Genomic DNA, 72,089 nt, shown 5'->3' on the forward strand with positions numbered 1-72,089 from the left:
TGATAACCAGAACTTGGAAAAAAATTGCTTTTTTGCCCTAGAATTCCCAGAAACCTTGGTCGGCCATTGCGTCACAAAAGTAACTCTTCTAAGTTCTGATGATGATTAAAGATAGCCCAAACTGAAAACGGCCATCAAGCTTTGGGAAATTCTGTACAATGCAGGGATTCTGCTCTACTAGTTTATGCTTGGAAAAATAAGCCTTCCGGTAACAATTAACAACCAGCATGTTATTGAGAACATGAAAGACTGTGCTCCTTCTGGTGGTTTTATCATCCCTGCAGCTTTTTAGAAGGAGTGTTTTGATCAAGAGAAGTGCTCGGTGCAATTGTCACCTGAGTGTGAGGTTCAGCCCTTCTAGCTGCTTCCTGTCCCACCTTCATAGCTCACTGGTTATCTCATCTAATAATCAGATCTTTCATTTCACTTACATTTATGCCCAGGATGGCTGTGCTTTACTGCTCCCCATCACTTAGCTTATCCTATAGTGCTCATCTGTTTACTTCCTGTGCTTGTCAGTTAAAGCCTTCAACCTGTTCATTATTATTCTTTGCTTTAGTTAACCATAGTTCGGGTCAGAGTCTTAACTCTTTATGAGCATTAATTGCTTTGCTTTGGACAATTGGCAGCAAGGTGAAAAAGATCACATTGGAAAGATTACAAACAGGAATAAAGCAGGTTCTTGCAAGATATATAATAGGTATAAGAAGGAAGTTAATAGCTGGTCTTTTGGGGAAAGTACAGTGAATTGAATTCAGTGAATTTCATTGTTGTTGCCATTTTCATTGTTTGTTTGTTTGTTTGTTTGTTTGTTTATATCCTACCTTTCTCCTCTGGAGGACTCAAAGTGGGTCACAATATTAAAACAAACAGTATTAAGAGCTAAAAAATAAATACATTAATGATATAATATAAAATATTTGTATTAAAACAGCTACAATATTAAAACTACCGTAGTATTTATAATTATTATTACTAAAGTTGTTATTATTAATATTATTATTATTTTAAGTTTAATTGTGGAAAGTGAGGGCCATTCACATGACCCTTTTGCTTGGTAATTGTGAATCAGTCTATTTCAGTGTCCAGGTGTGATATGTATACAGGTTCTGCATTACAATATTAGCCACCAGTGACACAAGAGGAAATGGCTAGAAGCCAACACAGGTTGTGTCAAAACACCCAGTCGCCATGTGAAAATTGAGTGTGATGAGGCTTTCAGATACAGCCACCCAGAGTAAGTCAGTTGACTAGATGCGCGGGGTATAAATGCAATCAATCAATCAATCAATCAATATCAATCAATCAATCAATATCAATCAATATCAATCAATCAATCAATCAATCAATCAGTGGAGGTTCTTTTCACTGTAAGATTCAGCAGGAAGTTGCCCAAGTGCCCTCCGTGTTTACACACACTAATCACTGCCAATGTTATTTGAAATGACTGACCTGGCAACCCATATCAACCTTTTATGACTTTCTGGTGACTTCCCCATAAGATTTGAGAAACAGTGGTGGAATAAACACATATGCATGCCATAGGCATATCTAAATACAAGAGCTTGGACAAATTGCATTTTTGAGGGGAGGGATTGAAATTTTACCCTGGCCACCCTGGCTGAGGATTCTGGGAGCGTTAGTCTAAAAATCAAACAGTTTCCTAACTGTTTCCAAATGTATGTCTCCACGTTCTCCCCATACTGAATCTGTTGCTATGGATGGGCTTTCCCTATGGGTCTAAACGGCCTCATGTCTCGTTGGAACTACTTCATCTTTGATAGCACAAGATTAGCTGATACAAGAGACTCAGCACTATTTAATAATAAATTACCTATCATCATCATCATCATCATCCTCTTCCTCCTCCTTTCATATACTGCCCTCTCTTAATGCTGTCCAGGCAACATCTAGTGATTTTAAAACAGAAGCCTCAAAGAATGTGAGTAAAGAATGAAGCTATTCATCTGGATGTGTTGCTAAATAGTCCTTCGGCTGAACAGCTCTTCACCAATATACAGAGATGGGAAGGGACTAATACTGTTGGTTTCTTCACTCTTTCTCTTGCGGACTGTAATTTAGTGTTCGGTTTAGTCTTTTATACATATCAGAAGGAAAAAAGGAAGTAAGTGCTGGACTCTTCCTTAAGGTCTGCTTTTTCAGGTTAGGCAGCAGATCCTGGCAGCAGATCCTAGAAAATGACAACAAGGTTACTTAAAAATATGACTATGTGCCATGCAAGCTTCTCTGTGCTAATGCTAACCTGCTTCCTTCAAGCGCAGTAGAGGGGATTATCTCACCAACAGGTTTGGGGGAAATTCAACTGTTAGACTAGTTGGTTTGTATACCGTGCATAGAACAGCGAGATATCTTGACCCAGCCCTTTTAAGTGAAACCTGCACCACTTAAGCAAATAAAATAGGGAAACCAAATCAGATTTGAAAGCATCTGCATTACATATATATTTGGGATATGAATCTGAAAACCTCTATGCAGGGCATTATACAAATTGGATTACTAGTAGTACCACTAGTGCATGAGTTAAAGATATTTATAGAAGTAAGTTTCACTCCTTTCAGTGGGGATAACTGAAAAATAAGTGCGCATAGATTTGTGATCTATACACACTTTACTATATGGTACCAGATATGGTGTTATATAGTACTATATAGTTCAGTATAGATAGTGGAGATCTCTGTTGCAGAACACACAAAACTTCTGATGATTTTTTCCTAAAGGATGGGGTCTGCAGCTTGGGGATCCATCTGGACCCGGTGCTCACTATGGAATCCCAGGTGGCGTCCCTTGCTGGGTACCTTTAAGAAGCAATTAAAAACTTGGATGTTTCAGCAGGCCTTCCCATCACATAACTCATGACCTCTTTCTTTCCCCCTTACTGTTCTATGTTTTGTGTTTGTGCATCGTAATTCAGTGTTGTTATGATTTAGAACTGTTTATTTACATTTTTACTGTATTATTTTAAGATTGTTGGCCGCCTAGAGTGGTCCTCGCTTGACCAGATATTTATTTATTTATTTATTTATTTATTGGACTTATATACCGCCCCATAGCGCTACAAGCACTCTCCGGGCGGTTTACAATTTTAATTATACAGGCTACACATTCCCCCCCCCCCCCGCAAGCTGGGTACTCATTTTACCGACCTCGGAAGGATGGAAGGCTGAGTCAACCTTGAGCCACTACCTGGGATTTGAACCCCAGGTCATGAGCACAGTTTTAGCTGCAGTACAGCGTTTTAACCACTGCGCCACGAGGCGGGATATAAATAAAATAAATAAATAAATAAAATAAAGGTGCCCCTAGAAACTTCTATGGATCCTAGCATTGCAGAGTGTATCCGAAAGAGGAAGATAGACTGGCTCATTTGTTTGAGGTCCTGGGAAATCAACTCCAGTTGGGTCTGTCACCTGTTGAAGAGTTGATCAGTGGGGTAGTGGTGCAAAGGATAAGTTTTATTTTGCACGGATGGTGTTCTTGCATTCCTCCTTTTTTCCCCATGGGAAGCTTTTTCATTTTGTTTTGTTTTTTTCCAATTGACCTCTATCAATACCGCATCTGGTATAATATAGTAATATATCTGGTACTATATCCCAAGGGTTTCCTTTTCTAACTAGTGCCTTTTAACGATCACTCGTTGTTGCTGCTAATATTAACATTTATATCCCATCTTTCCTCCAATGAGATTAGGGTGAGAGAGCTTTGTTCCTCCACACTTTATAGCCACTATAACTCTGTCAGGCCCAACGTCACTCAATAAGTTTCGTGGCCTGGTGGGGAATCTTGGATCTGATCCACCCAGCTGGCCTGGGGTCCCGAACCAGTCAATCAGTCCAACATTGTAATGACTGCACCACCCTGACTCCAAGATGGCATGTGTGTGGTTTTCATCCATTGTTGCTCTTAGGCTCTAGTTCTCTAGCCTCTGAGACAGTTTTCTAGACCAAAAATTCTCTTTTGAATTTAGAGACAGAAATTCAGTCTTGGAGAAGAAAATCCGATTTCTGATCCAGCCTAGTGACCCTTTACATCACCACTGTTAGGCAGGGGGATAGTCAGCAGATTAGGGGCATGGCATGGAAAGAATTGAAAGGCTCTGGATCCCAAGCTCTCCTAGCTGTTTGCCATGTTTCTCCCAGTGTAGAGAAATTGTTAGACCGGCCCCTTTACCTGCAACCACCACCACCACCACAATACTCAAAAGGACAACAGAAACTGCCTGCTCACCCTTACTTCTGCGCTGCCCTCAGGAATCAGGTGCAGTTCAGTGTAGGAAATACCAAGATGCTCTGACCGCAGAGCATTCCAAGCTAGTGTTAGGATTGCCCTGTGTCTGTTCACAACAGCGTTGAAAAGTAAAGCCATGCCTTCCTAGCAAATCATTTTACTGTATATCTAAAATCCCATTGTTGTGTTGCCATAGGCATTTAATGCAAAGGTGCCTTGCAACAGAGCAAATAAATACATTGGTATGAATTAGGCTGCAGTCATACTTACCCTGTTATTTGTAATTAACTCTAAGTGGACTCAGGACTTACTTCTGAGTATATATGTGTAGGAGTGCACTGTTACAGCCTGCTCTTAAATTCTTTGTGTTCGCAAGACAAATTTGCATTACCTTTGTGGTTGGAAATGGTGTTCAATTGACTTCTTAAAATCATACACTGCCTAAATTTATCCTGATCTTCATTTACTTTCCAGGCTGGCTTTTTATTGCAAAAAATATGACAGAAGAGCATTGATTGTCTGTCCTAGGTGCTTAATCAAACTCTATTATACTGCTAACCATAAACTACCTAAATGAACGTTATTACTATGAAGTGCTAGTAACTATGGATCAGGAAGGATAGAATAAAAGAATGAGTTATTTAAGCAGTTTTTTGTTGTTGTTGCTGAGCAGAAGTTTCTACAGTCTAGAATAAAAATGTTTTCATGGTTTGCTATTAACTTTCATATTGGCTTTGTCTAATGCTATGTAAGGTATACTGATTTATTAGAAAGCTCACTCCACAGTAAACTGATAATTGGATGCTGTTGAAAGAATGAGTTTCATTGATCTAGCCAATGACCACAGATGTAACTGAAGTAAATGCTTTTAACAGCGCTGGGGCGTATTTTGGTCATGATCAATGTTTGTGACTTTCTCCTTTTAGGGGTTTTGTTTCATTTTATTTAGCAGCATCTGCATTGATCGAATCTGAGGCATGTTAAGTGTGTGAAATTTATCTCAACAGAAAGTTTCATTACATCTTTGGAAACTTTCTCTCTCTCCCTCTCTCTCTCTCTTCCTCTTTCTCCTTTATTTGTTAAACATAATGTTTTTAAACTGATATATGCTGAATACATTACCTACTTAGACTTAGAGGGCGAAAAAGAAGGAAGGAAATTTTTTGATTATATGTCATTCCAATAGAATGTCATTTGGCATCTAAGCATTATACAAAGTTCATTGCAAGAACTGACAGAAATGAATGACTGTTGGCCCAGTTAACTGGAAGTGGGAAAAGAACTGCATCAGAATTTCTGTGCATACACACATACACAGATTTGCAGCTATAGAAATCTCTGCACAGATATATATGGATTGGCACTATTCACTCCTGGGAAGAAGGCTAGATTGTGCAACTGCAATGGGCAGAGTTGACACTCAAGCCCATCCTAAATTGGCTCTGGAACCCTTTCTGCCTTCCAAGTTTCTGTTGGAAGATGGACAGTAGTAATAAAACCACAATGCCATGGAGAGGGGGGATTTGCTGCTTGGGTAACAGCCTATCCTCCATATTATTTTACTCAGGCTTCATCTTCTAGAGAGGATACTCTCCAAGTCCTCCATACAGAGTACGTTACCATAGTCTCTCTAGATTGTAGGATGGCATTCCAAGCATGTACAGAACATCTTATCCTCACCTCTCAGAAACTTGACTTTAAAAGTCAAGTTTTCAAGAGGAAAGGTATACCACCCAACCTTCCAAGCAGTCATTTATCAAGTTGTTTTGTTTTGTTTTCAAACCTCTTGGTTCTCTGAAGCTTTCATGCTCTCTTTCTACAGCAGGCTTTCCAGATATGCTCTACCTTGTTGGTGGTTTTTAACACTGTAACCCTTTGATTGATTGATTGATTGATTGATTGATTGATTGATTGATTTTATATCCCACCTATCTGGTCAGTCATGACCACTCTAGGCGGCTTACAACATGAATAAAATACACATAAAATACACAGATAAATATAAAATTATTACATAGTGAACAATAAACAAAATCCAACAAAACGGAAAACAAACAGTAGAAAAGGAGAGGGAAGGAAAACTTCAGGAATTAACTGGAGGGAAGGCCTGCCGAAACATCCATGTTTTTAGTTGATTTTTGAAAATACCCAGCGAGGCAGCCGCATGAATCTCCGGAGGTAGGTTGTTCCAGAGGTGAGGAGCCACCACCGACAAGGCCCAGTTTCTTGTTTTTTCCTTCCGGGCCTCCCTCGGCGTCAGGCTCCTCAGCCTCACCTCCTGACTCGTGCGGGTGATCCAGGTAGACCTTGGTGGAAGTAGGCGTTCTGCCAAGTATTGAGGCCATAAACCGCTTAGGGCTTTGTACGTAAGCATCAACACTTTGAAGTCGATGCGGAACCGAATGGGCAGCCAATGCAATGTGGCCAGAGTGGGTGAGATGTGTGGGAATTTTTGCACTCCACTAAGGAGTCTGGCCACTTCATTCTGCACCACCTGGAGTTTCCGCAACAGCCTCAAAGGCAGCCCCACGTAGAGCGCATTACAGTACAGTGGGGTCTCGACTTACAAACAGTTTGTAAGTCGAAAAGTTTGTAGGTCGAATCTGCATTTCCCATTGGAATGCATTGAAAACCATTTAATCCGTATCTGCTCTTTTCTGTCCATAGAAACTAATGGGAAGCTGCTATTCCACCTTCTGCCACTAGAGGGGAATATATTTTTTTTCTTAGCTCAAGAAAAGTTCAGGAAAGGAGTGGGGAGGCAGGGAACAGCTTTAAAAGCACTTTTGAAATCTTTTTTTTCAACGAAGCCAATTTTAAAGCATGTTGTGCTGATTGACCCAGGCTTTGCAAGCCAGAATGGCTCTCCCGCTTTTTCCCCCCCTTTTCGGTTCATCCATGTTTTCAGTTGGTTTTTTAAGATACCCAACGAAGGGGCCGCATGAATCATCGGAGGGAGATTGTTCCAGAGGCGAGGAGCCACTGCCAAGAAGGCCCAGTTTCTAGTTTTTTTCCTTCTGGGCCTCCCTCGGCATCAGGCTGCTCAGCTTCACCTCCTGACTCGCGCGGGTGATCCAGGTAGACCTTGGTGGGAGTAGGCGTTCTGCCAAGTATTGAGGCCCTAAACCGCTTAGGGCTTTGTACGTAAGCATCAACACTTTGAAGTCGATGCGGAACCGAATGGGCAGCCAATGCAATGTGGCCAGAGTGGGTGAGATGTGTTGGAATTTTTGCACTCCACTAAGGAGTCTGGCCACTGCATTCTGCACCACCTGGAGTTTCCGCAACAGCCTCAAAGGCAGCCCCACGTAGAGCGCATTACAGTACAGTGGGATCTCGACTTACAAACTTAATCCGTATTGGAAGGCAGTTTGTAAGTCGAAAAGTTTGTAGGTCGAATCTGCATTTCCCATTGGAATGCATTGAAAACCATTTAATCCGTATCTGCTCTTTTCTGTCCATAGAAACTAATGGGAAGCTGCTATTCCACCTTCTGCCACTAGAGGGGAATATTTTTTTCTTTTTTTCTTAGCTCAAGAAAAGTTCAGGAAAGGAGTGGGGAGGCAGGGAACAGCTTTAAAAGCACTTTTGAAATCTTTTTTTTCAACGAAGCCAATTTTAAAGCATGTTTTAAAGCATGTTGTGCTGATTGACCCAGGCTTTGCAAGCCAGAATGGCTCTCCCGCTTTTTCCCCCCCTTTTCGGTTCATCCATGTTTTCAGTTGGTTTTTTAAGATACCCAACGAAGGGGCCGCATGAATCATCGGAGGGAGATTGTTCCAGAGACGAGGAGCCACTGCCGAGAAGGCCCGGTTTCTAGTTCTTTCCTTCCGGGCCTCTCTCGGTGTCAGGTTCCTCAGCCTCACCTTCTGATTCACGCAGGTGATACGGGTAGACCTTGGTTAACTGAAAGTTCAAATTTAACGCTTTCCCTACCTCCCGCATGGTTTTTTCGGTTCGTAACTCGAATCTAAGTTTGCAAGTCGAGTCAATATTTTTCTATCAGAGCGGTTTGTAAGTCGAAATGTTTGTAAATAGAGCCGTTTGTAAGTCGAGGGTTGACTGTAGTCTAATCTTGAAATTACGAGCGCAAGCACCAAGGTAGTGAGCGCCCCAACACTGAGATAGGACCGCAGATGGGCTATCCGCCGAAGGTGAAAGAAGGCAGTACAGACCACTGATGCCACCTGAGATTCCATAGTGAGTGCCGAGTCCAGATGGATCACCAAGCTGCGGACCCCATCCTTGGTGGCAAGAGTCACCCCCCAAAAGAGAGGGAGTTTCCCAGGCCCCCAACTGTGGGGACACCCACCCTCAGTACCTCCGTCTTGTCCGGGTTCAGCCTCAGCCCTTTTTCCTGCATTCATTGCAGTACAGTTCTGAGGCAGCGCTGAAGGGACAGAACGGCATCTCCTGCGGTTGGTGAAAAGGAGTTGTAGACTTGAGTGTCATCAGCGTACTGATGGCACAATGCTCCATACCCCCTGATGACCCCACCCAGTGGCCTCATATAGATGTTAAACAGCATTGGGGAGATAATCGACCCCTGTGGAGCCCCACAATTGAGACTCCACGGGGCCGAAATACAAGCTGTACTCTCTGGGGGCGGTCCCCCAAGAAGGAATGGAGCCAGGCCACCAATTCCCAGCTCAGAGAGCCTCCCCAGGAGGATAAAGTGGTCAATGGTATCAAAGGCCGCTGAGATGTCGAGGAGGACCAGCAGACACTTTGCCCCTGTCAGCCTCCCAGGTCATTACACAGGGCGACCAATGCCATTTCTGTACCATGGCACGGCCTGAAGCCCGACTGAAGTGGATCCAAGGCATCTGTTTCATCCAAGTGTGCCTGGAGCTGGTCAGCCACCCCCCTCTCGACCACTTTGCTTAAGAAAGAAACATTGGCGACGAGCCTATAGTTGCCAATTTTGTCCGCCGCCAAACTGGGTTTCTTCCTAATGGGCCTAATGAGTGTCTCCTTGAGGGCAGATGGAAACCTGCCCTTAAGGAAAGACCCATTGATTATTACAGTGGCCCATTCCATTGTAGTAGGCCTGGCTGCTTTGATTAGCCAGGCCAGGCAAGGGTCAAGGGAGGAGGTGGTGGCTCGACAGCGATCAAGCGCCTTGGCCACAGAATCAGGCGTAACAGGCTGAAAGGAGTCAAGGGTTACCGGGCAAGACGGACCGTTGGACATCTCTGCTCGACTCACTATGTTCAAAAAAGGAGAGAGGTCCCGGCGGATGGCCTCCACTTTAGATTTTAAAAATGCTGCAAATTGGTCTGGTGAAAAACTAGGGGGAGGCCCATCACTCAGACCAATTCCGGATAGGTCGCGCACTATACGGAATAGTTCTGCCTGCTGTTTGGACGCTTCGCTTATCCGGTTAGCGAAGTACGCTCGACTGGCAGCCTTTACCTTAGCCAGGTAAAGGTTAGTGGCGACCTTAACAGCTATCCAATTATAATCTGTCCGGTCCTTTCTCCACTTGCACTCTAGCCATCTCCTAAACCACTTCAACACCCGGAGATCCTGGTTAAACCAGGGCGCTGGGTGGACTCTGCATTGGAGAGGGCATTTAGGAGCGATCATGTCTACAGCCCTAGCCGTGGCGGCAAACCAGCCGTCAACCAGATTCTCGACAGGAGCGCCAGCCAGGTCAGCTGTAACACCTCTCATGGCATCCTGGAATCCAGCTGGATCCAGTAGCCTTCGAGGGCGGACCATGACAATAGGTCCTTGCTCCCTGCAAGGGGGGAGAGCCATTTTGAGGGTGCATTTTATTAGGTGGTGATCCGACCATGACAAGGGGACCGACTCGAGGTCAGTCACCATCAGACCACACTCGCTCCAACTGGGGGAAAAAACAGTTCAAGTGTGTGGCCGCCCACGTGGGTGGGGCTGTTGACATGTTGGGACATGTTCAAGAAGACCATGGTCTCCAAGAACTCAAGAGCTGGCCTGGAAGTCTCTGCCCCTGCGTGCACGTTGAAATCACCCAAAACCAATAGCTTCGGAGATCCTAACAGTGCCACAGAGACAAAGTCCACCAGCTCCAGTAGGGAAATGGCTGGATTGCGGAGAGCACGGTAACCCAGCAAGATCCCAATACCATCCCTGGCCCCAATTGACACGTGGAGAGCCTCTAGACCCGGCTTTACCACCAAGGAGCACTTAGTAACCTCCAGGATGGATTTGTAAACAATGGCTACTCCCCCCTGTCCCTCCAGTCTACCCTGGTGTTGGACAGCATAACCAGGCGGACAGATGAGTGCTAGGGGAGGACCCCCCCCCCTCCGCCGATCCATGTTTCGGATATGCATGCCAGGTCTGCATCCTCACCCAGGACAAGATCGTAAATTACCTGGGCCTTATTAGGTACAGACCTGGCATTCAACAACACCAGGCATAGAGTGGAGGGCTGGCTGGTCTGGCCTCCTCGATACTGGGGGTTGATCACAGTCTCAGAACAATGAACAGTCTTCAAGCATCTGTTCATCATTCTTCTGACACGAGTAGGGACTGTGCCAACACCATATCTCTCTCTACCTGTGATCACAGAGATGTTTTGGGGCCTCTCGCTGGGAGGGCAGGCCTTCCATTCCATATCAAAAAGGGGAGGGGGGGAGGAGGGGAGGAAGGGGGGAAAAGGCAGGAAAAGAAGATAGAAAAAAGAAAAAGGAAAAAAACTAACTTAATACAGACAAATTAAATAACAAAAAAAACCAAATGCAGTGTAAATATATATATATAAATAGCATACATAAAGTGAGCATACACAAACCAGATACAGTGTAATCAACAAAATCAAAATTTTTAAAAAAACTTGAAATTTATCAACTGGAGTCAAGTGTAAACTACCAGTTGGGAGGAAGCTGGAGTTGGATGTAACAGGAAAGCTCAACCTATCTACATGATCTTACAGCAGACTAGAATCAAACATTTCCACTTCCCCTTTATTTCCCTTGGGAATTGAGCATTTTTGGCACATCTCTCTCTCTCTCTCTCTCTCTCTCTCTCTCTCTCAGCACTTCAGGCTATCTGGATCTTTATCTCTCTTTCTCTCAGAAAAGCTTGGTTCCTGTGGCACTGTGTACAATGAGAACTCCCAACATCAATTTTGATGGGTGGGAGAGGGTCCTCCCCAGCACTGTTACCTCTTGCTCTCTGCTTCATGCTTGGCAGAATCAGTAAAAACAGGATGCTGCTTTACCTTGCAAGGGAAAAAAGGGTTAACAGCTCTAAGCTCTGCTTCAAACTCTGCACTTTCCTCCATGTTAGGAAGAAACCCACACTCTCTTCTTCACATAAAAAAGGAGGCTTCCACTACCATATATGGCAACATCAAGAGATAAGGGGTGAAGACAGGTTGGAGAATGGGGAGGGCATGAGCGGGAAGTGGTGAAAAGGAAGGAAGGGACTTGTTTTGTGGAAATTTAGCTCTAAAGAAACTGAATACATCCAAGGAAAAGTCAAAACAGATATAGAAGCTTGGAGTGAGTTATTTAGGATTTGTGGGGGAAAGAGACCATCGTTTCATAGACCACATTAATTTCAGCCACATAAGCCATCTGGATAGGCTATGTTGGTTATAGTTAGTTGGGAAAGGGATAGCAGTCCTAGTTCTATCTTGTTTACTTTTCTAAGAAATGCACGCTTTCTTGTTTCCTTGGAATTGTGGATATGATTCTATTACACTTTAGACTGGATCTGCAAGTTAGCATGGTTCCTGCCCTGGTGTTTTGCTTCCTCTTCAGCATCTAAAAAGATCAGGAAGTAGATTGTGGGAAAACGTATGCCCCTAAACCATGGAAAGTCACCACCAGAGTGTACAGTACAGGTTGGATAAAGAAAAAGTCTGAAATAGTCTCCAAAGTTTATGAGGTTGTCCATCAGCCCTTGAGGGAAAATCTTCAGTAGCCAGTGACTCAGTAGTTCCAGCCAGTGAAAGAGACACCTAAATTACATTTAAAATGTTAGTGCACAGTGCTTTGAATAAGACGGCACTCTTTGTGGGGAGTTTTGTGATCAGAGCAGCCCATATTTTGGGCTTAGATGACAACCCTGATTAGCCCAGGAGCAGCCTCTGGCACAATCTCCTTGGAGAACTATTACTGTTTTACACATATGTCTGAACAGAACAGAGCTTAGGCAATTACCTTTTGGGCTACCGTATCCCTTAGCCAATGGTCAGGCTGATTGGAGGCATTTGGGATTTGTAGTAAAAAAAAGCAGCTTTTACAAACCTGAATACAGGATGTTATTCTATGGATCCTACATAATTTTACTGCTGCTATGGAAATATTTACTTCTTAATTTTCTTATAGCTATTGGCATAAATGGTCTGAAATATGTAGGGCACCAATTGATCTCCATCACCTTACCATAAAAGAGCCCACGGTATAGATACATGAATTCAGTGGTAGTTACACAGAACAGAAGCATCCTAGGACAATTTACATGTATTCAAGACAAAGGGCAAATGAAAGTTATGAGGAAAAAAGGGACAAGCTTCCTGGTTTATAATCCCTAAAGTGGATTTAATAGAAAGGTCACTGAACTGTTGTATTGGTTGTCTATAGAAAGGGTATAATCAAAATGGGTCCTTGCTCTCTCTCTCTCTCTCTCTCTCTCTCTCTCTCTCTCTCTCTCTCTGTGTGTGTGTGTGTGTGTGTGTGTGTGTGTTTGAGGGGGTGGATTTTGTGACAGATTTGATCGCTCAGGAGTTAATTTCCCTGGTGACCCAACGGAGATAGTAGAGTTTATCTCTTTTCCCTATCCCTCCCACCCATGAAAATTAAGAGTAAACTATCTGCTTCAATGACTTACTGACTACAAGCAGAGAAGCATTCTCTGTGTTTATTAATTTGTTTATTTAGGGTAATAATACTAGTGATTTAATAAAGGGAAGGATTCAGATGGGAAAGGCAACAAACTTCCCATTATGCAGCTGGCGCATTTCAGCAGTCAGAATAAATTAAAAGATAAAATGTACTCTCACTTGTATGATTAAGAGGCCAAAATTAATCACTGTGAAAGAGAAGCATTTCAGATTGGGAGGGGGGGGGTCGACATCTTTTCATCAGCAGTTCGCTGTGACAGAAGCACGCATGCAGTCCATGGCCTCTAGTCTCTGTGTTCTGTATATTTTTTAAGGAAATGGTCCTTTTTATGGATCATTATCCATAAAATTGCATGTAATGACAAAAGCACTTAGAATACCTTTTTTTTTTTTGGTGGTGGGGGGGTGGGGTGGGGAAGGCAATTGGAATGCCTGTCAGCAGTCTTAGCATGATAAGAGTGGGGCAGCAGGCCAAAAGTTGGCATTTATCTTTATTGTAAAAGACTGCAGAATAGCAACAAAGTCTTTCCCCCCCCTTCTGTTTTGAACAGTTATTTCTTTCAAGAAGCATCAACGTCTTCCTTGTGAAAGTCTTTGCTCCCTAAACGGGTGAGATAGATTTGCAAGATGTCAGATGTGATTCCCCCTCCCCTATTGCCGTCCAATCCTGCTGAAATGAACGAGATATATATGAGTGAGAACCATCGTTTCGGGTGGTCAAGGTCCTCTGGCCTGGCATTTTGGCAACCCCCTGATTAGCTTAATCGAGCCAATATTTCCTCTGAAACCAATTCATCCAGTCCTAGGGAGAAATCTCAGAGTGTGCCATAGAATAGAGCAGAGATGTAAAGGCAAAGCAATGAGAGAGAGATCTGTACGCCTGCCATGTGCCTGTGAGAGGAAGCCAGCTGATTAAATCCCTGCCCTGCAGATAGATTTAAAATGCTTAATCAAACCAAAATGACTAAATTGGGAGGAGGCAACTTTTAGCCCTTGGGCCACACATGGCCCACTGCCTAATTTCATATATGAGGGGGACCCAGACAAAGGCAAAAAGGCTAGGCAGCAGTGGGGGAGAGGCTCTGAAGATCCAAATCCTTTGGAGTAACGAAAATGGCGAGGAGGAGATCCTCTGCAAATGATCAACTTGAACCTCTGGCAAAGAGGTAAGAATGGGTAATGGGGAGCCAAAACAGGTTGAGTTACAGGAGTGGGGGAGGCCTCTGCAATAGGGATCTCTCCAGCAGTGTTGCAGAGTTTCAAATTTAATTCCTCTAGCTGCACAGCAGAAGTGCAGGGATTCACAGAGCAGAATTAGCTTCAAGTTGCCCAGAGTGGTCCACCACTTTTTCTCGGTAACTGGCACTTACAGTCTCAGTAACTCACTTTGGGACATTATTAGCACCCTCAGGAGGAGGAAAGGGGAGTCTGATAAAGACTGAGTTAGAGAAACACTGTGGTAGACAGAGGAAAATGGAGAGATAAGAAATAGAGAGAGAGTGAGCGACAGAGAGAGGAATGGTTTTTTCTGCTCTTGGCTCTATAGAGCAGCTCCCAGCAGATTGCTCACAAGCAAATGGCCCCCTTCAAAAAGAGAGAGAGAGAGAGAGTTCCCTCCATTGGATTAAATTCATTCCTTCAGTCAAAGGATTATATTTCACCACTGACTGTTTATAGCAAGAGAATATTGCTATATTCTGTTTTTTTTGTGTGTGTAGTTTTTGTGGTTGAGATATTATTATGGTACCCTGTACCCAATTTTGTGTGTGTGTCTAAAAATAGTATTCATTTATGGCTGGCATAAAGGAAGAGTAATAGGCAAATAACTATAAGAAAGTTGCATTTTTTCCTGAATGAAAAAATTGATGTCTTCTTGGTTGCGATTCAAAAATATGTAGATTGAATTAAGGGTCCAAGGAATACATATTTATGTGCATTTTCACTTTTCAGCTAAGCCTATAAGGAGTGCATATTTTGATGATCAACATGGAATGATAAACGTGCAAAGCATCTCCCTGAGAGTGAAAGTTCATGGGGAATTCAGTTCTGACAGTGCTTTCCAGGTGTCTTTTTTCACAGCTTATAATTACTAAAATCCACCTGAGGAGAAAAGATGCAGATCCTTTGCTTACAAAATCTCTTTTAGAGCTTAGATTTCTACTGGCATGCATGCACAAGCATGCGCACACCCACACCCACATGTACCACTTTGGCTTTTTGATTTCTTTAGTCATCTCTTTTGCTAACTGATTATTTCAGATACTTAATAACAGTTTGTTCATGAAGTCAGTCATTAGCACAATAGCCAGACCTCTAACCCTAACTGCCCAAATGGAAATCCAATCACATTTTGCAAGAGATCCTAACAACAGAGTGGTTTGTATTCACGAAGGCTTTCATGGCTGGGATCTAATGGTTGTTGTGGGTTTTTCGGGCTCTTTGGCCGTGTTCTGAAGGTTGTTCTTCCTAATGTTTCACCAGTCTCTGTGGCCGGCATCTTCAGAGGACAGCACAAAGTAAATGTCCACTCTGTGCAGAGGACAGAGTGCTGTCCTCTGAAGATGCCAGCCACAGAGACTGGTGAAATGTTAGGAAGAACAACCTTCAGAACATGGCCAAAGAGCCCGAAAAACCCACAACAACCAACAGAGTGGTTCCTGTGCAAACATGTAATATAGTACATGCAAATATAGTACATGCAGGTATAGTGTGTGTGCACATGTGTGTGTTCTCTTTGTATTCTGATGGGGTACTAGGAAAATGAAAAGTGCCTTACGACCATTTCCCCCTACACAGCAGACATATGCAACAATAGAATCACTACGAGATATAGCCAGATCAGCCTTAATAGATCAATAGAATGCTGATCTGATATGCATATAGATGGCAGCTTCCTTTTTGACTGTATTTGCTCACCTCAAGCATCTGTTATAATGCTGGAGGCTTTGAAGGAAGGCAACATATCCTCGAGAATAATAATTTTTAAATAGCATCTGAGAGGTCTCCAGAGCAATTCTCCCTAGGAATTTGATGAGACACAAAGATCTCTCGCCCACCCCGCCTGTCCACCCCCTCCAGAACTGTCATGTAGTTTGTTTGAAATTGGCTTCACACACATGGAGTTGTTTATTGAAGTATACTGCATAAAAATAATCCTCCTCTTTGAACGGCAGGAGGGATTCATCTACAGGAATGTTTGTCAGGGCTATGCATGTGTTGAAATTTGTCAGAAGGACGATCAATAAGTGGGCAATGCTTGAAAAGTAAATCACCTGGGGAGAGCCAGGGAATTGTCATTGTAGAAGAGCATCTCCATAGAAAGAAGTATCTCTCCCTGTTCATTAGGAAGGAAAATGAAGGGGATGGGAAGGGAGGGAACGAGGTGAGTGGATTGGTTTATATAAAGAATAACGGTGGGGGGTTAACTCTTCCTGTTTGCACTGTCACTACCCATGTTTTTAGTTAATTGATGTCTTTAGGGACCTTGGAGAGCAGTAACAAATTGTCTCCAACCACACCAGATTTCACAGAATATATATACACTTCTTTGCTCAGTGCTAGTAGGTGGAAAGAAGCACCAGAACTAAAATATTAAATACTGAGTGGTGAATTTGCATTAAAATAAAATTTGAAACTGGCTTCACCTGGGGGCGCAGAGTAAACCAAAGTAAATGGGACTCAGTCTGTTTACTTCTACAATTAAATAAGGTTCTGGAATTCAAAAAACAGAAAAGAAGAAAGAATTTATAGCATTAGTATATAGTTATTTTAAATTATTGTTGTCTTTTTTTTTAGCTAGCAAACAATGGCTGAAATCCTATTGCAATTATACAAATACACAACTTTTAGATGCAAACTGCTGAAAGTTTGGAAATCTCCATAGACATTATCTATCAGTTTGTGTGACTTGATGTGCAATAGATAATGTCTGCATAAATTTTGTAACTTACGGCAATTTGATTCTGAAAGTTATGCCATCTGTATAACTGCATGACAGGCTATTGAAAATGATGCCCTTTATTTGTGTCAACGGCCAAAACTACGTAACCAGAGATGGACTGAGGCTATTTACAAGTGCAATTAATTTGAATATTTATTTAAATCACAGCAGATAAACAGGGAACAAGATCCATGAAATGAAGGCACGATATAAAAGATATCAAAAGAAAATCAGTGAATTACTAACAAAATGCAATATAATGATGAAATGAAAAGTGTAATATAGAGCAATCTGGATTGCAGTATTATATGAAGCTATAGCTATGTAAAATTAGCCGCACTTAGTCCTTTATAAAACTCTGTATTTGTCCTTAATCTTTCACCAGCCCTCTAGTTAAAAGCTCATTATGTTCCAGGCTGTTCAGCAGTCATTAAAGTACAGCCAGTAAGTGGAGCCCTGACAAGGTTGCTGGATCACCCACATCTTCTTCGCTGAGATATCTGGGTTTAAACCTGAGACCAGAGGCAGGGTTTGTGATACCACAAAAGGAAGAGAGACAAGGGTTGGAAGGAAAGCAAGCATAACCCACATTCAAACATCTTCATCCTGAGTCAGTGAGCTATGGCACTGGGTGAAAATAAGTAGAAATGGGTGTCCAGACTTTAAAGCCCACCTCAGGCACAAAAATCAAGCATTATACTCTATTGCTTCTGGAGACCTGGAAAAGTGTAGCAGTTGTCTGAAATGTCAGCCAGTGCCCTTGAAACGTGGCAACATTTAGTTCTCAGCCTTGGGTCCCCAGATGTTCTTGGATTAACACTTCCAAAAGCCTTCACCACTAGTTGTGCTGGCCAGGATTTCTGGAACTTGTAGTCCAAGAACCTTTGGAGATCCAATGTTGTGAGTGACTGACTTACAGGCTTACACCTGGACAAGATTTAAGATTTTCAGAATGGTGGCTTTACTCTGGAGGGGCCTACTGTAATTTCTGAAGAAGAAGAAGAATAGGGCCATTTGTATTCTATTAATATAACTCCAGGTACTCAGGCTGACATGTCATGTCATGAAAAGAGAAGATACCAAAACTAGTGGTGGGATGTGTAGCACCTTTAGTAAGGGAAGCAGTAGGGTAGAATATAGAATTGGGGAGGATGAGGTGGTAATATTACAGGGTAGCGTCCTTCATCCAGATGCCTGTCAGAACTGTTGGACATAAGCCAACTAGGCATGATAGTACAAATATCTGGAGGGGATCTGGGTGGTGAAGGTTGTCTTCTGGTTTAGGAAGTTCTGAAGCTGGGCAGATACATATATAATACCTGTATATTAAAGATAGTCAATATAAAAGAGGTGTGAGTGTGGGTGGGTGTATAGGTGGTTGTGTCAGGTAGAGAGAGAAATAGACTTCCTAAACAACAGGATTAAAAAAAAAAAGAAATGCTTGTGGTAATCTAATTCTATGAAAATATATGCTATGTGAAACAAACTTTTTACACTTTTCAGGTGCTAAAAAGATGCACTACACACCTATTATGTACGCAGTTGGACATGCAGCAATATTTATCCACCCCCTCCCAAATCCTGAGAGATAGGTCAGTGATTTGTATGGTTCAGCTGTGCTACTGGGAATAAAGCTTTTACGTGAATTCACCTTGCAAAAGTCACTACAAGTGTTTACACAGACCCTTGGGTTACAAAGACTTTATCTACATGCTGACAGCATTCCCAGTGATGAACTGATATTGTACATCTCATGGCTGATTTCTTTGAAGAGCCATAATAGTCTTTTTCATCAAAGGAGGGGAAAAGACAAATAGTTTCTTCCCTTTCAAAAAAAAATCTGTCTCCGTAAGATGTCTCTCAGCAAATACACTTAGGAACTCGTTTAATTAGCTATCTAAAGGAAAAATCAGATGCTCATTCAAGCTCCTGGCAGTTAAAATTGAGTTTGACATTTCTGGTTGAGATGGAAAGTATCAAGGACTGCAGTTACGCTCTTAGGAGTCTTTGGGTATCATGTTGATTCCCAGCTTCCTGTTGCTAATGTGGCAAATTTGCCGACTAAAAATTAATCCGTGTATCATCAGTGGTGTGACCAGTACTGTATTCCTTTACTTTTCAGCCTGAATATTCTGAAAAGTAGTTGTACAGTAGAGCCCAGGAGCGCAATTGAACCTCCTGCATGGATTAGTCTAGCCTTACTTTGACAAAGTGAAAGTTACTAAAGTCCCTGAGGAGCTGCTGAGAAAGCATTGCTTTAAGTCAGTCATGAAGATGTTTGCTTACTGTGGTGCCATGCAATTGCCCATAGCAGTGCTGCTGATCTGAAAGTACAGTATATTTTTCCCCAAAGCTAAAGTAATTGTGGGCATCCTACATGGACCACTGCAACATAGGATGTATATATGGGAATATAAATGAAAGCTCCATGGGGTCAACCTGATCCATTTGGAGGCCAGTTCGGAGCTTCTGAACATAACTGGATTCAATCTGGAGAAATTTGTGCCCCATCAAATTCATTTTGTGTCCTGGATCCATATCCATTTGTGCATCTTATTGACTTGCACTGGAAAACCAGCATAACTAGATCCTAAAGTGGACAGTAGTTTCCAAACTTGAGACAGCCAGTTTCAAGAGCTTTCATACTAGACATGTTTAGGTTTAAGAAGAAAAAAGAAGACTGAACATAATTTGTGCACCATCTGATCTGATTTGTGCTCCGGACGCAAATCTCTGTGTAAATTTATTTGGTTTCACTCTAAAAATGAACTGCCCATTCTGCTGTAATACCAATCAGTCTGAGTCAAGCAAATTCCAAATTTGATATTTGTCTGAATTTGGCACACAACATAGTAAATACATGGTTGTCCGACAGATTTGAGGATGATTGGGCTGGCTAGCTTAGGGCAATGGAGAAGGCATTTCTTTTATAATAGTTATTATAATAGTCATATGTTGACTTGTTTGTTTGTTTGTTTTTTTAAGATGGGGAGAATGCTCCAAAGGAGTCTGCTTGCAAATTCTGCCAGACAACTTTTCAGCAGTAATATGTTACGGAATTCATTTTGTTCCATTAACTCAGTGTGTTATGTCACCCATTAAAAACACCCCACTTGCAACCCAACCCCCACCCACCATGCTCCACTTCACTTGGGGATGCTAAGGTTTGTAGTCCAATGCATTTGAGATGGCTAGCCTAAAGCATATTTTTAAAGGACAAACAATTAACAAAAACTTGGGCTTTCAGCATTCTGTCTTTTTTACTAGATGCTTGCTCAAAATCTGACCCAATAAACGTTGTCATACACTGAATGGCTGTTTTAAGAATGTGGTGTGCATAAGTGTTCCCTCTCCCATGGGGGGCATAATGTGAGAGTCACAGCTTACTTAGGAGGAAGGAAGTCAAACTGTGTCACTAGCAGCTGCCTTTTTTAGCCAGAGGGTAGAAAGCTCAGCCATTATAGGTGCAGAAATCTCAGCTTAGTTATGCTAATAAGAGGATAAATTATTTCTCAAACACCATCTACATTTTAAAAGGGCTCAATGATTGCAGATATTGTACATTGTTGCACTCTTTCTACCAGGCTATATGTTGCCTTCGCTGCAATGTAACTGTTCTGTACCCAGAAATTACATGCAGCTTGCAATTAACTATTGAATCTTTCTTAGATGTCAGATGGCCTCAAAGTATTTGTAGCAATATCTCCAAAATATACAATTTACAATATAATCCATACTCACTGGGAAGTAAATCCCCATAAATTCATTTGGCTTGGCTCCTTAGTAACTATGATTATAACTTCAGCCTTAGAGGCACTTAAAATGCCACATACCATAACTTTGCAAGTGGATCAGGTTAATCTAAAATTCAATATATTTTAATAAATGTGAAGCCCCTTTAAATGTTAACCTGTGACTATTTATTTGTAAAGTCCACTGTTCACATATACAGACAACCTGAAGGTCCAGATTGTCTACTATCTTTTAATAAAACAGTAGAATACTAGCCCAATCTATCCTGTTCAAAACTCTCTTTGGGCACCATACACACATATTCCTGTCCTACTGGTATGCCAGAGAACCTTCAGATGTTGATGGACTGCAGTGCCCATTAATTCTAGCCACAGTTACAGATTATGAGGAACTGTGGGCGCTGCAATCGTACAACATTTGAAGGGCCACACATTCTCTCCACCCCTGAAATGAGCAATATCATCACCTCAGTTATGCATATTAAAATGCAGGCTCCACTCCAGTTCTGAAAACAAAACGGAGCAAGACTATATTCATTTGGCTGGCCAGAACAACTTGATGTAGCTGTCTAGCCTCTCTGGTTCCTTCAAAAAGCATTCTTTCTATAGGGAAGACAACTCAAGGAGGGGATGGGGAAGAAACTCTCTTTAGCAGTAAGGTGGAAGGAGGAAAATTTCACTTTGCTGCAGAACAATCACAAGAGGTGTGGATTTCGAGGTAGAAGTCTCTTCCTAGGCACTGACACCCATATGTAATGCTGCAGAGAGGCCTTCAAGATGGTGCCTCTAGGTCAGCAGCATTTTATTCCTTCTTGGCAGGTAGGGTGTTTGGGGTAGGGTGTCTTACACTGCAGTTAGGCTATGTGGAATACTCAAAGCCAGACCACAGGGAACTTTTTTTAAAAGCACAAGGCTGTTTTACTGATGCCAGGGCTTGTGAGTTAAGAAAGCAATGCTGGCAGTCCATTCCCTGCCTTGCTTTGAATAGTGCAATGGGCAATGAATCCACTGGTGAGAATTGTCCAGACTTTAAAGCCTCTTCAGTGCACAAAATCAAACTATTGTCTCATCTCGTTGCTTTGAGATGTGTCTCCCCATCTGGAGAGGAGACCAATGGAAGCTTAACCTGGTGCTCTAAAACCTGGCCACCCTTGAAGATGAATCTGAGGGACTGTTTAAATGTAGCCAGACAAAAACTTCTGTGGTCTGTAAGTCTGTATTGCAGGTCTGTACATTACGTAACGCTGCATCGGAAGAAATGTGTAACTTGTGCTATATGAAGACAAGCCACAACTAGATCATGCTATGAGTTACTTCCAATGTATGGCAGTACATTTGTGCCCATGACAGGCAAAGCCTTCCCTCATTGTAGGAAAATATTTGCTTTACAGAATTTTAGAAAGTGGCTAGTTTGGGCATATGCTTGAATCAAAGTTTTGGAGTCCCTCCGACTCTACTTAGTAAATCACTTACCACTGCACCTATAAAGGTGCAACAAGGTATAACATTCTCAGACATACTAAACTTGAAGGAATAATGTAAAAGATCCTTCCTCGTCCACCTCCAATGGGTAGGGCTTTTCCTTTAATTTTGACAAAATGCAGCTTTCAACTCCCATGGCTTAGAACAGGAAGCATGAATGGGGCACTATATCTTTTCCAAGTTAAGTGCTCTTATTTTTGTCTGCTGCTCTCCCCATGGATAGTTATATAGTTTTGATTTGCCATGTTAAAAGGACTGCAAATGGAGCCTTGATGTTCATGTGCAGGATTTATGCAAGTGGATTTGTTAGCTGCTTTCCAGTTGTGTTTCATAGTGAAATTGTCGCTGTGTTCCTAAACCATAATTTGTTCAAGCACTTCACTGCTTCTTCATCACACATGAAACTGTAAGGGTCAGAAGTCCTCTGCACCAGCACTTCCATTTCCTCATTACAAAAATTGACCTTCCTTCCATTGTTTGAAAGGGCTCAGACCACTGTCATTCAGACTTCAGGATTGTTGAGCAGTAATAACAGTATAGGAAGTAGAAGCAATGGCGCAAACTGTCTGGTGCTGTTCATTCTGTCTAGAATCCATTTTGGATTTTTACAGCACAATTGGCAGGCATTCTTGACTCCCTTTGAGTGTACACTGTATATTTCAAGGAACCTTTTCCTTGCCATTAAATCAGTTAAATATATTAAAAGACAAGTTGTGAAAACGTTTGCTCCGTGTGTGTGTTCTGGCTGCTCATGGTGGAATTCAGACATTCGGAAAAAAGGTAATTAGTTACAAGTACAGCTTTTCAGAAGTAACTATGAATTGCTGGTTCAAAAAACATTCTCTTTCCAGCCAACTCATTGTCAGCTGAACCATCGCAACCAATCCTTAGTCAGCATTCCATGTCTCTGAAAGTCCTTCTTCATTATTTAATGCAGTGAGAAAAATAACCCAAAATTATACTGATACTATAAAAGGAGTGATATTATTCCCCCCCTTACTTTACAGTCAGAGTGCACACTTTTGATGGAAATTAGCTTTATCTTACCTTACAAAAAGGAATTAAATACCAACATCCCATTAGTTGTAGCTAGTTTGTTCCCAGCATTAATATTTCAAAAGGAAGATGGAGAAAGAAAAAGATATGAAAAACACATATCACTTGAAAAAGTAATATTTTTTTCAGGTGTGTATGGGGGGGGCTGTACAGGGAGGTGTAAGTGCTGTGAAGTCCATACTGTTGTTTTTATCATTTTTTTCCTGATTACCATCTACCTGTAGTTGCAGAAAAGATAGTAATGTTGACAGTGGGAGTTCATTGCCTCCAATCTGCTCTCCCAGCTACTCCCCAACATAACTTGGGAGCTTATAAGGTGCTCAGAAGATCATCCCCTTTGGTCAGCTGTCTAAATGACAGTGACCCTCTATGGTATTTATTGCTTTGTTTTAGTATTTTGATGGGCCTGGCTTTGGTTTCAAGTGGAACAGATGTCAACGTTTTGGGGTTCTTGGCTACTGGACTGTTAGAAAATTTTATGGATATACTGCTGTTTTAACTTTCTGGTATGCTTTATAATGTTGCTTGAATGTTGTACATGTACACCAATCTTTTCTTACTCTTTTTGAGTTACTGTAAGAAGGATTTTGTGGTGGTGGCATTGCGGGTTAAACCACAGAAGCCTCTGTGCTGCAGGGTCAGAAGACCAGCAGTCATAAGATTGAATCCGTGTGACGAAGTGAGCTCCCGTCGCTTGTCCCAGCTCCTGCCAACCTAGCAGTTCGAAAGCAGGTAAATAGGTACCACCTCAGTGGGAAGGTAACGGCTTTCCATGTCTAGTCACACTGGCCACGTGACCACGGAAACTGTCTTCGGACAAAACGCTGGCTCTATAGCTTGGAAACGGGGATGAGCACCGCGCCCTAGAGTCAAACACAACTAGACTAAATGTCAAGGGGAACCTTTATCTTTAACTAAGAAGGATTTTGGCTGATAAGCTAAACAGAAAAGAACTGTAGGCTCATCAACACTGAGTATTTGTTCAGCTTTCCTTGCACCCATTATACCAGAACTTCATCCCAGTGTACACATGATGGAAGGCTGAAATTAGCATTGACTAGAATCAAGGCAGGAAAAAAACCTTGCTTTCGCAGTTCTTACACTATCCTGGGTGATGATGTATCTGCTTGTATGGATCCCAGCACCACATGGGTGATCCATTGGGTGACAACTTCTTGCGGGTGCTTTTTTTCCTGTCACTCTCCACCATGGATCTGGCTTTTTCTGCTGTCACTCCTCTTTTGTTCTCCTGGGATATCAGCCGTTCCTGTGTTTTGTTTTCATGTTTTCTTTATAAAAAGGTATATTAATATCTTTTTTTTAAAAAAAGTGAAAACTAAAAAAAAGAGAGAGAAAACAAGGGAAATAGGTAAAAACAAAGAGGGAAGGAGAGTATAGGAAAGATATCACTTATTCCTGCATTTGGCTTTTTAATCTTTTGAAATAGTATCCTATTTGTACTATAGCGCAAAGGTGAAAAGTAAAAATAAATTAAAAGAAAAGAGCATTGCACCCGAAACGAGAAGATTTCAGAATGGTGAAATAAGAAGGGAAGGGATGAGAGAATGAAGTACATACAGAGATGATGGAGAGGAAGGAAAAGCAGGGGAGGGGAGCAATTTGTGTTGGGAGTGAGACCTCAGGAAGCAATTTTGGAATGTCTGTGCACAGGTTGTAGCGGGACAACCCAGTGCATCCAGCAACAAATAATCTCCCTATTCAAATCTACGACAAAAATGCCAGAATGCTCTAAAGCATACACACAATAATAGTGTGGACAAGCCCATGTAGTTTACCGGTTTCACTTCTTCAATGCAAACCTTGACTCAGTTTTTCCTGTATCGAGATATATCTGCTATTACTGGATGACTATCTCTTTAATGCTCTTTCTACACTCATCTGTCTTCCTTTGTTCCTTTAAAAAGACTTTTTAAATATCATAGTCCTTGCACCACTCACAGGTCAGAATCTTATATCCAAGGGTAAATGCTAAGGTGCATTATATAAATAAAATAATATAATACAAGCATAAACCTACAGATATGCTACAGACATCCTAATACTTGTAAATAAAATAAAGAATGCTTTTATAATTCACTAAATTTCAGGTTTGTCTCTGCAGAAAAGAAAAGAAGGGGGCAGCTGAATAAGGCTGGGGTTTTTTGTTTTATTTTTTTGATTTTTTGTTTTAATATTAGACCAACTGTAATAGTTTTTCCCTTCAAAGTGATTTAATGGGGTCAGGTCAGCTAGATTCTCTTGCCTGCAGTGTGACTATATTTGGTTCAGTGATTATGCAAATAAAAGCACCACTAACCAAGATATGCATTATATATAAAAACTGCTGATATTATAAGCTGTGTGAGCTCAGCTCAGGCAATTCATAAGGCACCATCAGAATCTTTTATTTCAATTGCTGCTGTAGAAGTCAATCAAAAGCCCAATAATAGTTATTCAGAATCAAAAAAAGGAAATTAATTGCACAACCTAAAATGGATGCAAATGATAAATGTCTCATATGTGTGACACAGAAGGAGAGAAACTCTTGAAACATGTATAATGATTTAAATGTAGGTAACATTTTAAATCAGGGATATTCTTAAAGCTAAAGCATGAAATGCAATGCATGTTTTAATCTCTTCAGAGAGAGAAAGGGCAGAACACCTCTTTTTTAAAAAAAAAAAAGGCTTAGAGGGATAACAATATTTGTGCTGAAAATTTAGACATTGTTCTTGCCTACCTGTAAAATGGTCATAAACACTACAAACATAAAGGAATGGTCATGTGAAAACTGGGCATCAAAGTTTATACCTGTCACCTTATTATCCCCTTCTCCCTTTGAACCCTGTGAGGTTTTGTCCTATTTTAAATAAATAAAAAGGTGAATGCCATAGAATGTTTGTTGAGGGTGGGGGAGGAATCAATTTCAATGTTGTGGAAAGGAAAACTGGTGATTTTCTAGCACAGAAGCTTCAGGAGTGTGAACTATGAAGCTTCTCCCTGTATATGCAAGACTGTCTCACAGATTCTCTTTGGTTTTGCTGAAACTAATGGGAGCGGTGTGGTCCTTACCTGGTACAAATACAGGAGTAGGCAATACAAAATAGAAATGTGTCGCTTCAGAGGAAGGCCATGCAGGAAGGTATAGTATAATGCCTGAGCTTTCCTTTTCTTTTTTGAGGAACTGGGGTGTGATAACCAGTCGACAACTTCCTCAGCTGTAACTTCAAAACCACACCGCCCGTGCAGCCTGCATCTTTCCTTACTTACATCTAAGAAAGATGCCTGGCAAATCCATCTGTCATGAACTTTTGGGACTCTAAATTCTCTGTGTTAAGGACAAGACACGGGTGCAGGCCTGATGAAGTGGGCCCTGATCCACAAAAGCTAGCCAACTATATGGTTTTTGTTAGTGGTCTATAAAGGTATGACCTACTTCCGTGTTTGTCTTTGGTTTCACTAGCCTCTGTAAGAAAGGTGGCAATGTTTCGTGAGTGCCTATCAGAGAATGGATGTAAACTTTTTTTAAAAAAAGAAAGGGTGTTAGGTAGCTGCCAGCTTTCTACCACTCTGGAAATGCCCACATAGGTGCAAGAATTTTGTCCCTTGGGAAACTGCTTTTTAAAAGAAATGGTTACTGCTACTTTTTTTTAATGTGACTTTTTACCTACAAGTAAAAAGTCACTTTTTACTTGTCACCCACATTACCTACAAGATGCTACTTTTTTAAATAACGAAGAAGCAACAAGTAGTTCAGTTTGCTTTCGGAATAAAACTAATGACTGGCGAAGTTTTCTTTTTCCATGTACCGAATAACATTTAGTTGTTGCTTCTCACCACCACAATGAACAAATCTTGGGGGAAATGCTTGAGAGGGATTTTTTTAAAAAAAAGAACTGGAATGTAATAAAAAGTAATGAAAAGTAATGAAAAACATGAAGAAATACAAAAACAAACTTAACAAGTTACTGAAAAAAAAACCCTCTGGTAAGTAAAAAGTCACTTTAAAAAAAGTAGCAGTAACCATTTCTTTTAAAGAGCAGTTTCCCAAGGGACAAAACTGTTGCACCTATGTGGGCATTTCCAGAGTGGTAGAAAGCTGGCAGCTACCTAGCGTGATACTCTGAAAGTATTTGAACCTGCAGTGCCTGTTGTGTATATTAGGGAGTAGCAAAGACTTCTCTTTTAACTCATGATGAGGTTGGAGATATTTCTGCTCTCGTGTGTTACAAACTCCTTTGGTTCAGAAAGCATGTGAAAACCTGAGAGCCATCCTCAGATAATTTGCTCCCTGAAAAGAGCATCATATTGTGCTCTTGCCATGTGGTGTTACAGAGTATCCAAGACTCACGAAGTTATTTGGCACAAGATTCAACACTCCCATCCAGCAAAAATACAGTAATGATAATTTAATAATGAACCATTTGCTGCTCCTTTCCAACAAACTAGCTTTACAAAAAAAAAAAAAAAAAAAAAAAAGCCTGCTGTAGCCACCTCGCTCTCCCTAATGGTAGGGCCAGCTCTGAAAGCCATATTTAAACTTTATATTATACTTTATGCTTATATTCATTTTCTGGCATCTCTTCTAGGAGGTGTTGGCTGTATTCATAGTACCCTCCATTTTTAACTCGATAGATAGATAGATAGATAGATAGATAGATAGATAGATAGATAGATAGATAGATAGATAGATAGATAGATAGATAGATAGATAGATAGATTGATTGATTGATTGATTGATTGATTGATTGATTGATTGATTGATTGATTGATTGATTGATTGATTGATTGATTGATTGATTGATTGATTGATTGAAGAGAGTGGACTAGTCCAAGTGCCGGGTGGGATATGGATGTTCATTTCAGTCACTTTTAACTGATTTGGAGTAGCAAGACTGAAAGTTGCTATAAACCAAACCTCTTGTTTTCCCCTCTGTGGCTATGCATTATTATACCTTATCCTGTAAAGCCTAGATGTTCTTATTAATTTATTTAATCAATACTGATGGACATTATGACTATGGCTAAAGCAAGAGTGATAAAAGAAAGCTTGCTTGCCACCATTTGAATTTATGTTCTTTTCTCCTCCTCCAGTGTTTTTAACACCCTAAAGATTTTATGGTTCCCACCCTCCAGATCCTAAATGCAAAATGTGCAATGGATTTGGGATATTGACCTTAAAAGCAGCCACCAAGGTCTTTAAAATGTAGATATTTCACCTTGTGAAAATTCCCTCCCTGTGGAAAGCTGCAATTTTTTCATTTCTGGAAAGGCTGTGCGTATGTGGATAATCCATCGTTTATGATGACAAGCAAAGAGTTTTGGACAGGCTTGCCCAGTTTTTACATAAGAAGCCTTGCCTGAAATATGAACCCAGGGAGGCATATAAAATAGGTCAGTTTAGTAAACGGAAGTATGGCATATTGAAATGCCAACACCGTTACATGAGAGGTAACATTCGTGACTACCCTCCTTTATCTGTGAGTTAGTCCAGTGCAATAGAAAATCATACTAAGTGATTTTTGGGAGGTGGTGAGCATTCCAACACTGGAGGTATTCAAACGAAAATTAGACAACCATCTGCCAGATTTGCTTTGATTTGGATTCCTGCACTGAGCAAGGCATTGGACTCCATGGGCTTACAACACCATTATTCTTTGAGTCTATGATTTTTCTGCATATACAGTTTTAGCTCTTCTCAATATACAGACAGTTATAACCTGTAAACGGGGGGAAAGTTTTACATGGGAAGTAAAGTTCTTCTGTTACTCTAGTACCCTGATGGGGAGAAGCTTCTACTTCTAAGTTCACACTTTAATTGCTAACGGGTGGATCTGCTATGAACTAATGAAGCTTAAGCCCAAAGGGGTCCCAAAAGCAACTTTAGTTCAATTTAAAAAACAAAACTGTAGTTATCTGTCATGGAACAACTCCATTGAAGAAGGTAACAGTGGTTACCCGACCTTGCTGGTTACAAAGGGGACACAGTAGCAGTTCAAGCTTCAGACTCCCCAAAAATATAGGTCCAGCACTGAGCAAGTGCACATTTCAGTCTGAAACTTCATTTTGCAATTTTACAGAAAAATAAAAGCATGTCTGATCTATGTGCTGTACTGAAGATGACTTAAGAACTGGCTCTGTAGCACTCAGTTAAATGAAAGGTCTGTGGTCCTTTGGCCCTCAAATCAAATGCCTGTTATGTTGGTAGCCCTTTCATCCCTCCCCCAACTCCTTTGACTTTTTTTTTAAAGCTAGGCATGTGGTTGGATATGTTTGCAAAAAAAAATATGTTTGCTTAGGAACAGTGACAGACTGCACCACAAACACAGTTGGCAGTCGGCGCATTCACATTTCACTACAAACAACATATGAACTCTGTGTGTCTGACAGTTCACACAATATGCTCTCTGGCTTTTAAGAAAACATTATTTCATGTTCTTACTCTAATCAGTCTTGTCTGCCATCCGGGAGAACAGAGGGGTTTATTGTTATATGCAGCTGTCATTTGTCCCATCTCCTTGCTCTTTTGGACTTCAATATCTTTGTGGTATTTAGTGAAAGTAATTTTCACTTAGAAATTTTCTGCCCTTTCAGTAAAGTGCAAGTGTAGCACTTCATCATTGGCCAAAGAATTCCAAGCTATCTGGGATGTATCAGGAGAGTTGATAAAACCTCACAGAGCAACCTATGATAGTACATCCCATCATAAATATAAAAAAAAGGCAGAAAGGGCCTTTGTCAGTGTTTATCTGTAGCGCTTTTATTCTTTGCCCTTGATTTCCTCTTCAGAAAATTGATGCACCCTTAAATTGAAGCAGGAGGCTTGACAGGTGATGGTTAGGGTGATAACTGCTCAGATTTCATCAGCCAGTGTTTTTCTTGTGGCGCAATTGTAGGAACTTTCAGCTAGATTACCTGTCATCCACTACATCAGATAAAAGAGGGAGAGTTGAAAGATGCAGTTTCGGCACTGTACCTTAGAGGAAATGAAAAGTGCAGGTGAGGTAACAGTAGCTAGAAAGAAGTACAATTATTTTCTAATCAGGCTATTCTGTCAAGAATGTCAGTGCTGAAATTGGCAGCCATTGGACAAAATCCATTGTTACATTTGCATTGTTAAATTTGTGGATGGGGAAGGGGGTGAGCGGCCCTAAAAAGGACAGTCAGTCACACTGTAGGTAGCACTTCATGCACTACCATTTGACTGCAGTCATTTAATTTTTCAGTGTGCTGAAAGCACAGCACAACTTGTATTTAGACTGAGAAAATGACCCATTTTAACCTGTTTCAATATTCGTTCTTCAGCTGGCATCTTAGTCTGATTGTTAGGCTGGTCTAAAATTTTAACTGTTCCGCTGCTTTGTAAAAACCTATCTTCTTGAGGTGCATTTGCTTCCACAAAATGCATGGAGCCAAAGCTCGTATATAAGAAGAAAAGTGTTGACCATTTCCTATTAAGTAGCAACAACAGATGATTGCAATGTTTGCCACTTGTGGATATGAATTTGTACTGTACACATAAATGGGCTACTACATTACATGTTGTCAGGTGATGAGGGTGGAAAGAGGCAACTCTCTTTCTGAGAAGCAAACAATTCTCCAGGAGAAGTAAAATTGAATTTAGTGGAAAGGATACTAGAAGGATGCTGAAAAAACATCCTTCTGTCAACCTTTTCCACAACAGTACTGGTTAGGTATGACAAGTTCATTCATGCTCCTATCATGGAGAGAGTGATATGTAAGACTAGCTCCTGGGTAGCACCAGCCTTCAGTAATTATTTTTCTTCAGAGAAACCTTAATAATAATCATTAATTAATCATCATCATCATCATCATCTTAGAACTGCAGAGCTGGAAGGGATCCTTTGTATCATCAGCCCCTGTCAAGGAGGCACAGTGGGGAATCGAACTCCCAAACTCCAACTCCACAGCCAAATATCTACACCACTGAGCTATCCAGCACAAAATGGTGGGCTTCAACACTCTGGAGATAAGACCACTGCCTCTTCATGTTAGCTGTCCAGAGTCACACAAGTCAAAATCTACCTCAGGAACAGGAGGAAGCAGCAGCTAGGATACATTGCACTCTCAATCACTCTGCCCTGGTCAAGAGAAAGACAAATGTTTTATGCAAACTAATGGTTTCTATTTATAATCAAATGCAAGGCAATGTTTCCATTAATGTTGTGCTTTTTCTTTCTTTCTTTCTTTTTAAAATTTTTGGACTCTCTGTGAATTGCCTATACAGAATTCTGGGAGTTTCTGCCCACAGATACACAGCTAGACACACCTACATTTCACTCACCTGGAACAGGCCCTTTCAGGTTCTATTAGGCCTACGTCCTGTACAGGCCTAGGACACTCCCACAAAGAGTTAGGTCTACCAGGAAGTGCAGGGTACTCTCCTTCTTTTACAAGAAGTAGACCTGAGAGAGCCTGTAAGATAGGGTCTGCTCCACATGAGTGAAATGTAAGTGTGTATAGGTGCATATAGGTGCCTGTGCCTATGTGGCTATAGACAGGAACTCCCAGAATTTTGTGTGGAGATTTCTGGGAGCAGGAGTTCAAAAAAGAATGGCATGCTCATAATTTCCATAATGGAGTAAATATTTATAACAGGGATAGTGAACCGGACTAGGTAGATTTGGCCTGCAAGCCTATCCCATCATTTGCAGGCTTCTGCTCTTATGCCTGATTGACGATTGGGGATAAGAAACCATTTAAAGCCCGGGAAGCTGTTACACATAACTGAGGTCTGGCTCCATCCGCTTTACTCTGCACCACCTTTTGGCCTTAAATTTTTTTCTACAAAGTGATGACTCATCCATTAGGGCAAGTAACAGTGAGTGTCTCAGCCTCAAGCAACCACAAGCCTTCTATATGTAGGTAAGCTTGCCTGCCTATGCCTATGTTTGTTTGTATTAATATACTTGGGTGTGAGAGAGACAAAGAATACCCACTTTGGTCACGTCTCAGTCCACCATTGATTGTGATGCCTTCTGCTGTATCAACCTTAATGTCCAGTACTGATTTAAACCCAAGGTACCAGTAGTTTCAAAAGACACTGGAAACCTCTTTTTAAAAAGGTAGTTTGCATACCCCAAGAAAATGTTCAGAAAATTCCCAGAATAAGGGTGAGATAGGAGCCCACACCAGGAGATATTGCCTTTCTTCAAAAGTTATCTCCCATGCATTTAGAGAACACCTGGAAGGGAACAAAGCAAAGTGAGTTGTCACCCATCTCTGGTCTCTTCATGATGGAAAGCAAGGTCCGACAGGAAAACCCTTGTCCATTAAGTTGGACCCTTCACATTACCCTGCACTACTGCAGGGTGGATTTCCAGTTGCGTGGAGGACTCTAGGTCCATTCAACCGAACATGCTAAGATTCTCCTTCCCTACTTTCTTCCTACTCCATTGTTATTTACATGTCTCTTGCTCTTATGTACGGCGTACATGCAAAGAAAACCTCCCTTCAGATATGTCACCCTCCATATAAAGATGATGGAAAGGAAAAGGACTAGTTGCTCTTCTCTAAATATATTGCTGAGAATGAGGTAACTAATAGGGCTAGTATGTGAATAGAAAGCCAATGGGGATATTGAGGGTAAGGACAGTGTTCTTCTGCCTTGTGTTCTTCACATGAATGTGAGAATAACCCTCTGAAGGGGGCTATAGCAACATCACGGGAACAGAAGCAGAAGAGCAGAATACAGCACTTGGATCCACTGATTCAGAGGTAAGTCTTGAATCAGCAGCAGGAGGTAGGTGGGGTACTGACTTTCACTGCCACTAGAAGTGGCATATGTAGCTCTAGCAAAGTCATGGCCTGATGTAGCCACAAACCTGTGACCAAAGTTCATGAGTTCATGAGTACAGCCTACTGCATTGGACTCAGGAATTTCAGCTTTTGTAGCAATTGCCAGAGAAAGTACTGTCTTTATTTATTTATTTATTTATTTATTTATTTATTTATTTATTTATTTATTTATTTATTTATTTATTTATTTATTTATTTATTTATTTATTTATTTTTTATTTATTCATTCATTCATTCATTCATTCATTCATTCATTCATTCATCCATTTATTTATTTATTTATTTATTTATTTATTTATTTATTTATTTATTTATTTATTTATTTATTTATTTATTTATTTATTTATTTTCTGGCTTTTGCCCCACCCATCTAGATTCAATTAATCTACTCTTAGAGCAAGCTGGTATGGCCCATAACACAACACAACACAACACAACACAACACAACACAACACAACACAACACAACACAACATAACATAACATAACATAACATAACATAACATAACATAACATAAGACAAACAATTGTGTGCCGTCAAGTCAATTCTGACTCATCGCAACCTTTTTTAGGGTTTTCTAGCCAGAGTATACTCAGATGTGGTTCACCATTCTCTTCTTCTAGGGGCAGCCTAGGATTGTGCAGCTTGCCCACAACTATACAGGGTGGCTGTCCTAGGAAGCTCAGGGAGGAATTGTACTCCCTACTCTTGGTGCCACAGGCTAATGGACTGAGGTACCAGCCAGCTTTTGGTATGGCGTTCAGTGCTGACTAACTGGTTCATAGCTTAATCTTCAAAGTGCTATGACTTGGTGATTCTCATGCATACCTTGGGAATCAAATTTTTAAGCTGGTAAAGGAGGTAAAAATTTTGGGCTTCTGGTCCTAAATATGGAGAGAAGAAAGTCAAGGTGGGGTATGCCTCTACCGATAAAGAAAATTGTTTCTATTTACCTTTGCTGAAAATAGGGTCCTTCTTGCCTTGTATAAACATTGCCCCTGATTTTACATTTCAGTGAGAGTAATTTATGTTCTCTCTGCCTCTGGAGTATGGACTACTTCCATTCAGAACTTGAGTGAACCCACTAACCTTAGTTTGCTGCTCTGGAGCCTGACTTTTTCCTTTTAATACTGCTGGCCACTTCTAAGATGGACTCTGCAGGCTCTGACAGCAGTGGAACTTTCTGATTAGCATAGACTGTTTTATTATTTAGTACCACCACCCCTTCCCTCTTATTCCTGAGCTTATCTACAATCTTCAGAGTATCTGTCAAAGAAATGGCTATCCATGTTGCATTGTAGAGTATTTGAGGATGGTTAAGCCTTTATTTGAGAGTTGGTATAGTATTTAATTATAACCCATTAGGCTTACAAAAGACCCTCTGCATATACACTTGATTTATACGGACTGATCCAACTATCTGCATATTTGGATAGTGAGGTCAGCTGTAGGGACTGGCCCAATGAGCAATGGCACTTCCAGATTGACCACTATACCACTACCCGAACAGGGACTTTCAGAACTACCACAGGCAAAACATGCCCTCATGTCAATAGACTGTAGTGTTTGTGAAACATGGAATGAATTAGCTTAGCACTTTTGTTCAGAAAATTAGTTGGGAAAATCAAATATTACAATCTCATTGTTTTCTAATGAGACAGTTTTATTTTATTTTTTATTAAAAAACCCCACAAAGACAAGGAAATTTATTAGGCACAGGGTTTTCTTAATAAGACACGTGCATCTACTTTTTAAAGAAATTGTATTTTGTTTCATTCCATGAGCTGATTAAATAATTCTCTCTACAAGGCCATAATGAAATTTGATTGAATGAAAACAGTGATAAGCTTTCTGCTACTGTTGGAATACAGACATTACAAAATAAAATAATCACGATAAATTGGGAGATTATCTATCTATCTATCTATCTATCTATCTATCTATCTATCTATCTATCTATCTATCTATCTATCTATCTATCTATCTATCTATCTATCTATCTATCTATCTATCTATCTATCTATCTATCTATCTATCTATCTATCTATCTATCTATCTATCTGCTAAATCTTTTGTTTAAACGTGGTAAGAATTAAACAGGCCACATTCAAATGTTTAAATTATCTGAACAGATTTTGGTAAGAGAATGGCGTCTGTTCATTTTTAATATACCTTCAGAAATATTTTACTTCTTGATGATGACAGCAGCTCTTACTGACAACTATTAATACATTATAAACACCCCATCAGAGTTATATAAAAACATGTCACTTTTAAAGAGAACATCTTTGACAGCAAATTTTCTGATTGTGAAACAGCTGTGCCTCCAGTACAATGCATTAAGTAGTTTATTCCTTTTAGATAGTTAAATTGTGCATGAAATGTTGCTGGCGCAAGGGCTCCAAATCTGGCCTGATTAGCGAACATCTGTTACATTGGAAAAATTCATGTCTACCCTAATTAGCTGTCAGGCTGATGTACATCAGCCCTGATGGTGAGGGATCCTGCGATGTTGAAGTCAAACAGGTTTCTCTCCTATACTATCACCTGCCCTTTCAGATTTCTTCCTCTGATGTGCCACTGTAATTAGTGATTACTGAAAATACAATAGAGCAGGTTATGGTCAGTTATAGTCCCATCTGTGCATTTTCCCCACCCCACCCCCCAAAAAATTACATATTCACATGTGAGGTAGCCTAAGCAGCCATTAGCCAGGCAAGTAGGTTTACACTACTGCTAATCCTAACCCGCTTTATAAGAAGCCATTCACTGACTACTTTAAAGTAGTGAGAGCTGACTAGTTTCAACAATTTGTGAATTATTCCTTAAGACTAAGAGAAGTTCATATTCCTTTGGGAAGAGTGAATGGAAATCTGCAACTGTTTGTTCATTTGTCCTCTTGGGGGAAAAGGGATGCTAAAATATGTCTTGTCTTGTCTTTCAAGGTTTCAAATGTTCCCAAGGCAGCCCCTCTTGAACACAGGCACACACACACACACACAGAGGGGGGGGCAAGCAGGAAACACAGTGTTGTTTTGAAAAGCAAACACACAATATTCAGACATTGCTAGGAATTTTACAAATCAGAAGAAAATGTTGTTATGTTACTAGATCACCTTATATTTCATGGGCAGAATCCTGCTGGATTTTTGCACCCAAGTAGAACGAATTGTGGAAATTCCCACGGCTAAGCGCAGCTAATTAATGAAAGCTATGAACGTTGTAGGCACACAAACAGAAGCACAACTAACCATGTGATTGATACAAGACCGGCACTTCTTTAATTAGTAGCTGTCTCCCTCTTACATATGCATAGAAAACAAATAGAATTATACCCATTATATATTATTCCTATTGTACTAAGCCACTTTAAATTATCCATGAGAGAGAGGACCCCTGCTCTTTCCATTTCCCACCTTTATCAGCTGTCAACCAGATTTGTACGTATCACAGTACATCATTGATTCCTTTTTCTGGGAGCCACATACATAGCTACTATGTTTACATTTCCATTCTAGGACCCATTGGATATTTGTACAGGAAGCACTTACAAGCCATTTCTATCTGGTTATGGCACACTGCAGTGTGTATGGTCCTAGTAGCTGAGGACCAGCGTGTGAGGAAAAGGAAGTTCCACTTAGCCCTGTAAGAATCCCTTTTTGCATACACAGCAGTACACAAGGGAACAACTCAAAATCTTTAATTGTGGTTGGAACGTTGCAGTTCTTCCTCATCTGCACAAGCCATTCGTACACTAGTAACCATTTTGTACGCATGGCCAAATCCTATAGCATTTTGCTGTAGGTGTGATACAATTGGCATAAATTTCACTATTGAGTCATGTGACTAAGCATACAGCAGCAAATGCCAGTGTTGCCTTCTTGACTTGCAGCAATTCACCACCCAGATTTACACCTCGAGGATTATGCCTGCAGGTGTAACTACTAGGATTTTGGCCGATACTATATATATGCCTTTAGGCAAACACATGCTAAGGCCATACCTTGAAGTATCTGTCAAGTTGATGCACAGCACCGTGAAGTGTGCCTTTGGAAGGTATGGGGCTTATAAATACTGCTGCACATGCATCTACTGATTTCCCCATGCAGCCCACTGCGTCCTAATCCCAAACTCCTGCTCACCCTCATAACCATCAACAGGTATCTAGTTGTCCTGTGTGCTCCCAGAGGCATCTGGTGGGGCCACTGTAAGATACATGAAGCTAGCCTAGATGGGCACTTGGCCTGACCCAGCAGGTCTGTTTCTTATGTTCTTATCATTCATGAGCTTCATGCTCATGAGATACCTACTGTATTTCCAAAGCCAAGCATGCTGATGCCACAGTCCAGCTGGATTGCAGGATGCAGCATTCCTGTTCCTGTTAACTCAGAAGTAAGCTCCACTGGATTCAGCGGAAGGGTTCTTCACGCTTGGAATGGCCCTCAAGTGTTTCCAAGTTTTTTATTAAAATTGTATTGATTTCTAGGTTTTCAGTGTGAATGACATGATAAAAGCTATATGTGCTTTTGAAATGAGCACTACTCCTTCGTACAGATGGCAGTTGTCACTGAAGGTAAAACTTGCTCTTGAAATTGTCTTCTTGTTCACACACACACACACACACACACACACAGAGAGAGAGAGAGAGAGAGAGAGAGAGAGAGGTGAAGCAACACTAAAATACATTTGATGCATGTAACTTGAAAGTTAGTGTGGTGCAGGATAGAGAGTTAGACTAGGACTCAAGAGACCTAAGTTGAAATCTGCCAGTCGGAATTCCCTGGAGAGGACAGTGGTGAACCACTCCTTAAATATCTCATAGCCCTCAAAAAACATATTAGGGTAAAAAGCACAATTTTTAAAAGCGCACACAGAGAAGAATGCTTCGATTCAGATAAGTATCCATATATTTTTATTATTGAAACAGAGGTACTGTAGATGTATTGAACTTTTTGTTAAGAAAATAAATATACATATTTAAGGCCCCAGTGATACAATGTGGGAAGTTAAGAACCTTCTTCTAACAAAAAAAAACTAATTTATGTTTAAATGCAAACTTTATTGCTATGAGTTAAATAGGCTATAGGTTAGTATCCTACTGCTAGTCTCAACTAACAACAGGCTCACTGAATATACTAAATGAAAATTTACATGAATTGTGCAGAGTCAGTATGTCTACTTTAGATAAAGGTAAAGGTTCCCCTTGACATTTAGTCCAGTCATGTCTGACTCTAGGACATGGTGCTCATCCCCGTTTCCAAGCCATAGAGCCAGCGTTTGTCCGAAGACAGTTTCTGTGGTCACATGGCCAGCGCAACCAGACATGGAATGCCATTACCTTCCCACCGAGGTGGTACCTATTTATCTACTCACATTTGCATGCTTTTGAACTGCTAGGTTGACAGGAATAACTAGTACTAGTAATATTTGACAGTAATTTCAAATCCTCTGATCTTTCTTTTTTGCCTTTTAAAAGAAATTAGACTTGGAATTGACCATTCTGAGAAGAATGCATTTCAGGAGAGGACTGTCCTCCATAAAGTAGAACAGATTTTCACCCTAGGAAAATAATTAAAGCTTCTCTCCCACAGCGCAGCTGTCTCAGTCAAAATGAGAATTCTCACCACCACAGCTTTGATATTTGAAAAGAGAACAGTCAGGATCTTCAACATCAGATATGGTTTTGGTCTTAAATTGTTTTTTTAAGAGTCAGAGGCTGAAATCCTGTTGGCATACATATACTGGCAGAAAAGTGATGATGTCATCAACGGTGTTTCATTTTAGGTAATGAAATACTTCCTCCTTATGTTCTGCAGCTCCCACAGCTTCCATATGATGAAAGGGATTATTCTCAGATCAGAAAAAGCCACAGAAGGAAAGGTGGAAGTTTGCCATTGCCAAAAACCTTCTGCTGCTGGTGACATAATCACTCTTCCATAGGTGTACCTACCCAAGTTCAGCCATAACCTGATAGAGGTTTTGTGTAATCCACCTTCTGAAGTCCAGTGAGAGGTGATGCAGCAGGACAGAACCATGTCTGTAGTGGCATTGAACCTGTGGAAGATAATTTTCTTCCTTCTGCTTTGGCTATTCAACATAAAGTCAACCTACCTGTATTTTTGATGATAACTGATTTTCTCAAAAAACGGATTAACCTAGTTTCTGCCTTTTTGATTAATGTACATGTTCAATATTTTTTAAAAAAAATCTTGGTAATATGTTACATTAGCAACCTGGGAACCCATTAGCTGAAAGGCAGGTGATCAATCAATCAATCAATCAATCAATCAATCAATCAATCAATCAATCAATCAATCAATCAATCAATCAATCAATCAATCAATCAATCAATCAATCAATCAATCAATCAATCAATCAATCCTATTAAATAAGTTAGGAACAATTATACTTTTGAAAGTAAAGGTATGTTATCAGTTCCTCCTCCTTATCTTCATAGACCCATTCTCATTTATGGGCATAAAGTGGAAAAATTATCTAGCAATCATCAGCTGTTCAGCCAAATTCAACAGGAAGAAAAGCTATCATGTTACATGGAGAAATCTAATTTCGAACCACCTTACTATATCCTTGTAATATGTGCTGATACTTCTGCTCTCTTCTGCTGATTAAAGAACACACAGACCAGGGTTAACCCACTCTGTACCCTTATAATGACACTCCAACAGACTTCTTATCTGAGTCCAATATGGCGTTTGTGTGTTTCCAGTTCTTTGTAACGACCCCACTCCTATGAACAAAGAAAGGCAAATGACAAGGCTAGGTAACAGACTGAGTGACTGTTATCTCACGGTACCTCATAACATGTACTATTTTCATATAAACTGAAAATCTACATCTCAAATCATACATTTTTTTTGGAAATATTCATTTTCTGTCCTACACCCTGTACACACCCTTCTGAAATTCTGGAAGTTTCTCAATTCCGTTTTCTTTGCCATTTTCATATTAATTGCCTATGTAAAGGGGAGACTGTACACATCTGGTCTTACACAAAACTCCTCACATGCAGTTTTCTGAAAATCGGCAGGCGTGATACCTTTAAAAGGGGCAAAAAATCCCTGAAAATTTCATCCAGTTCTGCCAAGAAATAGAAAGGTTATTGGCTTAAGAATACATAGCACAAGAAGAAACCCTGCAATTATATGTCTGAAGTTAGGCAAGGACAGTCCTATGGAGAATTAAGAGGCCTACAAAATTCATTCCATTATGCCGAAGAAGGAAAAAAATTAGATACTTTTGATTTCCAATTATTATCAAATGAAACCACACAGATGTAGATTTTTAAATCAAAATTTGAATTCAGTCAGTCTAATCTGGCCTCTGAATCAAAATCCAAGCCAAATTAGGCTGTTTCTTCAACCATCAGGTTGTCATCTGAATTAAATCTTGTGGTTGGTACATGCATCTGGTTACTAAATATTTCTGGGTGTTCTTCAAGTTTGTTCTGGCATCCTGATTCTGTGAAAGCTTTAAGTAAGTTAAGAACACACAAAGACACACATCTCAATATATCTCAAATTGAAATGGAGCTGCATTTGGAAAAATGGAAGGGTAGTGGTTTTGCAGGAAACTTGGTAGAATCTTAAAAGTTCTATTTTCTAATCAAAAGAAGGAGAGCTCTTGTATGATCTAATAAAATTTATAAAATTAACATGACTGATGGACATAAGGCTTGCATTTAAGGTGATGGTGGTTCCTCAGCCATCCCTGGTTTTAAGCATAAGGCTAATTGTATATTCCTGGATGAGATATTATTTGCAAGTGATGATTGGTTTATTAGTAATGGGAAACATGGGGCCCAGCAGATGTTGTTGGACTTCATCTTTCATCCAATCCAGCAAGCATAGCAGTGGTTATGGAATATAGAAGCTGTAGCCCAGCAACATCTGAGAAGGACACATAGTCCTCCACCCTTGATAGAAAATATAAAGAGGGAAGGATGTTTCCTTCAAACAGTGGAGTTACTATATGCACCCCACATCTTGTAAAGCCATTTCCACCATATATTCCCACTTCTTTACTCATCCCAAGTGCTTTCTACGAGCCATAGGGATGAAATCCTTCAGGCATTAACAAACAAAAGCATGATCCCTGTGTTCAAAGGCAGTACCTTCAAAGATCAGGAGGTGATGACAAACAAAAGAGGGAAGCATTTGTCTTTGCACCCTTGAGTTACCTCTAGCTTTGGCCTGCTGCTGCTGGAAACTGAGTGCTTGTCACTCCCTTAATCTCACATTTAGGGCTGTAAGAGTATTGCTCTAAGACAGCGGTTCTTAACCTTTGTTACTCGAATGCTTTTGAACTGCAGCTCCCAGAAACCCGAGTCAGGACAGCTGGTGATGAAGGCTTCTGGGAGTTGCAGTCCAAAACTCCTGAGTAACCCAAGGTTAAGAACCAGTGCTCTAAGACACCTATAATATCCACGTAGCAGTAAGCCCCATTGATTTCAATGCAGGTCACTCCCCACTGAGTGTGTACAAGATTGCAGCAGAAACAACTTCATTAGATGAATCATATGAGCAGTAACTGGAAATCAGGAAGTACAGCTATATTATTCTGCCTTCTCACTTGAGGGTAATACTGTATAAGCCAAAAATGGATTATTTTGGCTCACCAGAGGTTTTCGGACTGCAGTTCCAGTAATCCCTTACTATTGCTTCTGCTGGCTGGGGGTTTCTGAGAGACAAAATCCTAAATGTCCTGATACATAGTATCAAAAGAACTGAAGAAAAGCAGTGCTGAATCAGACCAAAAGGCTTCTCTATTCCAATATTTTCACACAGTGGCCAATTAGCTGGCTATGAGGAGCCCATTATCAGGAAGTGAGTGTGGTTTCTGGAATGTGTCCAGAGGAGGGTGCCCAAGATGGTAAAACAAACTCTGTAAGGAACATTTGTGGGAGCTGGATGGTTTTTTTGCCTCAAGAAAAGAAGATTGAGACACAATATGACACCTGTCTTCAAATATCAGACAGTCTATCACACAATAGATGGAACAAGTTTGTTCCCTTCAGCTCCAGAGGGTAGGACCCCAACCAGTGGATTCAAATTACAGGATAGATTCTGACTAAACATTAGGAAGAACATCTTGTTTATTAAGTTATGTTCAGCAGTAAAACAGACTACCTCAGAAAGCAGCGTCTCCTTCACTGGAGATTTGTAAACAGAGGTTGGATGCTCACCTGTCAGAGATGCTTTAAGCATAAATACCTGCAGTGATGAGGCTTAGACAAGATGACCATTCAGGTCCTTTCAGATTCTACAATCCGATGATTCTACCTGCATTAAATTATGAGTAACTTACTCAGGAGCTTGCCTCCCAGTTTCTGTCCCTTCCTATATAGTTGTCCACCAGCACAAATAGGCATATTAAGAAAAAAACTTAAAATATTAAGGCTGCACATGTGTAAACTTACATCATTGGCTTTCTGAACTGATAAGTAAGCCAACCTCACCTTTACCGTGATGTTGGGACCTTTCTCATTCTTTCCCATCCCCCCTCACTGGTTCCAAAGGAAGGGTTAAGTGTATTATATTAGACAACATGTACAAGTGAATTAGGTAAGTGGTTCAAGTTAAAATAATGCTTATTATAGAAAATGATGTAGCATGATGTTCATTATTTCAACATTTTTTTCCATTAAGAATATTGTGCTGATGTTCAAAAGAGAGCTGATATGCCATGAGGTTTTCTATTGTAACTACTAGTCACTCAAGGGTCACCATCCTTTATCTATTCATCCATGCAACAAAGGAAAAAATAATCTTATGGATACTTGGAGGAGGATAATGCCAGATCCCAACCCAAATGAGAGACATATTGATAAGCTTCGCAGGAGAGAGGTTCTTATAATTAACCTCTCCCTTGAAAATGTGGTGTTATACTTAGTTTGCCTTCTCTCTGTTGGAGATATTTGTTGCTTGATTTGATTTATAAGCTGCCTTTTAGGATTTTTTTTAAAAAAACTGCTCACAATATGGCTTCCAACAACATAAACAGTTTTGAACTTCAAAATCCAAAATAAAAGCATCAAACTAAAAATTAGCAACAATAGCTAGATTACCATGCCAACAAACCAGTCAATTAAAACCTTTAATACATTCTCACTGAAATGACTTTGATTTGTCTCAAGGTTAATTTTCTTAGAGACCTTACTTATTTGGTACCATAATAGACTCCTTAAATTACTATTAAGTGAATTAGCTACGATCTAACCTGCCAGCTACATGTCTTTTATTAACCGAAGGGCTGGTCTGCTTTCGCAACTGACCATACAACTCTCAGTGTTGCAATTCAAGCATATTCTTTAGCACCACCGTCTTATATCCCCTAGTAGGTTAATGAATATCAGAAGTGCAGACTCTCTGCTGGCATAATTTTAAAAACACATGACATCAGCAAAACCTATGCAACTTCCTTTCATTCTCTAAGGCAGGCCTCCCATTCTATGAGATCAGCTGAATAACATTGCTAGTTTGCTCTCTTACTACCTTTTGAGGAAAATAAATCATTAAGTATATATAGTATCCCGTAAGTCAATTCTGCTCACTGCCTGACAAATTTATCTCTGTCTTAAACATGGGAGCAATAACATGAGATATCAATTACTCCAAAAGGCATCATTCTTTAACACTTGCTGGGTTTACACTGATACGTATGTGATGCTGCCCTATCTTCGAAGCAAATGCTCCAGAGAGGACCTTTTCCCCCTTCCTCCCGCCTCCATTGGATTGTAAAACTAAGGCACAGGAGTACACGTTTCACTTCCTGGCTGTCCCAGCAGATATTGATGCAAGCTTCAGACAGTGAAGAGTGAAAGATCAATGCCTGAGGTTTTTGTCAGTGTAGGTAGGATTTTTTTCCGCAGGATGAAGACTGGTTTCCTTGGAACCCCAGGCGGCTAAAGATGGATCAAACCTAGGGGTGAAAGTGGGGAGGAAACCAACCAGTTTTGTAGGAAGAAAAGTTGAAAAAAAATTAAATGTAAGTTTTGTGTTGACATAATCCAGGTTAAATCTAAAGAAGAAAAATACTTACTTTTGTCAAATGAGGGGCTATTTTATCACTCAGAGAATGTCACGTCAATTGTAAAGCCATCAGCCTCCAGGCTTGTTGGTGATTGCTTCATATTTACTGTTAGTCCAGCAATGGAGATGGTACTTTTACAGTCTTTGGACAGACTAGAGAGTGTGACATTTAAAGTGTTGATTTTTGCAGCACTTATGTTAATTGTTGTAATTTTCCTGATGAACCACCATTCTGGTTGCCTGATGCAGCCAAGATAGTTTTACATTTTCTATGCAGGCCTCCTTGCCATTTGGTCTGTGTAGTGTCAGCTTCGAGTGCTACTGAAAGCAGACAAAATTGCAAGCAAATTGCATCAGATTGCCAACATTGTGAAAAGGTAAATTGCTTGCAAATCTATTTAAACCACTGCCCTATTTTCATCAGCTTCAGTACTTGGTATTCATGATTGCTTAATTGGCGACCTTTTCTATTGTGTAGTGCTTTATGGTGTAATGGAAAGCGATCTTTACCAAACCAATTACCCTTTTTTTCTCAGCACTACATTATTGCTGTGATTGCAACTGCCAGTCCTTTGTAAATGAACTTTCTGATTTCAATGATGTTTTTAAAATGTAAGATAGAAAAAAAAGTGGCATTCATATTGTGTGATGTTCTATTTTGAAGCCTCTTTGTAGTCACCATTGTCTGGGAAAATGGACTGAAGGGTTACACGGCACCTACAAATATCCATGTAACTATTATTAATATTATTATAATGTCTTCCTTTGTACTGCAGCTCAATTAGGAAAGGATAGGAGAAATATTTTGTCACCCTGTCAAGTACACAGGAAGTACTTTTGAAGCTTCTTTTTGACACATACATTATCTCCACTAATAATACAGGATTCCTTTTCAAGGAGTGGGAATAAGTATACAAAATCCATGAAGTCCTTAAAAACCCAAATAAATCAAAATTTCCATCATTAAAAAAAATTAAGTAGACCTATTAGAATTCCATGATTTCTAAGTGTCATGCTTTTTGAAAGAGCATGGGCGGCATCAAGTCAGGGTGAATTTGAATGTTTCCTAGGTTTAAATGGTAGGTGCCAACTATGCCTTCCATAAATATAGAGAATGTTGAAAGGAACACATATTATATTTATATATTCATACACCATTATTAGCAGTTTGATTTCAGCAATAAGTGTCCATTTGTTTTGAACATTTGAACTGATTTGTTTCTGTAAAAAAGCAACTCCCATGTAAATTACTTCTTGCTCGCATACTTGTAACACAGAATGCGATTCTGCAGAACTTGAGAGAGCTTAGCCTTGTGTATTTGTTTACATGATTTCAGATATTATATCATTACTTATAAGTGGCAATGCAGAAAAAGCTCTACAAGTAATTTAGTCATGCTCTAATAGAGGAGAAAAGGTAGCAAATGAATAGATCATTATACCCCCTACAGAAAGAAAATCTACTGCAGCAAACAAAAGAAATCCAAATAAAAAAGGTTATTTTATTTTTGGCCCTCGGTTTTGAACTAATAACTAAGCAGGCCCTTAGATGAGAATTTGGGAAGATTTGGGTCCTTCTGGGGTGACACAGAGGTTCAGAGTACTATTAACACCTGTTTGTTTTGTCTGTGCCTACAGTCTGCTTCCTGTATGCATTCTGCAGTCTAGACAAGATTTGCTAAGATGAAAACAACAACTACAAAAAACACACATGGCATCTTAAGTCCACCAAATTTGCTACAGGATGATTTTTTACGGACATAGTGAAATGGGCAATAATCAAGAAAACTATATATTGAGCGAAAATGTATTGGTTTTAAGAAGGCTTAGGGCTGTTTTGCTCCAAGAACTGACATAGCCATTCCTTTGGAAATGCCAAGGATGAAGTATGCTGTGCTATAGTTATCATTAAATGCAAATTCTTGGGGTATAAGCATCAGAACAAAAAAGATCTGAAATAGAACAGGGAGGTTTCCTGTAAGTATGCTGATAAGGATCTTCTGGCACAGGGTGGTGACTGTGGGCAGCATCTTGATAGCAAAATAAATAAATTAAAAATTAAAAATTGAGATTTCTTCCACAATAGCATTTCTTCCTCCCAGTAGCTACCCTAACTTTTTCTTTGCAGATTTGACCTCATGCAACTCCAATGGTTAGATTCCGATGAGTGTTTGTGTAGGTTTGGACAACTTGCTATTAGAGATGGGCATTAACCGAAATTACGAACCCAAAAACTGAAGAAAAGAGCTGGTTGGTGAGTCAGTTTGTGATCCAGTTCAGTGATCCTGCTTTGCTGATGCAAAACCAAGCACCAAACTTTTTCTACTTGGTGTTTCATTTTGCCTGGGCAAACCAAGATGGCTCACCTGCCCACTTCTTGCTCTCCCCCCCCCCATTGCCTATACCTACCTAGTCCTGCCGCCAGGTCCTGCCACCTCTTTGCCACTGCTGCGGGCCATCCTTCAGAGGCAGTGGCAGGCTTCTGTCAGGGAATCTGGGCACTCTGCCTTTGAGCATGCGCCCGCCCATATATGGCACTGGTGGCCCACTGCAGCGTCAGAGGAGGCTGAAGTGGCAGGACCTGGTAGGTGCCCTCCCAGCACAAACCAGAAAAACAAACAGCAAACTGGTTCACTGGGTTTTTTTTTCAGTTTTTCCCCATCTGATAATAACCATAATTGTTCAAATGTTTGAGTTAGAGATCCAGCATAAACTCTGCTTTTATGCAGACGTTCCTATGTGTATAGGAAATAAATGCAATTAATCTGATTAGCAAATTATAGCAGCATGCAAATTAACTATTGTTAATGTCTCTATTAAATACAAAAATACGTATTTCAAAACTGAGCTTCAAAACCATAATTTTGGTAAATAACAAAATCAGCAATTCATGGTTATTAGCATGAGTCGCTGCTTAATAAATTAAACAATAAGAAACAAAATGGATGCTTTTTGAAAATTTTTGTTACAGTGTCTTGGACTTGTGTTCATGTTAGCATTGAGTAAGACTCCACTTCCCGAATATCTGATTAAATGTCTTCCTCCAATTCAAGGGGGAAATCTAAAGGCACAGGCAAGAAAGGTCTAGTATTGAAGTTTTATTTATACTGTATTAAAATATGTCAACCATACAATTGTACCAGAAGGAACCCTTAAGACAGCAAAGAGATAATCATAAAAATAATATTATTTTTTACAACTGTTACAACAAATGACTACAATATAATAAATGTCAGCCAACAATAGTATTGCCACAGTAACAGCAGAATACACCCTCAGCCAACCATAACCTGCTTAACAGAAAGCTAAAAATGCAGAGGGGACATCAGTATCAATAGAAGCCCCACCTTCAGTAGACTGTTTTCTTCTTTCCTTGACATTTTTACAGAGGCCTGGGGGCTTCTTCTGTCTCAAGACTTTCCTTCTCAGCATGGAGAGTCAGGGACCAAGTAGGTGGGGTTGTGGGAGAGTGGCACTTGCATTCATGACCATTTTTCACACTGTCCCCACAGGCAAAATGCATGATAGGGCTAATATTTCTCAAAGCCTTCTATTATAACCACATTTCCATTGTCTCAGACCAGCCAAATCTGTGTTCCCATCCCAGATCAGAATATCTTCATTGTGATATAGAATAGTGAGCAAAGCTACACATTTTCAGGGGCGGCCTGCAACCCATTAAATAAGCAGACTTTCCTCAGAGTGTCAGTCATGGCTGGTGAGTGTTGATGTTAATCTTGAGGTATCCAAGCAAGGGGAGGTTGACGTTTAGGCCAACCAATTGTCTCATCAAGTCACATTCCAAGTGGCAAGCATCATTATCATTGCATACATGACATTAGGTAAAGGGTAAAGGTTCCCCTTGACATTTAGTCCAGTCGTGTTCGATTCTAGGGTGTGGTGCTCATTCCCGTTTCCAAGCCGTAGTGCCAGCGTTTGTCCGAAGACAGTTTATGTGGTCATGGGGCCAGCGTGACTAGACACGAAACGTTGTTACCTTCCCACCGAGGTGGTATCTATTTATCTACTCACATTTTACATGCTTTCAAACTGCTAGGTGGGCAGGAGCTGGGACAAGTGATGGGAGCTCACTCCGTCGCATGGATTTGATCTTACGACTGCTGGTCTTCTGACCTTGCAAGCACAGAGGCTTCTGCAATTTAACCCGCAGCGCCACCACATCCTCATATACATGACATTACATCCCCCATAATGGAGAAAACACACTCATGTGGGATGCAGGTAAGGAATCAGAAACGTCTTCCCCTCCCCATTCAGACCAGACTGACGTAGAACAACCACATCACCCTCTTGCTATATCTGGATATTACCTGATTCTCCAGAACAAAGACTTTGTCTACTGATACTGTATAATACTTTCCATTTTCTCTTTCTTTGGTTCAGAAGGCTGGATGTCTTTGATAAAAGTTTTTAATTCCATGGAATGGAAAGGATAGGTGTATAGCCAGGGGTGGCTAAAAGCTCTTTGCTTCACCCTATGCCCCCTGCCCACAAAAATCACACAATTATCCTATTCATGTCAGGTCCATTTTGCCTCCCAAACACTGTTCACGTCTCAAGCAAAAATCTACAGTTACACATAGAACTGATCCAATGTTCAGCTATTTGATCCCTTTTGTGAAACCTATTTTGTTGGTTCCCTATGGTCAGATGGTGATATCTCTATCTCAATACAGTAGTAGTCATTGCAGGGTACTATTTAAAAATTCTTTTTCTTTAATTTTTTTAAAGTTGGCAATGGGATCCTAATCATGGAAGAAAAAAATGACTGAAATGAAAAGCAAAGACTTAAATTACAGTATTTGTCTACTGATGTTATCCCTGTTCTGCAGTTCCTTATGATAATGAGCCTCATGCAGCCCTTCATCAAGAACATACCTTCAATAAGCCTTGTAAGTGTAAGCAGCTGGAGTGTGGGGATCCTTGCGAAGATTGGAGTAAGGTACCTCTCTTCCTAGTCCCTGAGCTGTCCTCACTCTCAAATCATAAATAATCCGCTGTCAAGGGGAGGAGGACTATGAAATGTAGAGTACAGGGGGAAAGTCTAGAGACACAAAAGTGGGGGTGAGACACAAAGGGAGTCATGTGGTCCTTACATAATACAAATGAAGTAGAAGGTGACACCTTTATTAGACCACTATTATTAACTGGTGTCTCCTGGCTTCCCATACTAGGAAGTCCCCAAGTTTGCTCTCAAGCACCATCCTTCCATTTTCAGTTGAAGTATTTACAGCATGCAGTTGACTAGATAGGTTCTCTCTCAATTATCATCTTTTGTTGTTAAATACAGATGGGCCCTTTGTACAATTGTTGGTGAATCAGTCAATGATGAATGTCAGTTGTGCTGTGACTCCACTATGGTTTGAACTTTGCAGGAGCTAACCCTGACCCTAACCCTAGCATTATAGTAGGTTCAGCACCTTGGATAGCTCCTTTAAAGCCCAAACTGAAACCCAGATTACTGCTCTCACTCAGATCAGGGCCACCAGATTCCACTGCCTCTGTCTGGTGTGTATACAGTGGACCCTCTACTTACGGAATTAATCCATATTGGAACAGTGGCTGCAAGTCGAAAAGTCTGTAGGTCGAATCTCCATTGACCTACAATGCATTGGAAACCGATTAATCCCATAACCAGCGGTTTTTATTCTATTTTTTTTCCATTTTGGTTTTTTTCTGGTCTGTAAGTCGATTCTCTGGCTGCAAGTCAAATCTAAATTTTGTGGCTAGAGAAGTCTGTAACTTGAAAAGTCTGTAAGTCGAGCCGTCTGTAAGTCGAGGGTCCACTGTACTATAAAACTGATCTACTAGCTCTAGTTCAAAGTCCAACTAAACTTGATCCTGAATTGGGGTTGAACTGTTGTCTGTGATGATGTCTATAGTTGCCATTTCTTTACATCATCAGTATGTGGAATGGGAGGCATTACCACCTTTCTAAACTAGTGTTTAGAAAAAAAAGTTATAGCACTCAGTTTCTACTGCAATCCTGGACACTCCATCTCCATACAAGAGCTGAAATCGAGCAGTAAATCATAACTAGATTTGTTGTTGTTTAGTCGTTAAGTCGTGTCCAACTCTTCATGATGCCATGGACCAGATCACGCCAGGCCCTCCTGTCTTCTACTGCCTCCCAGAATTGGGTCAAATTCATGTTGGTAGCTTCAATGACACTCTCCAACCATCTCATCCTCTGTCGTCCCCTTCTCCTGTTGCCTTCACACTTTCCCAACATTTGGGTCTTTTCCAGGGAGTCTTCTCAAGAGATGGCCAAAGTATTAGAATCTCAGTTTCAGGATCTGTCCTTCCAGTGAGCACTCAAGGTTGATTTCCTTCAGAATTGATAAGTTTGTTCTCCTTGCAGTTCAGGGGACTCTCAAGAGCCTCCTCCAACACCACAATTCAAAAGCACCAGTTGTTCGGCGGTCAGCCTTCTTTATGGTCCAGCTCTCACTTCCATACATCGCTACTGGAAAAAACATAGCTTTGACTATTTGGACTTTTGTTGGCAAGGTGATGTCTCTGCTTTTTAAGATGCTGACTAGGTTTGTCATTGCTTTCCTCCCAAGAAGCAGGTGTCTTTTAATTTCATGGCTGCTGTCAGCATTTGCTGTGATCACGGAGCCCAAGAAAGTAAAATCTGTCATTGACCCTATATCTTCCCCTTCTATTTGCCAGGAGGTGATGGGACCAGTGGCCATGATCTTAGTTGTTTTTATGCTGAGCTTCGGATCATTTTTGTGCTCTCCTCTTTCACCCTCATTAAGAGGTCTTTTTAATTCCCCCTCACCTTCTGCCATCAGAGTGGTATCATCTGCATATCTGAGGTTGTTGATATTACTTCCGGCAATCTTAATTCCTGCTTGGGATTCATCCAGTCCAGCCTTTCGCATGATGTATTCTGCATGTAAGTTGAATAAGCAGGGAGACAATATACAGCCTTGTCATACTCCTTTCCCAATTTTGAACCAATCAATTGTTCTATCTGTTGCTTCCTGTCCCACATATAGATTTCTCAGGAGGTAGATAAGGTGGTCAGGCACTCCCATAACTAGATTAGGCCCATTTAACCAGTGGGAATTTGGTGAGTCTATTTCTCTGTAATTTACATTGATTTAATGGGCATACTCTAATTATAGTTCAACTATTGGAATCAGCCACAAACTGCATGGGGGGGGGGAATCTTTTCTTGACAGAGATGTTTGTCTGTTTGCTTGCTGGCTTGCTTGTTCATTTGCCTGTTGGCAGCATGTAGAGTGGAGTGTCAGAATAGTTAAACAAAGTAGTTAAAATGAAACCAAAACAAAGTAAAAGACATGAAGCTTAAAGACTTAACTTTTATGTTTCAATGTAAGCTTTCGTGGATTAAGCCATGAAAGCTTACACTGAAATATAGGCGTTCGTCTTTAAAGTGCTATCACATTCTTGTGTTTTGTTTTTAATTTTGTTTTGGCTAACAGGGCAACTACTTTGGAAATCACAAGACTAGTTAAAGTGCACCTCTTCACATGCTGTGCTCCCTGCCCAAATCACACCTGCAGCTGCTTGTGCTTGGCTTTAATTTTATGTTTTAATGTGTCACACAAACAACACAATTAAAGACAAAGCTAGTCATCAGTAGCTTCTGTATTGAGAATCAAATGCTATTTCCCAAAAATCTCCTCAGGCATTCCTACATACAACACACTGTAGTGTTGAGTTTAAATGTGACTAAGGCCACATTTAGAAACTGTATTTTTTTTGGACTACAGCTCCCAGCATCCTCATTGACTCTAAATAGTGTTGGTGGATTCTGGGAGTTTTAATGCAGAAATCTAAATTTTCCAGGTAGTGGGTAAACAAAGAGCTAGCTGCTGATGTATGGGCTTAAGTATTTCATGCCACAAAGCAAAATATAGATATAAGAGTAATTGTAGTGTACAAACCTATCCTTAATATGGTCCTATCCAAAACATAGTGCCTTGAACCAATCAGGTGAGGCAGTGCTCCTGACGAACAGCACCTCTATTCTCTGTGAGTTCCAGTGTATTGACCCCAAATAGACCATCAATAGACACCTGTTCAACATCTCCATTACTTTGCATGATTCAGATGTAAAGCACACAGAGGTGTTTACCATCCTCACACGATGGCATCTCATTCCAAATCTAGTAGAACATCATCATGCAAAGTTGGGTTTTTCAGCACAGAAAAACTCAAGTTTTGCTATCAAGTCAGGCACATCTAAATGTTGTGACAAATATTAAAAGCAGTATCAGTGTTGTTGTATATGTTTTATGTCTAATCATAGCATGCTTTCGGCATGCAAGCATTCAGATAAAATCTAATTAACTCCTGATCATTATGTCCAAAAGCAGTATATAGTTGTTTTTAACCATTAGGAACTCCATGTGCTTCTAAGACTGCTCAGATATGAATATATGTGCAAACAAAGCTTACAAATAGTCCTTTCTCTTTTTTCTTCACAAAATGCAAGTGAATTTTTTAATTGAAGCTTTCCAAAAAAAATTGCAATGTAAGCTGATTGTAAGCTCCCCCTTTCTACACACTTTTTTCCCTGATGCAATGCTTCTGTCCTTTCCTCCACCTTCATTTTCAGACTCCAACAACTCTTGAATCTTTGCAAAATATAGTTTATTGGTTAGTAACTGAACGTAAAGAATGTTTAATTAAATAGCTGGTAGCATCACAAATCAAGCTCTCTAATTACTATGAGTGAGGCCAGTAATAAATTTGCCCTTTCTGTAAAAATTTGTCCTTTCTGTAAATGCGCCGCCTCTTTACAGATTAATTATTATTGTGCTTGTGTGTGGTCAGGTGGAGTACTGAAAATTAGAATGTTAGATTATTAATTGTTTTACAGCAATCAGTTATGCAGATATTTGCCTAAAAGAGTCAGTCATAGTTTTATTGTTGTTTAGGATTCTGTGCCCCACTCATGTCGCTTGGGGTAGTAGTTGTACAATTTTCAGAACTGAATTTTAAATTACTGTCAGGTAGTACAGTACTCAATGTGAATGTTCCTCTAATGGCTCAATGCCTTTCTCCATGTCCTACTGGAGATTACGTAACTTTGCAGCTTGTGCAAGAAAACCCATAGAGTCTGGGTTTTGTTTGGAAGTGATTAGAAATCAAAGAAGAGTGTATAATCAAGATCCGCTGTTCAACTAGGTATCTTAAGCTTCAACCCAACAAACATTTAGCTGGGAGTTGCACCTACTGAACTCAATGAGGTTTACTTGCAACTGGGCATCAATAGGATTGTTTTGCACAGGTTGCTACATAAGGCAACACTTTCTTCTGTAGCAGTAGATGGAAGGAATTCTGCATAGCCTTGGTGCAGGCGTCAGTTGCCTAGAAACAGAATAATGACCAATTTAAAAAGGCACAAGGCATGGCAAAAGCGTATTTTCATTGGGCTGCCCACGACAACTCTGAAAGTTATCATTCATTAACAAATAAGGCCAAGGAAGAAGTGGTGGACACGATGGCTTCTAGGATCAAAGCCTTGCAGAAGATGCCACCTTCTTCTAAATCTACTGGAAAATAAGAGTTGTTCATTATTCAAGCATGGCACATTTGTGTGCATCATAAAATCAAGACAATAGTTTTCTCACAAATATGGTTATTATTTCCTTATAACTATGGGTCCCATGTTTCTCAAAATACTGTAAAACAAGGTTTAGTTGGAAAAGAGAAAATGGACAGTTCATGTCAAAAAGGTAACTTTGATAAGTTGATTCATGCCAGCCAGAATGTTAATCATTCCCTTAAATTTAACTATCAGAGTAGTGGAAATGTTACCTCGAGAGGTGGTGAGTGCTCCAACACTGGGGGCATTCAAAAGAAATTTAGACAACCACCTGGCAGATATCCTTTGATTTGTATTCCTGCATTGAGCAGGAGATTGAGCTTGATGACCTTATAGTCTTCTTCCAACTTCATTATTCTGTGATTCTAGGATTCTGTGTTCTACCCCATCAGGCTTCCATCCTGTACAGAATTTATTTAGCGATGGGTAAATCTCCATGAATTACATGAAGCTTACATATGAGCAGATGTGTAAAGATTGTGTGGTTAGTTCTCACAGGACCAACTGAATACTAATTGGTTGGGAGGGGTAATGTGTATGCAATAAACAAACTTGTTGGGCAGTGAAAAGGAGATAAACTGGAGAGATTTTCTGCAAGACCCTACTGTACCTTAAACATCCAGTGGAGAAAGTATAAATGTTTTTGATGGCAACAAAGGGTTGAATACTGAAAAACAAAAGGGAATAATCTAGTTGTTATTGTCTTAATTATTTCTATCTCTGTGTCACTAGCCATTCTATGAACTACTATTGGACCATGAAGGACAAGGTAGACTGATCTAAGTAAAGACGCAATGTCAATAACTAGCATTTTGAATATAGCAGAGAATAGTGGCATAGTTGAGCAGGGATTGAAAACTTTTAAATAAGATCTATGGGTGTTAAATACATAGGCATCACATTTGAATGCATATATAAAAAGATGAAGGTGAAGATAAAATTAAAAATATAAATACATGGAACACCTGTATCATACAGCTGCATTTGTCAAGATGCTGGGGTGGACTGTGGTATACACTCAGTAGCAAATCCATTTTTGCCCTGTATAATGTATGAAAACCACTCCAAAGGACTGAGATGGAAACACTTTTCCCAAAGAGAACAGGAAACCTTCTGTATGGTATATTCTTAGCTAAAAGAAATGTTGAGTTTGAGCAGTCTATCATCATCCAGAAATGTTGCATGGGAAGCAGTCCGGAGAATCTCATCTTTTTAATGCAGAGGGTCTGTATGCCATTCCCCAGTGTATAAAGTCAACACAGAAGCAATCCCCTGTTACAAGATAAATGGTAGTGTGGAAACGAGAGAGAGCTTATCCAACAACTGCCTGAGCATCTCAGTCAGTGTCTTTTCTGTAATTATTGCATTTAATACAGCTAGTTACTTGCACAAAACAGCTTCCGGATATAGCAATTTCCACCAAGGGCTGTTTAGGAATGTAGCAGGCCCATCATTTAGCTCTGATATTGTTGGCTTGTCAGAATTGATCATAGCTCTTGATGGAACACCTCTAGGTTTTTTATGGAGTGCATCAAAGTGACATTTCACATTGTTTAAGTAGGAGTGATCTGTTAGTTTATATTTTATCTAAAACTGCAGAGCAGATGACCTCCCTCAGGGCCTAAATACATGAATCCTCTCCACATGTTGTAATTAATAGAGGAACTAGGAGAGAAATTCATAACAAAGGGCTAAAGAGCTGGGCAGAGCGACTTGTCAAAAAGAAGGAAATTCCACTACAGATTAGCTTATTTTTAAGCATGTCAGGGTCGACATACAAACATGATCTATTGCTTCCTGGTAATGTCTGTTTAGGCCCAGGTGCTCCAAGCAATGTCAGGGAGCGTTGTAAATTTTGTCTGAGTCAGGGCAATTCTGATTGATCTCCGAGTGTAAAATCGATAAGAAGACACTGTCATTTTCTTAAAGGATGAGCTCGAAAAGGAAAATAAATTAAGACTCTACTGAATGTCTATCTCCTGTGCTCATTAATTCAGTGTGGTCTGTACTTTGTTAATGTTATGTCCACAGCTTTAATCTTCCAGGTGCTCTTCCTGTAGATCGTCGACAGCAACCCTTTATTATGTTATGTATATTTCATCTCCACGTGATGGAAATAAAATGCTGGTCCTCTCCTTTTCCTTAGAACTTGATTAATCCATTTTCTTATTTTTCAAAACTCTATCGCTTGGGTGCTGATTAACTTGAAAATGGAAAGCCATTGTCTCTCTTGCATGTCCTTCATCAGAGCTTTACATACTGGCTGCTCATTTATCTCAAATTGTTATCACAAATAACAGTCCTGGGCATTTTTTTTTAGTATAAGAAGATTAATTTACTTCTGCTCTCCACCCCTGCCCCAATCCCTTTTTCCTTCTGCTCTTCATTTCGTCAAACCAAGATTTTCTGAACATGCTTTAACTTGTTTTGGAGGCTCTGCATGGAGAGTAAGAGGGAGCGAACAGATCGTATAACTTGTCTGGTATCACTTCAGCGACTCATCTAACATTTTTACAACATGTGCCTTAGTTGGGGAACAATTACTGTCTAGACAACATCAATTATATCTTTAAAGTACAGAATACCAGCATTTCTATAGGTCTCTCTTCTTTATGCCTGCGTACGAAGTTATTCTTCCTCTTTTACTGGATTTTATATCATTACTGTTTTTCATCTTTTAAAGATGGCAGCAATTCTTATCTTCTTGTATGGTGCAGCAACCACGAAGACTCAATTTCCAGCCTCTTTTTAGATATAACCATTGGACGTGGCAGTGATTCAGGCTGTGACATATACCGTTCACATTCTGCAAATGAGTTCTCAGGGAACTCCACTAATCATATTGAATCTATTAACCCAAATAATTCTCTTTTTATGCAAATCCTGTTAAAGCTGTATTCAAAAGCCCATAATCTAAACATTCTGCTATGTTTGAGGCATCACAATTTGGAACAGAGGGAAACTTCTATGTTTTTGTTAAATGTTTAAAAAATCTGCAACACTGAGTGGCTGCATATTTTTTTCATTTGAGTGTTCCATCTGAAGTTTAGTATTTGCTATGTTTCCCATCCTCCTTCATGGATTGCTGATGGTGCTGTTAAGGTGCTACATTCAACAGTGGCCAGAGGACTGGAAAAGATCAGTCTGTATCCCAATCCCCAAGAAGGGCAGTGCCAAAGAATGCTCCAACTACCCTACAATTACACTCATTTCACACGCTAGCAAGGTTCTGCTCAAAATCCTACAAGGTAGACTTCAGCAGTATGTGGACTGAGAACTCCCAGAAGTGCAAGCTGGATTTCGAAGGGGCAGAGGAACTAGAGACCAAATTGCTAACTTGCGCTGGATTATGGAGAAAGACAGAGAGTTCCAGAAAAACATCTACTTCTGCTTCATTGGCTAGGCAAAAGCCTTTGACTGTGTGGACCACAGCAAACTATGGCAAGTCCTTAAAGAAATGGGAATGCCTGACCACCTTATCTATCTCCTGAGAAACCTATACATGGGAGAGGAAGCAACAGTTAGAACTGGATATGGAACAACTGGTTGGTTTAAAATTGGGAAAGTAGTACGACAAGGCTGTATATTGTCCCCCAGCTTATTTAACTTATATGCAGAATATATCATGCGAAAGGCCGGACCGGAGGAATCCCAAACCGGAATTAAGATTGCTGGAAGTATAAAAACAACCTCCAATATGCAGAACATACAACTCTGATGGCAGAGAGTGAGGAGGAATTAAAGAACCTCTTAATTAGTGTGAAAGAAGAGAGCGCAAAACATGGTCTGAAGCTCAACATAAAAAAAACTAAGATCATGGCCACTGGTCCCATCAACTCCTGGCAAATAGAAGGGGAAGATATGGAGGCGGTGACAGATTTTACTTTCTTGGGCTCCATGATCAATGCAGATGGTGACAGCAGCCATGAAATTAAAAGGCACCTGCTTCTTGGGAGGAAAGCGATTACAAATCTATATAGCATCTTAAAAAGCAGAGACATCACCTTGCCAACAAAGGTCCACATAGTCAAAGCTATGGTTTTTCCAGTAGTGATGTATGGAAGTGAGAGATGGACCATAAAGAAAGCTGACCGCCGAAGAATTGATGCTTTGAATTGTGGTGCTGGAGGAGACTCTTGAGAGTCCCCTGAATTGCAAGGAGAACAAACTTATCAATTCTGAAGGAAATCAACCCTGAGTGCTCACTGGAAGGACAGATATACTTTGGCCATCTCATGAGAAGAGAAGACTCCCTGGAAAAGACCCTGATGTTGGGAAAGTGTGAAGGCAAGAGGAGAAGGGGACAACAAAGAGTGAGATGGATGGACAATGCTCTTGAAGCTACCAACATGAATTTGACCCAACTCCGGAAGGCAGTGGAAGACAGGAGGGCCTGGCATGCTCTGGTCCATGGGGTCACGAAGAGTCAGACATGACTAAATGACTAAACAACAAGAACAACATGTTTCCCGTCATACCCTGTTCTGTCTTTTGTCGAATTCTGGTTTCTTTCTTATGACCATCTCAAAAAGAACAGATTCCATGGTGCATAACATCTCTTGTAACATTTGAAGGAAAGACCTCATCACTGAAAATTGATGAGGAAGGAGAGATCACCAAAAAAATTTACAGAATGTTAGTGGAATGGAATACCACTTTTAAAAAACAGAACCTTATGATAACACTGATATATTTTTTACTTACATTGTACTTATCTGTACTTACCCATTCAGTTCAAATGCCTTTATTAATGTTTCTCCTGATCAGAGAATAGCTACTTAGATATTGTGGCACTGTAATCTGACATGATTGTCAACCAACTGTTTAATAAATCAGTCACTTGATCTTTTGACTGATTGGTGTTTGCCTACTTTGTTCTTATCCACCATCAAGTCGGAACCAAATTATAGCAACTGTAATAGGGCTTTCAAGCTAAGTGAGATATTTAAGGAATAGTTTTACCAGTTCTACAACCCCATTTAATTTCTATGACTGAACGAGGATTCAAATCCAGGCCTACTGAGTCCTATTCCATCACTCTGTCCACCACATCACACTGGGTATCCTGTTTGCCTACTATCTTTTAATAACATGTTCAAAAAGGTTCACAAAAAGATTATCATTTGGTCATTTAAGAACTTTGAGATGGAGAAATGGAAATATACATTTTTTTTGGCCATAATGCTCAGAATCCGCTGGGGGAGGGGCATGTTGGAAGTTTAACCCTCCCAAATGTAATTTTTCCAAGCTCTGCATTTGATTCACTGCCATTTATTTATTACATTTATTACATTTCACTTCAAGGAATTTAGAGTAGAATATACTTGTCCACCCTACGACCTCCAATTTTATCCTGAAAACAGCTGCCTGAAGCCAACAAGCTTTATGGCTGCACAGGGATTTGAACTTAGCTATTTTGGGTCCTATGGGATGTGGTGGCGCTGCGGGCTAAACTGCAGAAGCCTGTGCTGCAGGGTCAGAAGACCAAGCAGTCGTAAGATTGAATCCACGCGACGGAGTGAGCGCCCGTCGCTTGTCCCAGCTCCCGCCAACCTAGCGGTTCGAAAGCATGCAAATGCAAGTAGATAAATAGGGACCACCTCGGTGGGAAGGTAACAGCCTTCCGTGTCTAAGTCGCACTGGCCATGTGACCACAGAAGACTGTCTTCGGACAAAACACTGGCTCTATGGCTTGGAAACGGGGATGAGCACCGCCCCTATAGTCGAACACAACTGAACAAAAATTGTCAAGGGGAACCTTTTTTATTTTGGGTCCTAGTCTGACATCCTAACCAATACACCACACTAATTTTTTTACTGCTGTCATTCCCAGCTCTTCTTTTAGGGGATCTTCCACTTTCATAAATAAATGTTGTTTTTAAAAGAAAAAACAGACACTTGGTTTTTAGGGCTGGGGAAAAAAAAATCTTTGGACTACAACCTTGGAATCCCTCAGCCACTGAAGAATTTTGGGAACTATAATTTTAAAAAATGTTTTTTTTCCAGGATCTTTTGATTTCAGTAGACTTAATCATGCCTGACTTTACACTGGCTTTCAGGCAATGTATTTATAAACAGGAACCTTCCAGGGCCTATTATTCTGAAGAAGAACTTAACACTTTTTTACACATATTTCTTAATACTAATCACATTCAAAGCTGGTTTTCCTCAAAAAAAAACCACCACAAAAAAAAACCCAGCTATTGTTCTCTTGTTAAATATTTCAGTGTGTACCATGTAGTTTTGCCCTTGCTCTCCTCTATGCCTTTTCAAAGTTTGGCTATTACATACTTTTCTGAGCAGTTGACTTGTTACATTGATGTGCAGCTCAACTGTCATTTATCACTCAAGTTCTCAAATGTGAAAAGTAATAGTTTTCTCTCATTATTGTTGGTATTATCTCCTACATTTTGAGCCAATTGCTGGTTCATTAAGTTCCCCACAGAGGTGTTCTTTCAAGGTACCATCATTAAAATGAATTGAGGCTTTACTTCATAATACAGGTGTTGAACAGGAGCTGATACATGCTAGAAGAGATACCATAGTCTCCAAGCCTTCATTTCTGGGAAAGCCAACATCTTGGCGAAGGCTAGCTGTTGCTTTAAACAACTTTACTTTGAAACACACAAAGGAAGAGGTGGTTGTTTCTAGGAGAGAACGGGCAACAGAAAGACATTTTATACACACTATCTTGTAGTAAACATATTGTGTTGGCTTTGGCATTTCCCCTTTCCTCCATCAGATAGCAATTCCACTATTTCTCATAGATTACTTTATTAAGAACCTCCTGCCACACACTCATGCCCACCTTTATTGCTGCTTTTCATTTTTTGCTTTCATCTGCTCTCGCTTTTTACTGTGTTCCACTTAGAACAAAACAGAGGTACATAGTTAACAAAGTGCAACAAGTTTCTCCACAAAAGGATTTCAATATCCCAATCCTGGGATTGGTTGGGGAGGGGGTCCCGTGAGACCTTCAGCTCAAGACCTGTTCCTGCACTACCACAGGCCCCTGATTTTATGTGAGCAAGAGGGGGAGGCGATGAAATACCACATGTCTTTTTCAGTTTTTCTCCCTTGTCTTTCTTCCAAAAAGCTGTCTTTACTCACCTACTGTGCTTTCATTCTCCCTCCTCTGCCAGTGGACAGGCCTGGAGACATACCTTCTTACATTCTTATTTTATAGTCTCACTTCTGTGATGAATCCATGATGCAGAATTTAATTCAGTTTATTCTCTGTTTTATCTCCACTTTCAGTGTTAAACTCACTGGTTTGGTTTTTTAAAAACTCTTTTCTCTCAGACAGGTGCCGTCCAGATGTTCTAGGTGACAAATCCCACAATTCTTGATCATTGCTTATACTCTCTAGAGATAGTGTTCTATCTACAATATCTGAAGGGCTGTTTTAGGGCAAGTTTGCTTGGGCATTTTCTTCATAGCCACTGCCATGTCCTGTGACATGAAACATCACCTACATATTAGTGAAGTGAGTGTGCATGTTATTTCATTTGGTTTTTTCCCATTTTCCCCATTGGTGTTCTCTGGCGCTGGTACAAAAAAGCCCTTAAAAAGTCATAACAAAACACAGGTAGCCGGCATGGTAAAAGAGACAAAGAGTTACAGATCTAAAAAGCAGAGACTGCTTCAGTCCAACCTCCTTCTGTCTTAGCTCCCAAAGTTTTTGCTGGGGAGATCTTTAGCAGGCAGCATAAATTGCACAGTTGTGTTGATTGAACAAAGGAAGAGCCACACTCCTCCTCACTGCATTTCAACCAATCTAGGCCCCTTACACTTTCAAAATTCCCTCTCCCTTCTTCCTGGATATTCTGATTGGCTGATTACAGCAGCCTCACACCACTACTGTCTGAAGAATTTCCTAGGCAATTTGACAAGCAAACAGTGAAGGAAACTTTCAACAAAAGAGGAAAACATGAAAAACCATGAAAATTTTCATGAGCCCTCAGTGAGTACATGTAGCCCGGGGAGACTACAGGGGCACTCACCCTGGGTGCAAAATTCTTAGGGACATGTGGGCCATTCTGCCCAGTGTGCCCTTGTGCTGCTCTTCCCACTCCTAGCAGTCTGGGTCAAAGCCACCAGGGGTGCTGGGCCTTCCACTGCTGTCAGCATAGACCTTGAGCGGCTCCATTGTTACTTCATGGCACCACCCCAGAGGCTTCTCCCACCCCAACCCCATGCCATGCGCCACCCATGTGTTGCATCACAGAGCCAGCACGTGACCCGCACTCCACAATACTTGCCATACTCCAAGTGCTGGCAACCCATGCTGTACCACTGTGTGCCCTCTTTCATTTCAAAAAAATAGTTTAAGAGGCTTTTTTCAGGAATTAACTGAAGAAATCAAAAGTGAACACAAGAGTTGGGACCAGCTGTGGCATGTTTCTCACTTTAAATTGTTCCCTCTCTTCTTCCACATCTCCTTAAGGCTGTTCCAGGATAAAGGGGTTCTCTAAGGGTGCCTGAAATGTGCAAGGGAGGGCTCTCAGATGCTTTTTGTTGCCCTGAAACAGCTGTACCATGATCACAATTGATGACATCAACTTTGTGTGGCATAGTTTCATTATTGTTCTATGCAGTACGTCGCAACTAGAGTACGCCCACTAAATCAGTGGGTGTTTAGTGAATCAACTCCTTTCTGAGTTTCATTGATCCAATGGGCCTACTCTAGTTATGATTTGCCATGCTGAGCAACAGGATTTAAGCCATTCATTCGTCAGTAAGTATCACATTGAATAAAAGAGGATCCACTATGTGTGCACAAGATTTTAGATGTGATAATAAAAGAATGAGGGAACCTATCTCTTTATTCTAAGCTGGAAAAGGAAGAGATTGAAAAAACAGAACAGTTCAATTGATCTCATTATTTCTCCCATTTTTGTTCCTTACTTTGATGTTGGTGGATTGAAATGAATGATCAATTCATGACTAATTGATCAGGCAAAAACAAATGAAAAATAAAAACTAAAGAGGAGAAAAACATTGTGGCACCTTAAAGACTACCCACAGTTGGTCGCTTCGATGACACTGTCCAACCATCACATCCTCTGTCGTCCCCTTCTCCTCCTCCAAACATCAGCACCTTTTCCACGGAGTCTTCTCTTCTCATGAGGTGGCCAAAGTATTGGAGCCACATAATTGAATTTAACCCAACTCCGGGAGGCAGTGGAAGACAGGAGGTCCTGGTGTGCTCTGGTCCATAGGGTCATGAACAGTCGGACATGACTAAACGACTAAACAAACTAAACTATAATCTGCCATACAGGTGAGACTCCTCCCCCAAAACATTCCAATCCCAAATACCATATTTTTCTATGTATAAGACAATATTTTTATCTAAAATCTTTAGACTAAAAATTGAGAGTCATACACGGATGTAAGGGGGGGAAGGGATCAACGTGCAGCAGGTTTGCAGCCCTTTGATCCTGCAGCCCTTTGATTGCAGCTTTCCCTGCCACTTTCTAAGCCCCGCAGGGCATATGAAGTGGAGGGGGAAAGCAGCCATGGAAGGGCTTCAGGATCAAAGGGCTGCAACACTGCAGCCCTTTAATCGCTGCTTTCCTCCTCCACTTCCACAGCCCTTTGATCTTTCTTCCGCAGGGCTTCGGAAGTGGAGGGGAAAAGCAGTGATCAATTTTTCTAATTTGGGGTTAAAAAGTTGTTGTCTTAAAAACGGAAAAATACGGTACCAATAATTCACCTGCCAATCACACCATCACTCCACCCATATATATCCACTATACAGGCATATAATGCTATCAATAGTATACAGTGGTGCGCTGCATAGCAACGATAATCCATTCTTTAAAAATGTGGATTCGTCGCTATGCGGGGCAAAAAATCCCATAGGAACGCATTAAAACACGTTTAATGCATTCCTATGGGTAAAAAACTCACCGTTATGCAGAAATCCTCCATGCAGCCGCCATTTTCGCTGCCTGGTAAGTGACTAAAGGGTGCAAAAACACAGCGGGTGGCCATTTTCTTTACCCGGTGGCCATTTTGGAACTGCCGATCAGCTGTTAAAAAAACATCGCTATGCGAAAATTGGTAAGCGAAACGCTTACCGATCATCACAAAGCAATGTTTTACCATTAGAAACATTGCAATGCGAACGTTAAACGAATCACTCGTTCTGCGGGGTACCACTGTAGTTAGTTATAGAAACATTTCTACATGGACAGGGCGGACTCACCATACACACATTTTCTGTTGTTGATAAGGAGTTCTGTTCATTATTCTACCTTCCAAATATATGTAATGACAAGCTATAGTATCGTGCATGCTTGATAAGGATGCTTTTTTTGTGTGACAACTTCTAGAAGGCCCCTATGGGCAACCACCTTCTCTATGTAATGGAAAGTGTGTGAAAGTGGATGTGAAGAAGAATGCACTTGACATGGTGGTCCATTGTCATCCCAAAAGGAACTTTCCGCACTTTGGAATGGGTGTGTGGAGGTGGATGTGTTTATTTGCAAACACAGGGACAAATCCATGTAAGTAATCTAGTCTGACTACAAAAATGCCTATTCTAAAACATACTCTTTATTTATTTATATATATATATATATATATATATATATATAAATATATATATATATATATATAAATATATATATATATATATATATATATATATATATATATATATATATATATATATATATATATATATATATATATATATATATATATATATATATATATATATATATATATATATATATATATATATATATATATATATATATATATATATATATATCCCACCCATCTGCTCTTGTCTCCTGTCTTGAAGATAATTAAAAGCAAACTTACTGATTGTGATCTACCAATCGACATGTGTACTTTTGAGGAAATGGTAGTTAACATGTATTTTATAACCATGCAAAATTCAGTCCTCTTTTGGGCTATATTAAACTGTGGGATTATTCCTGCTGACTCTTAGCCAGATTAATATTATTCAAATGGTATTTCTCTTGGATTCATATGTGTAGCTGGTTGTGCTACCATCTTAAATCAAAGTGCAGCTATAATAATGAAGCTTATTTTTAGACTGTCTCCATGTGGCATTTTCACTTCAAAGGACAGGCGATTTAGAAACAGTTATTCTGTGTGGATCAACAGCACCATGGAAACACATGTCTTCACACATGTGACTCAATATGTTCTTTTTCTTGCAGGTGCCTGTCAATCACTTATGTTTTCTGCATTAGTTATGTCTTTACTCAATGAGAAAAAATAGGGTGTGAAAAATTCTTTATGCATTTCCAAATCCCAAGTATGATTGTCTCCCATCTATAGCTTACAGCTTATTTATTTGATTTATATTTCACCTTTCACCCAGAAGTGGGATCCGGCCTGCAAAATAAATCTGAAAAATTAAAGCAGATACAGACAAACTTTAATAAACACATACTAAAGTAGAACAAACCAAATCATGGCCAGAATACTATCAATGTTCACATAAAACCTGCAAAACCTTTGGTAGCGACCATCTTCTGAAATGCAGGAGAACGTGATACCTTTATTAGACCATGTTAAAAAATCAAACAATCAATGAAAACTTTCATGAAGTAAAATATACTTTTTTCAGGCATGCACAGTATCTTGTGGAATGTGCTAAAATAAAATAAAATGTCCCAGAAATTCATGGCAGACATTTGCCAGGTACGATTCTTAAGGTGTGTTTAAAGCTAAAATGTTCCCGGGGTGAAGTAGTCAACCAAACTCCCAAAGCCCAGTTGTTGGCTTTAAAATCACCTTAAGAAGAAATCTTGCATTTCAAAATAAGCTGATGGGACATGTGTTGTTGTTATTGTTTAGTCATTAAGCCACGTCCAGTGACCCCATGGACAAGAGCACGCCAGGCCCTCCTGTCGTCCACTGCCTCCCGGAGTTTAGTCAAATTCATGTTGGTTGCTTCAATGACACTGTCCAACTGTTGTCCCCTTCTCCTCTTGCCTTCACATTTTCCCAACATCAGGGTCTTTTTCAGGGAGTCTTCGCTTTTCATGAGATGGCCAAAGTATTGGAGCCTTAGCTTCAGGATCTATCTTTCCAGTGAGCACTCAGGGTTGATTTCCTTTAGAATGGACAGGTTTGTTCTCCTTGCAGTCCAAGGGACTCTTAAGAGCCTCCTCCAACACCACAATTCAAAAGCATCAATTTTTTGGTGGTCAGCTTTCTTTATGATCCAGCTCTCACGTCCGTACATCACGAGAGGAAAAACCATAGCTTTGACTATTCGGACTTTTGTTGGCAAGGTGATGTCTCTGCTTTTTAAGATGCTGGTTTTTCATCGCTTTCCTCCCAAGAAGCAGGCGTCTTTTAATTTTGTGGCTGCTGTCACCATCTGCATTGATCATGGAGCCCAAGAAAATAAAATCTGTCATTACCAGTGGTGGGATTCAGCAGGCCAACAAACGGTTCTGCAGAACCAATAATACATTAACTACCGGTTCTGTAGAACTGGTGTGAACCTGCTGAATCCCACCACTGGCCAGAATCAGTGGTGGGATTCAGCAGGCCAACAAACGGTTCTGCAGAACCAATAATACATTAGCTACCGGTTCTGTAGAACTGGTGCGAACCTGCTGAATCCCACCACTGGTCATTACCTCCATATCTTCCCCTTCTATTTGCCAGGAGGTGATGGCACCAGTGGCCATGATCTTAGTTTTTTTGATGTTGAGCTTCAGACCATGTTTTTCACTCTCCACTTTCACCCTCATTAAGAGGTTCTTTAACTCCTCCTCACTTTCTGCCATCAGAGTTGTATCGTCTGCATATCTGAGGTTGCTGATATTTCTTCCGGCAATCTTGATTCTGGCTTTGGATTCACCCAGGCCAGCCTTTCGCCTAATGTATTCTGCATATAAGTTAAATAAGGAGGGAGACAATATACAGCCTTGTTGTACTCCTTTCCCAATTTTGAACAAATCAGTTGTTCCGTATCTAGTTCTAACTGTTGCTTCCTGTCCCACATATAGATTTTTCAGGAGATACATAAGGTGATCAGCCACTCCCATTTCTTTAAGAACTTGCCATAGTTTGCTGTGGTCGACACAGTCAAAGGCTTTTGCCTAGTCAATGAAGCAGAAGTAGATGTTTTTCTGGAACTCACTGGCTTTCTCCATAATCCAGTGCACATTAGCAATTTGGTCTCTAGTTCCTCTGCCCCTTCGAAATCCAGCTTGTATTTCTCAGAGTTCCCAGTCCACGTACTGCTGAAGCCTGCCTTGGAGGATTTTGAGCATAACTTTGCTAGTGTGTGAAATGAGTGCAATTGTAGGGTAGTTGGAGCATTCTTTGACACTGCCCTTCTTGGGGATTGGGATGTAGACTGATCTCTGGCTACTGCTGAGTTTTCCAAACTTTCTAGCATATTGAGTTTAGCACCTTAACAGCATCATCTTTTAAGATTTCAAAAGTTCCACAGGAATGCCACCACCTCCACTGGCCTTGTTGTTAGCCGTGCTTTCTAAGGCCCACTTGACTTCATTCTCCATGATATCTGGATCAAGTTCAGCAACTACACTATCTGGGTTGTTCGGGACATCCAGATCTTTCTGATACAATTTCTCTGTGTATTCTTGCCACCTCTTCTTGATGTCTTCTGCTTCTAACTCTTCTTTTCTACCTACCAATTTTGTCCTTTATCATGTCCATCTTTGCACAAAAGGTTCCTTTATATCTCTAATTTTCTGAACAGATCTCTGATTTTTCCCTTTCTATTATTTTCCTCTATTTCTTTGCACTGTTCATTTAAGAAGGCCCTCTTGTCTCTCTGTGCTATTCTTTGGAAGTCTGCATTCCATTTTCTGTAATTTTCCTTATCTCCTTTGCATTTTGTTTCCCTTCTCTTCTCTGCTATTTGTAAGGCCTCGTTGGACAGCCACTTTGCTTTCTTGCATTTCCTTTTCTTTGGGGTTCTTTTTGTTGCTGCTTCCTGTACAATGTTACGAGCCTCTATCCAAAGTTCTTCAGGTACTCTGTCCACCAAATCTAGTTCCTTAAATCTGTTCTTCACTTTCACTGTGTATTCATAAGGGATTTGGTTTAGATTATACCTGACTAGCCCAGTGGGTTTTTCTACTTTCTTCAGTTTAAGCTTGGGCTTTGCTATAGAAGCTGATTATCAGAGTCACAATCAGCTCCAGGTCTTGTTTTTGCTGACTTCTCCATCTTGGCTGCAGAGAATATAGTCAATCTGATTACGGTATTGCCCATCTGGTGATTTCCATGTGTAGAGTCGCCTCTTGTGTTGTTGGAAAAGAGTGTTTGTGATGACCAGCTTGTTCTCTTGACAAAACTCTATTGGCCTTTGCCCTGCTTCATTTTGAACTCCAAGGCCAAACTTACCTGTTGTTCCTGTTATCTCATGACTCCCTACTTTAGCATTCCAGTCCCCTATAATGAGAGGAACATCTTTCTTTGGTGTCAGTTCTAGAAGGTGTTGTGAATCTTCATAGAATTGGTCAATTTCAGCCTCTTCAGCATCGGTGGTTAGTACATAAACTTGGATTTCTGTGATGTTGAAAGGTCTGCCTTGGATGCAAATAACTTGGCTGCTCTTTGTTTTAAAGAGTTGGTGAGTAAATCTCAAACAAATGCTGCCTGGAGAAGTATTTGAAACCATACACTCCCCACAAGCCATTTGCAGTCTACCTCTGAACTCCTCTCAAGAGGCTTTCCTGGCACAGAACAACTGCCATGAAACTTTGAGACTAATAAATAATTTTCTGAACTATCCACAAAATCTTGGAGCATAGGCTGACAAAGACGAATTATCATTAAAAGCTAAGGGCCTGCTGCTTGCTTGATTTTTTTTTTTATCAGTCTAGTAAATGTATCACCAGCTCCTGCCTTTGCATTATGATATTCTGCAGATATTCAAGTCATTCAGTACATTGTAAACGGTAACAGACATTTTGTCTAAAGAAAGAAAAGGCAAAATATTGCATTTTTGAAATTGGGCAGTATTTCCTACACCAGAAGTTCTTCCTCAGGGCAACATCTCGAGATGGCTGAAGAGCCAGAGTTTGGGAGTTGGATTCCACACTGTGCCTTCTTGACAGGGGCTGAACTTGATGACCTATAGGGCCCTTCCCGGCTCCACAGTTCTAACATGATTAAGATTATTATCATCCTCTTCACAAACTGGGTAACTTCATTTGTCATGTACAAGGAAAGGACCTATATCGTATGTCCGCTATTTTCAGAAATACTAACATTGCACTGCATTTACCTTGGAATAAGCCTAATTGAAATCAGTGAGATGTACTTCTGAGCAATAACGTATCCGATTGCACAGTTATTAATGGGTATTGCATGGCACGTTGTTGCAGAACTACAGAATGCTAATGTTAACAGTTGTTTCTCTAAATGCCTCTTAGGTTCCAGAACTTCACGGTAAGAGTTCAGACAACTGTTAGCATTCTCAGTAGATTTGGTCATGGACAATTGAACTCTAATTAATAGGTAATCAGTGCTGCAGATCATTTCAACCTGTTTTGATGGTCAGCTACCTTGGAATGCACCTTCAGGCACATCCACCTGCCTGGGTGGTGACGTGGATGAATGAATGAATGGGGGAGGCATGAATCGCAGCAAAGCAAGCTTGGCATTGTTGTCAATTTCTGGGTAGATATAGGAGGTGATATTTTTTTAGGGATTAAGAGAAAATCAGCTACGTATATCCTATTTTTATTGAGAATATAATTCTACACCCTTATTCTGTACCGCTGCAGTATTGGTTCTACCTGTAGATTTGTAAATTGGTTATTACAAATAGACCGTCTTCAGTGAGTGCTCCGCTTAAGTAAAATAACTTAATAAAAATTGAACTGAACAGATCACTATTTGCAAAGGTGGACTGGAAACCATTAAGAGATGTATTACATGGAGGAAAATTTTAATACTATATTAGAATGGTGATGCATTGGTAGAAGAATTAACATATTGCTATGTCATTATTTTCTTGGCATAAGTTACAAAATAAAGGTATGAAATATTATGAATGTGTTTATAAAATTACTGTTTAAAATTAAAATCTCAGCATTGTTTTTTTTAGTTGTTCTATAAATCTAGGGGCTAAAGCCAACTTGAGTAGACTGATTGAAAAAGATATATCTTATTACTCACAACAAATGCAACTCCCGTTTATTTTTTGACGGATTTATTCTAGCTGGGACTAGCACTGGATTCAGGCTGGGACTACAGTGGCAAGTCAACGCTGAGCAATTTGACTTTGCTGCAGCTTGATTTGCAGCCTATTTTATGCTTCTGTTCAAATGTGATCATGCAGAGATTGCAAATTGTTTGAGTGCCAGTGTCTACACGGCCGCATCAATCTGATGAGGCTTGATCTGCACCACAGCCCTTTTTCCTTTGATCCCGTCCTCTGTCAATCTCCAGCTCTCCTTTTATGGTTCATTGTAAAGCCAGAGGGCTGTTTGAAGTATTGCACGGCATTAGGGGAAAGGGACAGTTTTCCAAAGTTGTCCATAACATGCAAGCATATACACACATACCACAGAAACACATTATTCTGCTGTAGTTCGTTGGAGTTGTTTCTAGCTCATACTGATTTTTATCTTTTTCTTTTTTTCTGTGTAGGGGTGATCTAGCACTAAACTAATGTATCAGTGCGGTGGTAAGGTGATCTCATGCTAAAATCAATAGTTGTTGGTTTTATAAAAATATTTCAGGGCTACAAGAGGGAAAGATTGTAGAGGTGGGTGTTCCTGCTGTCCAAAACATTATGCCCAGTTTAGTACAGGTATATTATCAGAATAGGGACGTGGTGGTGCTGTGGGCTAAATCGCAGAAGCCTGTGCTGCAGGGTCAGAAGACCAGCAGTCGTAAGATTGAATCCACGCAACTGAGTGAGCTCTCGTCGCTTTGTCCCAGCTCCTCACCAACCTAGCAGTTCGAAAGCATGTAAATGCGAGTAGATAAATAGGTACCATCTCGGTGGGAAGGTAAAACGGCGTTCCCTAGTCACGCTGGCCACGTGACAATGGAAACTGCCTTCGGACAGGTGCTGGCTCTATGGCTTGAAAAGCGGGATGAATGCTGCCCCTTAGAGCCGGACACAACTGGACTAAAAATCTCAAGGGGAACCTTTACCTTTACCTTTATTATCAGAATACCATCCACTACCTCACACACACACCCCTCAGGTTCCTTTCCCTACTTTTTACCTCAGTCCGAGCTCTGTTTCAATGTCAGTGTTCTATATGAGAGTCTGTTAGCCATGGAGTCAGAAGTTAGAGTCTGTGTGAAATGTTTATGTAACCAGTTAGTCAAAATAATGAAGTTAACCAACTAAGATAGTATACTATGTAACAAGTGAATATGTTTTGTCTGTATTCTGACATATATGAAAATTTTGTGAGTAAAAGCGATACATTTTTATTCTTTCTCAACACCAGAGTCTCTGACTGAATCTATTGAGGCTATGTTGTGTAAGCTGAGGTAAATCTAACTAAAACTAACTATACAATAAAGGGTGATATATTTGAGGGAGACTTATAGTTATACTAATCTGCTCTGTAGGTCCCTGTCTAGATTTTCTCTACTGTGTATCTGGAGGTCTTAAGCCAACAATTTCCCACATGCTCTGCCAATGAAAACACAATTTGAAGTTATCTGCTTGAAAAAAGTAGAGGCTTCCAGTGGCAAGGAACAAATTCTGCTTCAGAAGCAAAAAGGGCCAAGATGCAATGGCCTTTGTTTCATGCAATCATTATTAAAAAGCTGAATGCATCTATTTACTTCCACAGCAAATCCCATACTATTTACCTGTGTAGTCGCAGCATTAGTCCAAGTACAGTATTCCTTGTGTTACCAGACCTCGTATCTAATATGCTGCCTTTCCACCTCCTCTTGTCACAATTTTTGTAATTGTTCTTTAATTTTGCTAAACATTTCTCTTTCTGTCTCTGTAGAATTATTTTGCACTGGCTCCCAAATGCCAATTAAACCGCTTTACAATTGCTCTGTTTTTGTTACTCCTTTCTTCCTGTGCAGACTGTGGAGTAGTAAACCCAAAGCTGAAATGTGAAATATTATTTCTCTGTTTCCTCCAAGATGTGAACTATTCTTTCAGTATGTAAGAGTGAAATGGCAAGTGCAGGAATGGGAGAGATAATGTGTGCCTATGTTGTGTCCGAAATCCTGTCGTGCAGTTACATAAATGGCGTAAATTGTAGATATGAATTCCCATGAATTAAAAACTCTCTATAGACTGTATTTGTTGCATACTGAGTTGTGC

The sequence above is a fragment of the Pogona vitticeps genome, chromosome 6, assembly GCF_051106095.1.
Source record: "Pogona vitticeps strain Pit_001003342236 chromosome 6, PviZW2.1, whole genome shotgun sequence".
Taxonomy (NCBI): Eukaryota; Metazoa; Chordata; class Lepidosauria; order Squamata; family Agamidae; genus Pogona; species Pogona vitticeps.